This window comes from Nuphar pumila, chromosome 5 (genome assembly GCF_984573655.1).
Source record: "Nuphar pumila chromosome 5, dmNupPumi1.hap1.1, whole genome shotgun sequence".
NCBI classification, from domain to species: Eukaryota; Viridiplantae; Streptophyta; class Magnoliopsida; order Nymphaeales; family Nymphaeaceae; genus Nuphar; species Nuphar pumila.
The window spans coordinates 131191951-131264039 of NC_143253.1; the positions used below are offsets into that span (position 1 = coordinate 131191951).

At 37.0% G+C, this 72089-nt stretch overlaps 3 protein-coding genes and 1 long non-coding RNA gene across 7 annotated transcripts; 2 read left to right on the top strand and 2 right to left on the bottom strand.

The window, feature by feature from the left end:
• The first annotated feature begins 3866 nt into the window (after window positions 1-3866).
• LOC149838752 (uncharacterized) lies at window positions 3867-16561 on the top strand. Its single transcript, XM_090006784.1, has 2 exons — window positions 3867-4069; window positions 15949-16561. Exons 1-2 carry the CDS (start codon window positions 3947-3949, stop codon window positions 16312-16314), a joined length of 489 nt encoding a protein of 162 aa, XP_089862910.1. The 5' UTR covers window positions 3867-3946; the 3' UTR covers window positions 16315-16561.
• Window positions 16562-18426: 1865 nt separating this feature from the next.
• Window positions 18427-30292, bottom strand: LOC149838753 (histone-lysine N-methyltransferase CLF-like). 4 transcript variants are annotated; one of them, XM_090006785.1, is made up of 18 exons: window positions 29997-30292; window positions 28121-28222; window positions 27695-28023; window positions 26296-26454; window positions 25741-25825; window positions 25379-25534; window positions 25211-25258; window positions 25058-25132; window positions 24192-24925; window positions 23252-23408; window positions 22936-23156; window positions 22093-22224; window positions 20440-20530; window positions 19415-19462; window positions 19215-19343; window positions 19016-19093; window positions 18745-18936; window positions 18427-18552 (listed from the first exon to the last, which is right to left on the bottom strand). In XM_090006785.1, the coding sequence occupies exons 1-17, from the start codon at window positions 30066-30068 to the stop codon at window positions 18745-18747; spliced, it is 2808 nt and encodes a 935-aa protein (XP_089862911.1). In that variant the 5' UTR covers window positions 30069-30292; the 3' UTR covers window positions 18427-18552. The 4 variants fall into 4 exon arrangements, with proteins under 4 accessions (XP_089862911.1, XP_089862912.1, XP_089862914.1 ...); XM_090006786.1 differs by having other exon boundaries at window positions 18427-18936; window positions 19215-19315; window positions 20493-20530; XM_090006788.1 differs by lacking the exons at window positions 18427-18552; window positions 18745-18936; window positions 19016-19093 and having other exon boundaries at window positions 19225-19343; window positions 20493-20530.
• Window positions 27108-27543, bottom strand: LOC149838754 (uncharacterized). Its single transcript, XR_016431986.1, has 2 exons — window positions 27497-27543; window positions 27108-27357 (listed from the first exon to the last, which is right to left on the bottom strand). It is a non-coding gene; the product is annotated as an uncharacterized LOC149838754 (long non-coding RNA).
• A 26209-nt stretch (window positions 30293-56501) lies between the features above and the next one.
• Window positions 56502-67222, top strand: LOC149838755 (putative E3 ubiquitin ligase SUD1). Its single transcript, XM_090006789.1, has 9 exons — window positions 56502-56978; window positions 59302-59994; window positions 60830-61588; window positions 61707-61918; window positions 62034-62381; window positions 63616-63773; window positions 63894-64057; window positions 64147-64293; window positions 66373-67222. Exons 1-9 carry the CDS (start codon window positions 56754-56756, stop codon window positions 66877-66879), a joined length of 3213 nt encoding a protein of 1070 aa, XP_089862915.1. The 5' UTR covers window positions 56502-56753; the 3' UTR covers window positions 66880-67222.
• Window positions 67223-72089: the final 4867 nt, after the last annotated feature.

Below are 72089 nucleotides of genomic sequence, written 5' to 3' on the forward strand. Positions count from 1 at the left end.
TATGAGTGCATTTTCGATTGTAAGGTTATACCTGGAGAAAGTGTAGCTACACAACATAAAGTCTTAATTTTAGATCTTAGAATTAGAAAATGTCGCAAAATGGATAGACATAGGATAGATCCTAGAATTAAGTGGTGGGTACTGAAAGGAACTAAACAATGAATGTTTGTAGAGCAGGTAGTTAAGGAAGTTGATTGGTGTCTCAAGGAGGATTCAGAATCAATGTGGAATAAGATAGCGGGTGGCATAAGAAAAGTGGTTAAGGAGGTATTGGGTGAGACTATAGGCGGTGCACCACTAGGTAAGGATACATCATGGTGGAATAAGGATATCAAAATAACTATTAAGGTTAAAAGAAAGTGTTATAAAAATCTAAGTAAGAGTCGTGATAATGAGAATTTGAAGAAGTATATAATAGCAAAGAAGGAAGCTAAAAAAGTAGTTCGAGAGATAAGGTATATAAGGAGGTTTATAACAAGTTAGATACCAAAGAGAACGAGAATGATATTTATAGGCTTGCAAAGATGAGAGATAGAAAATCGAGCGATCTGGGTATGGTTAGATGTATCAAAGATGAAACACAAAGGGTTTTAGTCAAAGATTAAGAGATTAAGGAGAGATGGAAAGATTATTTTGATAAGCTATTTAATGGAAGTCATGCTCAGGATCTTGGAGACTTCTTCATTCCTTTTCATGAGATGAATCGTGACTTCATGCGCAAGATTCAAAAGAAAGAAATTGCAGAGACTTTGAAGAAAATGAAATCAAGAAGGGCAGTTGGCCCAGATGGTATATCTATCGAGGCTTGGAAATGCTTGGGTGAGAAAGGTTTAGAATGGTTGACAAATCTTTTTAACAAGATTTGGCGGACAAAAAAGATATCAAATGAGTGGAGGAAGAGTACTTTGGTGCCTCTATATAAGAATAAGGGTGATATACAAGATTGCACAAACTATTGTAGTATAAAACTCATGAGTCATATTATGAAACTTTGGGAGAGGGTGATTGAGTATAGGTTGAGGAAGGTTGTCATGATATCGGAGAATCAATTTGGTTTTATGCCTGGAAGATCAACTATGAAAGCTATACATCTTCTTAGACAACTTATTGAGAGATATAGAGAGAGGAACAAAGATTTGCATATGGTTTTTATTGATTTGGAAAAGGCATACGATAGAGTACCTAGGGATGTTCTCTGGTAAACAATGATGAAGAAAGGTGTTTCTCTCAAGTATATTAGTATAATTAAAAATATGTATGAAGGAGTAGTAACCAATGTCCGCACTTGTGGAGGGGTGACAACCAATTTTCCTATAACAATTGGGTTACATCAAGGATCTGCATTAAGCCCTTTCCTATTTGCTATAATGATGGATGAGCTTACGAGATCAATTCAAGAAAATGTGTTGTGGTGTATGTTGTTTGCTGATGATATTGTTTTGATTGATGAGTCTAGAGTTGGGGTTAATGCTAAGTTAGAATTATGAAGACAAACATTGGAAGCAAGAGGTTTTAAGTTGAGTAAAAGTAAGACATAATATATGGAATGTCGGTTTAGTAAGTAACGAAGTAGTGATGGGAGTGTAGTGAAGCTTGGTGAGCAAGAAATACCGGTGGATGACTGTTCCAAATATTTGGAATCTATCATTCAAAAGTATGGAGAAATTGCTGGAAATGTAAATCATAGGATAAAGGTTGGGTGGATGAAATGGAAAAGTGCAACTGGAGTGTTGTGCGATCGTAGAATGCCATTGCGGTTGAAGGAAAAGTTTTATAGGACGACAATTAGGCCCGCTTTACTTTATGGTACGGAATGTTGGGCTGCCAAGAGACATCATATTCAAAAAATTAGTGTGGCGGAGATGTGTATGCTTAGATGGATGTGTGAAAATACAATAAAAGATAAGATTTAAAACGAGGAGATACGTAAGAAGGTAGGCGTTGCATCCATTGAAAATAAGATGAGAGAGAATTGTTTACGGTGGTTTGGACATATTCGGCGAAGGCCTAATGATGCTCCAGTTAGAAGGATGGAGAAATGGGAAAATATATTAGTTAAAAGAGGTCGAGGTAGGCCTAAGAAGACTTGGATGGAGATGATAGGAAAGGATATAAATGCTTTGAACCTCACCGAGGACATGGCATTGGATAAAAATGATTGGAGGAGAAGGATTCATGTGGAAGACCCAGAATGATTTTCTTTTTTGGTTCATATCGCCGACCCCAATTGTTTTGGGATGAAGGCGTAGTTGTTGTTGTTGTATATATGAGTGCATTTCAAAATTTCATGAATGAATGTATGTATGTAGTTCAAGCTTTTGAATATGCTTATTTTTTATTTATTATGCAGTCATATTTATTTTAAGCCTACATGTGAATGAAAATTTATATTTTTGATGCATAAGTACAATGTCAATTTATGATGCATGTTAGCATGATGTTTATGACATGATGAATAATGAAATGCATATTGAATGATGCAAATGTATGTATTGCATAATGAAAATACGTGTTATGCAATTATTGTTTTATAAAGGCTCAAGCCTAAAGGGGTGGCTCTTGATCTTGTACATGTTCAATTGGATCTATATGTATTAAGTGCTTCAAATGAGTGATTTAGAACCTTACAATGGTTTAATGTGAAATCATACATGCTTTTGCTCGGTAGAAGCCATTGATCTTGTAAGTGATTAATTACGTTTAAGCATATATGCTAAGATAATTAATAATAAAATATGTGCATGATAATTCTCTTGTGGGCTTACAATGGGTAAGCGATACTTCTGGCTCTTTGCGATTTTGATAAGTACAAAGGGTTGCTTTCTCAATCACGGAGATCAGGGATAACTGCCATCGATGTCATAGGTGGGGTGGTAGAATATCTCTTTCGACACGGTCGTCCTTCACCTCGAACCGGAAAAGATGACCAATGTTAGCGTAATAAGTCACAAATTGATTAAATGTACTTCCTCGATCAAGCCTTTGATTCAGATATTGTCTGTGTTAGTACCCACAAAGTATTGTAAAAGAGAAACAAAAGTGTATTGTGCATATAGTGAAGCATAGCATGTATTATTTAAGAAAAAATATAAATAAAAGAATTATAAGTTATTTATATTTATTGTGAACGTTTCGCCTGCACTGATGCATAAATTGAATGATTATGCATGAGTAAGATTATTGCATATGCTATTGAACTATTATGTTATAATTGTACTAATATTTTTTATTTACATGAAAAGAATGTCATTTTATGTATGCATGTTTCTATATAATTATGTTTTATTATTGTATTTCTAGTGTAGGGTTGTGGATATTGATCCCTTATAAAACTACAAATATTGAATGGTTTTCTAGAACGGTTATGGAAATATGTGATAGCGTCGAGAGCTAAACAATTTTTTTTTTTTGAGAACTGAATTTTGAGTACTTGTTAATACTGATTTTTGTAAAGATGATTCATTTTGGAATGAAAATACTCTATTTTTTTTATCTGAATTATTTTAGAAATGTTATCTATTTTAAGGATTCAGTTTTAGTGTTATCATTCAATCTGAAACCCGCCTAAGATTTTCAGCAAGATTTAAAATGGTTTTCCGTTGTTATAAAAAAAATTTACACCCTTTTAGGGTTTTAAATCTTAGGGCATTACATTGTAGAATTTTGCAAATCACATAACAAAATCATGATATTTTTAAAACTCATGATACTTGTGTTATAGTTGGATAAATTCCCCTAGTATAAAAAGACTAATTAATTTGGGTATTATGTTATCATTTACAATGCAACACCCCATTTTATCCTGCAATTTCTTATAATAGGCTCATCAGAAGACAACCCAAAAAGGGCGAGAGAGATCGAGAAGCATCGATATCTAAGGTATTGATTAGAAGGCAGTGTTTTACGAGAGAGAGAGAGAGAGAGAGAGAGAGAGAGAGAGAGAGAGATGGATGCTTCTGCCTCTTCTTTTTCGTATGTTCAGAACGAGGGATCACCGGATATGAGGGGTTTACTGGCATTGGCTCGCGAGTTTATCCAGCAGGGGAAGCCCTCTCATGCTCTCCAAGCGGTACGTAGTGCACCCACCTCGGAAACCTTGCTCTATCTCCACGATTCCTATATTTTGCTTCTGGTTTTCGTCTTCTTTTGGATTGCAAGATTGGGTAGAAACGATGGTTTTTCTGGGTTCCTTACATATCACTCTCTCACTGAATCATAAAGTAAGGTGTTACAATAGAAGTTGAAATGGGCATGAAAAATAATGTTAAAAAACTGAACCGGCAGTCTAAGAACTACGCCCTTCTGGCTTATAGAAGTTGCTGCTTGATTTTTATTATGCCAGTTGGCGCAAACTGAATCTTTCCGGTAGGAGGGTTTGGTTTATAGAGTTTTTAACTTGTTGATTGTGAAAGCCAAGATGCAGTTTTTACCTTCAATGTCTCTTTTTAGGTTTGTGATTACAACCAAGCACTTTTTTAAGGATTACCATGTTACAGGAAAGACGAAATTTGATGCTGTAGAGTACCACGCTAGCCTTCTTTTTAATACTAGGTTGCAATAATTCAAAGATGGAAAGATGTTCAACCCTACCCTGCTCTGGATCTCTTGAAAAGATGGTGTTCAAAGTTGATGAATAGACCCAAAGATGGATGGGATAGAGGAGTTGATGTATGTTCTTTTTTTTCACAGCTTGCTGAACCCAAATGAACTATGAGAAGAATAGAGAAGGAAAGACTAACTTATTAGAAACACTGCGGTCCAAAGTCATTGTCTCCCGATTGTTACTGATAACAGAAACCTAAAGGGTCAGATCATGCTAATGTCATTTTCCTTTGAAAACTAAAGCGGAGAAAATATCTTACTGAAGCCCATTATCAGATTTATGTGTCATGTCATAAGGCGTAAGATCCAATAATGGGACCACATAAGCTCCCAGCCTCCCATTATTTCCGATATGCAGATTTGTTGTTCAAATTTTGTCTTTCCTGTTACATGGTAATCCTAAAAAAAATGTATTGTTGTAATTGCAACCCTAAAAAGAGATATTGAAGGTACAGACTGCATCCTTTCTTTCACAATCAACAAGTTCACCTAAAGGATCAGCCTCCCTATATTTTCTCAGGGCATTTGATTTGAGCTGGTATGAAGGTGGCCTCCACTGTAAATTTGTTGTTCATGACAAATCCTCTTAAAGTGAAACTTCCCAGCAAGGGGTGGCCAAACATGTTTGTTTTGAACACTTAGGAATCTCAGTAGGTTCTCTTGTTGCAATCTGGAACCGTCACTTTTGATATGAGCTAATATTGGATCGGTTCAATTCAAATGATTTCTTCCTCTTCAGCTTCTGCTTGCTATTTTTGGTTATGCAATGACATCAAAAGGGAAAAAAAAGTTGCATCAATAACTGATTTTATGATTTTAACAGTCTGTTAATATGAAAAGAAATAATCTATACAACTAAGGCACATACATGAACTGGGACTTGGCATGAACATGAGATGTGCATTCGCAAATTGTTTGACAAATAGGACATGCGGCCACATTTTTTAATTATTTAGTTGACTACAAATATTGCCATATTTTAATAGACAAAAATATGTATTATTAAAAATATAATCAAAACTATGAAAAATATTTAAAACAATAAAATATTTCCTGTGTTGTGGTGTGTCATGTTGTCCAATAGACATGAGACCCAAAATGGTGTGTCCCTCTGACATAGGGAGGAATTAGTGGGTCAAAATGACTTCAAACAACAATGAGTGAACAGAACAGATATAGTTATTGGGGTAGACGATTTCAAAATGAACTCCTCCATATCATTACATAGAGAAGATCACAAATCTTTCGTGATCCACTGCCGAACCTATTCCAACAGCTCGGTGATCAGGATCTTCACTTCCAACCTCTCGATAAAACCAGTATCATCAGCCTAACTGCTCAGTGAAGTAACGAGGAAAAGAAAATGGAGGAACTAGTTCATAACCATGACTTTTTTTTAACCAAATAGCTGCTAATATCCTTTTTTTCAAATATCCAAATGGCTGCTAATAGTCAATAAGTTTTTTTATGCATAAATTCAATAGCTTTTTCTTCCCTGTTTCGATGTATAGGTTGGGGGATAGACTCAGGTGGCGTTAGAATCAAGGCACCTTAGCTATAATAATTTGACATTTAATCTTTTATCATACATAAAGACTAAATATTTTGGGTTTTCTGTTTTCCAATTTTATTTTGTTGCACTTGTTTATATGGTGAAATTGGGTAACCGTTTTGTAAGGTGTGTTTTAAAGATTTCCTACATCAAAGAAAATTCTAAGAAATGTACTTCATTTACGGTTGTTTCCATTTTTACTTTCAACTTTTTCTGCTGTTAGTTTGTAAGACTGATAATACATTTACTTAAGATACGATATGACCTTTACTCGATTTCTAATTTGGATCATCGCATTATAGCTTTGCTTTATTTGACTTCATTGATTTGGCCTTGATATCTGAATATCCTAATTTATTGGTCTCAATCAAGGTTGCCAAAGATGGAAGTGGAATCAAGAAGCAATGTTGTAAGCGGAAGCGTGAAATGAGAGGCTTATATGTGTCACAAAATGGTACATATTCCAATGCACTCCATGATGACCTTCAAGAATTAAAACATTATACATTTGGACACAAACTTAGGAGCTAAAAGGACACACATGAAAATGTGAATGAATAACTCTATTTACAATGAACATTAAAAATACAAAAAAAAATTACACTGGTGAATGGATAGCTCTATCCATAATGGACACTAAAAATACAAAAAGAAAATTACATTTAAACCTCACAACAAATATACTAAAAAATAAATACAAACCTAATACTAATCATCACTCTCTCAACCCTTACACATACACACATCCCTGATTCCCTATTTATAAAGGAGAAGAAGAGGAAGAAGTAAAGGAAGAGAGGAAAAAAGTCCTCTCAAACAACCAAGGGAGACACCTCCCAACCGCTAGAATTCTAGCCGTTGGGACTAAGTCAACTTGTTTGACTTAGTCCCTATATATATTATATATATATACTATATATATATATATACACACAAAATGATACATTAATCTTAACACCCTCCCTCAAACTTACAGTGACTCAATGTAAGTTTGCAAATACAAACAATTAATGTATCCTTTTGTGTATATATATATATATATATATAGGGACCCAACGACTAGAATTCTTGTCGTCGAGAGGTGTCTCCCGTGGTTATGTGTAAGGGGGTTGAGAGAGTGATGGGTAGCATTAGGTTTGTGTGTTATTTTTTAGTGTATTTGTAATGAGATTTAAATGTAATTTTCTTGTTTTATTTTTAGTGTCCATTATGGCCAGAGTTATTCATTCATCAATATAATTTTTTCTTTTGTATTTTTAATGTCCATTATGAATAGAGTTATTCATTCACATTTTCATGTGTGTCCTTTTAGCTCTAAAGTTTGTGTCCAAATTATAATGTTTTGATTTTTGGAGTGCATTGAAATCTATACCATTTCGTGACATGGTATCAGAGCAAGGCATCGCGGTCTTGGAAAAGATTTGTATTAATGAATGAAATGGATTAAAAAAATTTGCATTTTGGTATGTATCTTTGGCTTCTTATTTTTCATATGTATATATATATATATATATATATATATATATATATATATATATATATATATATATATATATATATATATATATATCATAGTTGGCAAACCTGGCGAGTCTACTCGAAAATCACCCGGATCAGACCCCAACTTGGTCACGATTCAGGACTGCCAATCCAACCCATGATATAATTTTTTTATCATGTATTTTATTATTTTAATGCATAATTCATATATAAAGTCACTTGTTATGAAGAATCTAATATTGTTCAATAAAAAAAGCTAATAATATATAATTATATGTTTTTGTAAGTTAGCTATTGACATATTAGCTTGAAGTTTAGTTATTTTCATGTCTTATTCATGTGCTTACACTATAAAATATAGAATCCTGACTCGTCCGAGTCACTGAGTCAACCCGCTAACTCGGTGACCCAGTAGGAGTCTGATCTGAGCTCGAGTCACGAGTTTGCCAACTATGATATATATGTATATACAAAAGGATACATTAATCTTAACAATATGTATATATGAAGTGCAAAGTGATTAGGAAGCATTTAGGGCACGTTTGGAAGCACAAAAAAAAACTCTCATAGGAAAAGAATATTTTGCCTATGAGAAGTTTTGATATGATAATTTTTTAAAATGAAAAATGGTCACTTGTTTGCATGAGAAAAATAAAATGAAAAATCTTAAAAAAAATAGAGAGAGGACGGGGTGGTGGTGGAGCTTCTCCGACGCGGTTTTCTGGGAGGTAGGTGATGGTGGTGGTGGTTAGATGGATTGTGGTGATGGTGGTAGTAGAAAATGATGGTGGGGTGGTGGTATTGGTGGCGGTGGAGCTTCTTTGGCGCTATTTTTCAGGATGTGGGTGATGGTGGGTGGTGATGGATGGGGGTGCTTGATAGTGGGAAGGGAAATTTTCTAGGAGGTGGGTGATAGTGGGTGGTGGTGAGATGGATGGTGGTGGTAGAGCTTCTCCGGTGCCATTTTTCAGGATGTGGGTGATAGTGGTAGTGGTGAGATGGATGATGATGATGGATAGTGGAAAATTATCGTGGAGAGGGCGGTTTTCCAAGAGGTGAGTGGTGAGATTGATGGTGGTGGGTGGTGATAGTGAGATGGTGGTAATAGTTAGATGGTAAGTGATGATAGTGGTGGTGAGATGGGTGGTGGGGAGTGGACCTCACTATTTTCTCTTGGTAGGAAGGATTATTCCACCTCCTTTCAAGGAGGAATGTTTCCTATAAAAAAGTGTACTTTTTAGAAAAACTCTCATAGAGATTTTTTCTCTCATTTGGAAGGGTCGGAAAAACCGTGCAGATTTTCCATTTTGTATCAAATTTCCTATATCTTTCTCACTTCCAAAATGTGCCCATAAGAAGTCAATCAACTTTTTTTTTAATGACTGAAAGTATATGTTATGACACTTGTTGGACCTAAAATATTTTTTTACTATATGATTAAAAATATTTTATTACAAATAAAATTTGGTTTGAACATACCTAAGCAAAAATCATTATTTATTAAATTATAATAATTACAAGAGATATATAATATGGTACATGTTCTTATAATGAGAAGAAAGTTTTGAACATTAAATGACAAATCTAAAATCAACCATTGGATTTAATAAAAATGAAAATGTTTATATTTTTAAGAAATTAGAGAAAGTGTTCTGTCATTTAAGATTTATTCTTCAATCTTATTAACATAGGTCAATTATGTTATTGTTATTGTACGGATCACAATTTATTAATTATATAAATATTTTTTTCTAGTGAGTTTATTTCTCATGTTAAAAGTCTGATGTCCTTGAAGTGCACTTTCCGTGACATAGTGATTCGGTTTCAAACACTTAGGGTGCATCTGGATGCACACAGGGGCCCATGGACATGTAGATGAAGGTTGGATCTATCATGGGGCCCATGCGAGATCCAACCTTTCCCCGATCTTTTTTTTATAGTTAGTTTCCTTTACTTCCCTCTTTTTCATTTTTGTTTTTTCTTTTGTGATTCTGTCTCATGAGTGTCTATCTGTAAGATGAGTTTCTTTAAACTTTGTCTGCATGTTCATCTTTCTCTTCTTGATGATTGTTCAAAAGATTAGAAAAGAAAAGAGTGTGAGAAAAGAGTGTGCCGGAGAGAGAATTTGTTTCTGTGGCTTTTAGGACAAACCTTGGGAAAGGGGCAGTTGGTTTCTCGGTATGCTTTCAGGCATCCCCTAAGAAGTTTATAATCTTATTTTGGGGTTAGTTTTTTAATACTAACAAATCTGCAATCAATATTTTCTATATGATGGAACTTCTTGCATACTTTGCATTTGCAAAAGGTTCTGAGTTCTAACAATTTAAAAATTAGAAAAAATTGAAAAGAGACTTTATACTTCTGTTAATTCATTCTCCCTTCAACTTCCTACATAAGGGAGAACACTGTATTGTGATGATCACAACACGGAGAATGTAAATTATTCTCTTCCTGCCGATCCATTGAAAGGAGCTATATATTAATACTAATCACTTAGTGTGTATTCTCAAGAAATCTATCAGTTACCCTCTTAGTTCTTGTTAAAATGTAAAACTGTACATATATGTATATATAATAATATTATATTATTATATATATATATATAAATACATTTTTAATTTCTTTCTTTTCTGTATTTTTTTTTCCTTTATTTTTATTTTTTGTCTTTATGTCATCTAGTTCAGTTTGAACTAGAATGACTGTTGCTAGTCAAGTCCTGTCCAGACTTGACTAGCAATAGAGCTGTTGGACTGACACAGTCCAACAGCTCTTAATAGAGCTGTTGGACTGACACATTCCAACAGCTCTAAATAGAGCTGTTGGACTGTGCCCAACAGCTCTATTGAGTCCTCTTTCAGCTGTGTATATAAAGGGGTGCAGCCCCTCTTGTATTTTACTCCAATGCTTCTTAAGCAATTGGTTTTTCATATCAATAAAGATTACATTTTTATTTTTATTTTGTTTCCAGTTATACCCTTTTTAAGGGTTATGCTTTAGTGTCATTCTTGACACTTGCTCTTGTTAATCAAAGCTCGTGTTTCGAAGATCCCCATTTCATTTCATGGTATCAAAGCCGCGGAAGTACTAAATCTTGAGGAAAAGCTGTCTCGGTTTTCGTGCCCGTTTGCAAAAGTGTTCGCCACTTGAAGAGAATTGTTTTATCACTTCATTGGAGAAGATTTCACATCTTGTTGTATTGTTTTTTTTTTTTCTTACTAAAAAGGAGGGAGATAAAGACGTCCCTCTATCGGAAGAAGAGAAAATCAAGGCTATTGCCTCACACGAGAAGAAATGGAAAGAATGGAGAATATCTCATGCGAAGATAATGTCATGGCTTATCAATAGCGTTGACATTAAAAAATGCTCAAGTCTTGCCAAATTTGATCATGCCGATAAGGCATGGGAATACCTTAAGAATATGTATTCCCTTAAAGATATTGCACACGTGTGCAACCTCCAAGAAAAAGTTCGAATGATGACACAAGGAGACAAAACTATTCGTGAATATTACAATGGGTTGTCCGAACTTTGGGAAGAACTTTCCCTTTTAGAACCAAAGTGGCATTGTGCCGAAGACATCGAGCTTCGTCAGAAACAACTCGATGTTGAACATTTTTACCAGTTTATCACTGGATTAAGGCCGGAATTTGAAACCACTAAATCGGCCCCACTTCACCGGGGAAAAATTCCTTCTATTGTTGAAACTATTGAAGAGTTAACAATGGAAGAAAATCGTCTCCGGAAAGGTTCTTTAAAAATTGAAGATGATTCCGTTTTAGCCGTGTCTAGACCAGGGAATCATGTTCGATCATATAGGCCTCCTCACTTTAACCGACAAAATGGTGACTATGATAAGAAGAAAGTTATTTGTCATCACTGTCATGAACCGGGACACTACAGGCCACAATGTCCCAAACTTAAGGAGCTGAGAGAAAAAAGAGCTGCAATTGCTGGATCGGAGCCTAAAGATCAGGATGCACCAGTTTCCTTGGCCCAACTAATGGAGATCCTTCAGCCTCTCATCAAAGGTGCCTCTTCCTCATCTGAAGCTTCAACCGGCGCAGCAGCCTCATCTTTTTCTGATTTAGGTAAAATTTCTTGGCTTCTTGACTCTGGTGCATCTTTTCATATGACCCCAAATAATCAAAGTCTATCCAAATGTGTTAAAAATAAAACAAGTGTGTCAAAGGTCTTTACTGCTGATGGGACTTCTCTTGAAATAGAAGGAATAGGAGATTTTGAAAAAATTTATAAAACAAAAAAATTTTTTATTCCAGAAATTAGACATGTTCCCAAATTAAATTTAAATCTTTTATCTGTATCTCAAATTTCTGATTATGGGTGTAATATTTCTTTTTCTTCTCATGGTTGTTGGGTACAGGATCGCCAGTCAGGCAAGCTGATTGGGGAAGGCCATAGAGAAGGAGGACTCTATTACATGGATTTTTTGGAAATGCCGAAGAAAGCTTTTTGTTATAATATTCAAAAAATAGAGTTGGAACTGTGGCATAAGAGACTTGGTCACCCACATATAGCCAAAATCCAACATTTTCCAAATCTAAGGAAATTTTGTAACTCTGAATCATTTGATTGTAAAGATTGTATTCTCGGCAAAATGAAAAGATTACCATTTCAGAACAGAACCTTTTTCTCTTCAAGACCACTTGAATTAATACACTCGGATGTTTGGGGTCCTGCACCAGTAATTTCTAAAGGAGGATTTGTTTACTATGTTATTTTTGTCGATGATTTCTCCCGACATACGTGGATGTACTTTCTCAAACATAAGTCTGAAGTATTTTCATACTTTCAAACTTTTCATAATATGGTTAAAAACAAATTTCAAAATGATATTACTATTTTTCGCACAGATTCAGGGGGAGAGTTTTTATCCACAGATTTTCAAAATTATCTTAAATTGCATGGCATCACACATCAAAGATCTTGTCCTTATACACCTCAACAAAATGGACTGGCAGAACGAAAACATCGCCATATTATAGAAACCACTAGAACTTTATTAATAGCAAATCAAGTCCCTAAAGACTTTTGGGCAGAAGCTGCCTTAACTGCCACCTATCTCATTAATAGGATGCCATCTTCTTCGTTACAAAATATCACTCCCATTGAAAAACTTATGAACATTTCTCCAGACTACTCTAGATTAAGAATATTTGGGTGCAAATGTTTCATATTTACTGACAAAAATGATAAACTTTCCCCTCGTGCGATTCCCTGTGCCTTTTTAGGATATGCTGAAAACCAGAAAGGTTATAGATGTTTTGACTTCAAAAATAATAAACTATATGTGTCTAGAAATGTTTCCTTTCTTGAAAAGGAGAGCTTCTTTGATTTTAGAAAATTAAAAGACGTCACTGAGTACTCCTTTTTGCTAGATCTAACATCAACATCTGATGAATATGACCTTGATTGTAACTTTGATGATGATCCAAGAATTATTGATCTTAATGTTGAAAATGAAGAAATTCATAGAGATACTAGTATTCAATATTCCAGGCGACAAGAGTCTAATACTCCATGTGCACTTGAGAAATATTCTAACATTCCAACTAGACAATCATCCCGAATCTCGAGGCCTCCAGAAAAGTTTGTATCATACGAGTCTTTCTCACCCACATATAGGGCAGTTATTGCATTAATTCACTCATATGAAGAACCATCCACATATTTTCAAGCAAAAAATGATATCAAATGGATAGAAGCCATGAAAGTTGAATTAGATGCACTTGAAAAGGCTTCTACATGGAATATTCAAGATCTTCCTCCAGGGAAGAAAACTATAGGATGTCGATGGGTTTATAAAATTAAAACCAAGAGTGATGGTACTCTTGAAAGATATAAAGCCCGTTTAGTAGCCAAAGGTTATGCCCAAGAATATGGGATTGATTATGAAGAAACCTTTGCTCCGGTGGCTCGTATGACTACTGTCTGAACCTTAATTGCCTTAGCTTCTATCAAAAAATGGTCTATTTTTCAAATGGATGTCAAAAATGCTTTTTTAAATGGAAAGCTAGTTGAAGAAGTATATATGGAACCCCCTCCTGGTCTAAGTATTCCTAAGGGTAAAGTCCTTCGCTTAGAAAAAGCTCTTTATGGACTTAAACAAGCACCAAAAGCTTGGTATGATAGGTTTAGTCGTGTTATGATTGATATTGGTTTTCAATTCTGTTTAACTGACACTGCTTTGTTTATTAAGAATTCTGATGCAGGGATCATTGTGCTTCTTCTCTATGTGGATGATATGATCATCACCGGAAGCGATAAACAGGGAGTTGAAACAATCAAAACACTTCTTAAATCTCATTTTGAAATGACTGATTTGGGCTTGTTGAGATATTTTTTAGGCATTGAAGTTGCTTATTCTCCTAGAGGATATTTATTATCTCAGACTAAATTTGCTTTTGATATTGTTTTCAGCTCTGGTATTACTGATGATAAGAAAGTTGACACTCCAGAAGTTGTTAATGTTAAAATGAAGATTGATGATGGAGAACTTCTTGCAGACCCTACTCCTTACAGACAGCTTGTCGGGGCACTTTCCTATCTATCCATTACCAGACCAGATATAGCACATGCTGTTCATACAGCAAGTCAATTTCAACATGCTCCTACTTCTGTTCATATGGGAGCAGTCATGCGTATTATCAGATACATCAAGTCCTCTCTTTCACGAGGACTTTTCTTATCTTCCTCCTCTTCTCTTGATTTAATTGCATATACTGATGCTGATTGGGGAGGTGATCCCAATAACAGACACTCAACCACTGGCTTTTGTGTCTTTTTAGGGGAATCATTAATCTCGTGGAGGTGTAAAAAGCAGCAGAAGGTATCTCTCTCATCCACCGAAGCTGAATACAGAGCCATGGCAACCACGACCATGGAAGTAGTTTGGCTCCGACGACTGCTTGCTGACATGGGAGTTGAAGCAACAAAGGCTTCACAAATGTGTTGTGACAACAAAAGTGCGATCTACATTGCCAGTAACAAAACATTCCACGAACGCACCAAACACATCGAAATGGATTGTCACTACGTCAGAGAGGAATATCTACACGGGATAATTGATCTGCCATATGTCACTTCAGAATATCAGTTAGCAGACCTCTTTACAAAGCCTCTCGCTGCTCCCCGATTTCACTTTCTCTTAGACAAACTTTCGCTCATTGTACCGTAAGTTTGAGGGGGAGTGTTAAAATGTAAAACTGTACATATATGTATATATAATAATATTATATATATATATATAAATACATTTTTAATTTCTTTCTTTTCTGTATTTTTTTTTCCTTTATTTTTATTTTTTGTCTTTATGTCATCTAGTTCAGTTTGAACTAGAATGACTGTTGCTAGTCAAGTCCTGTCCAGACTTGACTAGCAATAGAGCTGTTGGACTGACACAGTCCAACAGCTCTTAATAGAGCTGTTGGACTGACACATTCCAACAGCTCTAAATAGAGCTGTTGGACTGTGCCCAACAGCTCTATTGAGTCCTCTTTCAGCTGTGTATATAAAGGGGTGCAGCCCCTCTTCCAATGCTTCTTAAGCAATTGGTTTTTCATATCAATAAAGATTACATTTTTATTTTTATTTTGTTTCCAGTTATACCCTTTTTAAGGGTTATGCTTTAGTGTCATTCTTGACACTTGCTCTTGTTAATCAAAGCTCGTGTTTCGAAGATCCCCATTTCATTTCAGTTCTAACAAACTAGTGATCGACCTCTAGCTCTTTTAGTATAATACTGGGCCCTGTACTTTTGGTTAAACAGCCCATTTTCAGAGCCCCTTCACCAACCACAACATTGAGAGGCAGGTATCCCTTGCTAAACTCTTCAAACGCAAGCCACAGCATATTTAGGCAAGTACCATCTAGGATGAACTCACAATCAGCCAGGAGAAAGCTCATCCTTTCTTATGTTAATTTTCTCATAATTTTTTTTTGTTTAGGTTTAATTTTTAGAAATGATTGGAGGAAAAGGATTCATGTGGAAGACCCAAAATGAATTTCTTTTTTGGTTCATATCGCTGACCCCAATTGTTTTGGGATGAAGGCGTAGTTGTAGTTGTAGTTGTTGTTGTTGTTGTTGTTTAATTTTAGGACCATTAGATTTCCCGCAACATTGAGTTGCATTTTCTTGCTTTGATATTATGATAAATAGCTCATGGTTCGATAATTCATGTCAGGTGTTCTGGGTTTTTGAATTTGTAGAGAATTTTGTGAGACTTCAACAATCAAGTTTATCCTTTATTGTTCACTTAATGAAATTCTGCAAACAGGTGATGGTAGCAATGAAGTCGTGGGGAGGAGATGCTGCTGTTTTCCAGACATTGGACAGAGCCCGGGAATCATATAGGAAGAAAATTCAAGCAAATACTGTGGCAGATGAACTTGCATCTTTATTTGCTGAATGTGTTATTTCTGAAGCACAACCATTTACCCCTGAACCATTACCATTTGATAGCGGAGGCACATTACTTACTCCAGAAGCTGAGAGGAACTCAATACTTGTGAAAACCGGAAGAAAGCAAATAATGTTGGACGCCTTTGCAGATGGCAGCAGCTTTATTTGTTTGCAGTGCGGAGGCCTGGTCAGCAATCTACGCAAAGATGAGCACCTTGCATACTGGTGTTGCCCAATTTGACAGCAGGTACAAGAAGTTGTTTCCTTCATCCATGCCGTTTTTCTGGTTTGTCATGTGCTATTGGATGCCAATGTCAACCGGTTTCAGGTGTACTGCACGAATCATGTTCTGTATTTCTTATAATATAATCTCAAAAGATGATTTTAAGTATTATGATGACTCAAGATTTTGCATGAATCCTTGGGAATAAATGTGGTGAATGCTGTTAATGATATAAAATCTGATCGACCATGCAGAAATGATCTTTGGTAAGCTTCTCTATCCTTATCACATTGAAGGGTTTTCCACACTTCAGTTTCTTTTCATATGGCACGTGGACAATGCCCTTCCCTAGCATCCCTTTTTTGTAGGGTTCTTGATCTTATTTAGCTTTGCACTCCCTCTTAATTGCAAGTTGGACCTGCTGGTTTCTTTTGGTTCATTATGCAGGCATCCACTGTTAGATGCACATGGCTTTAAATCTTTATGATAAACCAAGCTCTTCTATTCCAGTTTTGTTCACTGATGTAGATGTAGCAAAACAATGGCTCACTTATTTGAGGAGCTACAGCACGTGATACGCTCACGACATGTTTGGACGTGTGTTTAGTGACGGTCACAGGACGTGATACGCTCATGACATGTTTGGACAATAGTTATCAATAACATTCTCAACTATAAATATATTTTTATTATCTTTAACAAAAGGTATAAAAATGGTAAATAGAAGAAATTAACCCAAGCTCTTACAGTGTTTCCTTTATTGCTGCAGGATTGATCCTATACGACTTAAGAATTCACTGATATTGGATCAACGTTCCATGTACTTGTTCTCAAATTAAATAAACGTAAGCAATTCAATTTTCTCATAATTTTTTTATTTTTCAAAACATTAAAATTGGAAATCAAAGTTCGTTCGTTCATTTATTTACTTATTTTTTACAAATAAAAAGTTAACTATTTTAAACATTTGAATATTTCTAAACCAAATATTTTAAACACATCAAATAAAAAATTAACTATTTTAAACATTTGAATGGTTTTAAAGACACTTTAGTACTCACGCCTTCAAGAACCTTGGTCTAAAACCCGACACCACAAGAATGAGCCTAAATATCAAAGGCATTGTGCTTAAGACCCTAAACAACAGGAATGAAAGCAGCTGGATGATAAGTCGTTGTGTCATAACCTAAGGGTCTTGGGTTCAAATCCAACAGTGACCATCCCCATCCTGTGTATCAAAAAAAGAAGACAAGAAAGACTGTCGACGATTGCAGTTACAAATGAGTGCATAATTCCAAAGTGATCTGCAACTTTTGCATTCATCTCTACCTTTGGATAACTATATATGTGCTTGTAAACGTACTGAAAGGTAATCGACTGTAATATGCTGAGACTTTGCATCTGAAGATATGCCTGAAACCGATATACTCTGGCTTGGACTCCACTCAATTCAATTGGTTATTAAGTGAAGCATAAGCTGCTCTTCAGCTTGACTTCTGCACAACCCTAATCTTATGGACGCCCACCGTATCTCACTAATTTAGGATGATAAATCATAAAAATGAAGAATTAATGCGGCTATTAACAGAGTATTTCGCACTTCATTCGTATCTGTCAAACATGCTAGCCAAGGCAAGCTCAAAGAAGCCCAAACTCAAATTATGCCCCCAAAAGGAAGAATAGAAAAGGTTAAAATTAACCAACAGGGGCTCCGCTTGTCTAGTAGGGCCGTAGTGAATGTCACCTTGTGTTGGGAAGTTGCAGGTTCAAAACCCAATGGTATAATTGCATAACTGGTAGGGGTCTGCCTAACCCCAGCTTGCCTTACAAAAAAAAAAACGGTTCACATTAACCAACGAGGCTCCGTTTGTTTGGTAGAAGCTGTTAGTGCAAGTCACCATGTGTTGAGACATTGCGAGTTCAATACCCAATGGTATGTTGTGTAACTGGTGGGGGTCTGCCTAACCCCTGCTTGCCTTTCAAAAAAAAAAAAAGGCTTACATTAGGGGCTAAAGTTCTACTGCACTGCCACCACCGGAATCTCTCAAATCTTTTCTTAGGGAATATAAGTAGCACCAAAACATGGCGTTTCACAAACAAAATGTTAGTCATGAGATGAAAAACAATGTCTGAGAAAGAGAGAGAGAGTCACAATCATTGTTAAAATTCAAAAAATTGCATGTATCAACACAGTTTCTTTGCGGGTGTACGATTTCTGTTTCAGCTTCGCTTCATGATTGAGCATGCCGGTGTTCTCTGTTCAAACAAATGGAGCCACACTACACTTAGCAATTGATCAGAAGGCAACATTTAACACCTTTAAATCAATCTAACATCCGACCCAAGGGGCTTCCCTTCGTGACAAGGATTGCACCGCTGGATAATGAATGACCAAAAAGAATGAAGTTAATTTGGAAAAATGAAACCTTCAACTTAAAATACAAAAACCTATGCCAGTTTCTTAGCTCTGCCTTGAGAAACAGAGTTATCATCTTTCTTAGAATTTGAACTTTCAGGTTTCTTTGCCCAAGCAGGAGCACGGTCTGGTTCATAACGATAATCATAGAATAGCTCCTCCCCACCACATATTCGCTCCTTGGCAAATATTCCCACTCTGTGGTCACCGGCTACCATAATAACCTATACATTAGCAATCACAATCTCATTTAGTGGCAGCAAAGACACTCCGTTAGAGAGAGAGAGAGAGAGAGAGAGAGACCTTAGCATAACAATTTGGATCGGGTGAATGGTTAGCAAATTTTAACTTGTCACCTTTCCTGTAAGCATCAAGAACAAACTGCATCGTAGTATATGCATATAATAAGGTCATATTAAATTGGACCACCTCCTAGTCATGGTATAACTTTAAAAAAAATACTAAAATAGAAAATAAAGTGACCGAAAATGAGAGAGAGTGCCTGATCATTCAAATTGAAAAGGAATGATGAGTTTTCTCGATCATATATCTTCCCACGCTTGTCAGCTTCTCGGTGCGAAATCAATTCACCAGTATATTCCCCTAGATACTCATGTTTATTTACACTATTCTGGAGAAGCAATGATTATTTAGCACAATGTAAGAAGACAAGGACAACGGCCGGTCTTAAACAAAGATTACCTTCAAAAAAGCACCCCAACCAGAAACATCTGATCTTCCCAGTAAAACCTGTGAATGCAGAACGTTACAATTAATCGTACAGTCATCAGCTAGGAATGATATTTGACACCAACACACCCAGAGAGAGAGAGAGAGACGTTTGGATAATATACTAGCAAAGAAATGCCTGCAGGATGAAATGATAACCATGAATTTGGGAAAAAGGATATTTATCAAAAGAAACACCAAGAATTTGGGAAATTTTGAAAGATTATCCATTATACAAGCCTAATGATTAATAATATCATGATATTTACAACATATTGACAAAACTGGCTGAATATTTTTCTACAACTCGAAGAAAGAAATTCACAAACCTTAGCATTTTTATTAATGTTTCTGAGATTAAACAAAAAAAAAGTATTTTGCCAAGATTTCCTGAAAAATGAAACTTATGACAAGGTTGCAAGGTTTCAAGGTAAGGCATAGTTTGAAAACTCGCTGAGTCACCTCAGTCAAACTGGCTTGACTTGGCCATTGACTGGGTCAACCCAGTGAATAAGCCAACAACCAGTGAAAAAGCCAGCATTTGCACAAGATTCGGCGAAGTCAGCTGAGTTTTCATATGACTAGGCATGACTTAGCCTAGTCATGTATCTATCTGTGTGTGTTATATGATAGATAACATAATAAAACATTTATGTAATGCATGTATATTATAAAGTTTATACACACAGACATGCACACACTATGATTAAGTCAAATTATTATATATGTATGCATATATAGATATGGTGCATATATTTTACATAACATATATGCACATACACTTATATAATTGTGCACAGTATGTATATATTATACATATATATAATGTGTAATTATCTATATATTTATAAATTTAAAAGCTATAGTGACCTGGCCGAGTCACCAAGTTGACACAGCCAAGTCACCAGTCAATGCTTCCCCAGTTGATTCCCAAGTCACTGGGTCTTAAAACACTGAGGTAAGGCTAGCCATGCTTTGAAGAAATCCTCAAGAAGTACCCTTTGTCGCTGTTTGAGAAGCAGCTTCATGTTTCTGCATTCATAATTCTCACCTCTTTGGGGAGGACCTCCAAGCGTACTATCACCACAACTGGATGAATCAAAACAGAAAAATAAACTTCAAAAAAGCATTACCAAGGATCAGAACCCATACAAAAGAGAAATTAAAGGTGATTTAAATGCTACAATAACAGCACATAAAGTACTCTAAAAAAAGCACATAAAGTACAAAAATAGGTTAAGTATTCAAATTAGTGCAAGTGGAAACAATCCATACAATCTACCTTACCTAGATAAGGGTACAGGTTGTTGGCGTCCAACGCCAATAGATTGTTTTAAGAGGGGGAGATAATAGATAGATACATACATCCATACATATCTAATCTACACACAGACACAGATATAGGGTGATGGAAACATGCTAAATGTGTTTTTCGGCTTTTCGGTGTTTTTTTTGCGATTCCGAACCCATAGATGTGTTTGTGTGGTCGATTTGTTAGAAATCAACAACTGGAACATGTGTTTCCAATGAAAAATTAATATTTGGAGCTTAAAAAATTTACAAATATTTTGGACCCTTGATTTTTTGAACCATATAAAATCTACCCATGTGCCTGAATCGAACACTCCAAGAGCTGATCCCTATAAAATCAAGTAAATCACATATGTATGGTCAGAATTTAAAAATAAAATGAAAAATTTAGCATGTTTGTATCTCTCTCTCTCTCTCTCTCTATATATATATATATATATATATATATATAGAGAGAGAGAGAGAGAGAAGGTGGTAGCTGACCATGTAATTTAGCATGTTTGCTCACTATATATATTTTTCCTTAAATCTGACTGTACAGATGTGTTCGATGCGGTCAATTTACTAGAAAACGGCACTTTGGATCATGTTTTTTCAATTTAAAAAACATGATTTTTTATGCCTTGAATATTTATGAAAATCTTATACCGTCAATTTTTAAACCTTACAAAAACCTACCTGTGCCAAGAGTCGATTCCTATAAAATCAAGCATGTAGAACACATCTGTACTGTCAGATTTAAAAAAAAAAACATGGAAAACCCTTCAAAAGCCCAGTTAGCTAGAAAAGTGGTTAGCAACAACCGCTTTCTCATATATATATATATATATAAATATATGGAGAGAGAGAGAGATGACATAAAATGAACATGTGCAAGTTATCCATCAAGCATATGCACCCATTTTTTCACTTACAAATTTCCTCAAATGCCCACGAGTACCAGATTTCACAAGTCTAAATTATTTCTAGTTGGACCCTTTTCATTCTGTGGTAGTGTTGTAGTTCTTGGTCTTGTGAAGTTTTCTTTGTTGCATTACAATCAACTTGATAAAGTACCTCCAGACTCATATGTGACCAACTCATTTCTGACTTGGAAAAATATGATTATTGCCACATGATATAATAAGAACCTACCTTACCTAAATAAATTTTGAAAACTTTTCGAGATAGCCCAGAAAAAAGAAAGGACAAATCATACTTTCACAGCTCTGTAGTTAAACAATAACGGCTTAGAATTCCATGACAATCAAACAAAATTATCCAATGCAAAATAAAGTGAAAAAAGGAAATAAAGAACAAGAAAGAAAAGGATCTATTATCAATCAATCAAAATATATTACCCAACCCAGCAATTCCTGCAAACATCTGGGTCACACTCTCGATCAGCAGCGAAGCATGGGCACTGGCGACTTCGACATTGGCTCTTTGCACAGTGACAACCTCTAAACCGATTCTTGCAACTTTTTGGACATCTAGTTGAAGTACATACAAGAAGCATGATAATTATCAGTTCAAGCAAGAACAGTGCACAAACTACATTAATAAAGGGGAAGAAAGGCACAAAAATTCACAAGCACATCCTGAGGAATGTTACAAATGGCTGTCAATGAGCACAAAATCTAAAGGCGATTGAATTCATCAAGACATCAAATATGCGAGTAAAACTATAGCAGAATATGCCACTACTGCCAATTGATGATAACAAGTCGTTCTGGTATGCATCATACATGTTATGTAAAAAAAATGAAAGTACTAGAAATTAGGAACTCGCAATATTTTCATTGAAGTTTTAAGTTTCAACTTTATATGAAAGTGCAACACATATAAATTAAATGACTATATTGCATTCGCATATTGAAACAATTAACTTTCTATAAAAATAAGATGTGAATGAAGTTTCCAAAGAATTTCTAATATTCTAAGAGAAACCATATGGAATAAAATCTCAGAAGGTATCAATACTTTTCTTAGACATGCAACAAAATACTATAAACTATATTGGAAGACTTAAATGAAACACTGGCAAAACTTTTAGATATAATCACCATCAAGTTAGGCAGTACAAGACTTAAATTTGAAATTAATTCAGCAAGCAGAAGACAGCAATGGAGCACAAAGGCAAACTATAAGCCTAATGGGATAGTAAAATCCACACTGAGACAGAGTAAGATGCAATAACTAACCCACAGTATTTTTCACAGCATGTTCCATTTTGAAGGCAACTGCACTGCTTTCCACAGGCAGATTGACAACTACATGGGGTATACTGCCTGCAAGGCTGGTCCTTTCTGTCTGTGATTCGTTTTCTTATTGAGTGCAAACCAGCAGACTTCCAAGTGTACTTCAACCGACGCACTCGGCCTCTTCTCCGCAGAAATCTTGATCTCCTCCTTGGTTCAGTTCCCTAAAATATTCATCTCATTTTTATAGATATACAAATGCATAGAAAACAAACATGGAAAGAACAACACACATGGTTATAACTTCTAAGTTTCTAACCATGGTATCACTATAGTCATCCTTGCCACTGGCATCTGTTAACGAATTAGCACCATCTCCGGTTCTTCGTAAATGCTTATTTTCATTCCACATCATGTACTGAGACACCTCAGCACACGTCTTAAGGCCATTCATAGCATTTCTAGCAATTAAACAACTGGTCCAAAAAATGAACACTTATATTAAACCAGAGATATGTATCCCCAAAGATAAATTTGAACGCTCCAGCAGTTAATTGGACATGAAAAAGATATAGAAGTTAAGCAACAAAAGAAGCCAGAGGTACATCATCTCTCCAGCATATATAGAGACTAAAAGATAGATACAAAAAGTACTTATGAGCCATCAAAGTGTAGCAGATAATGCTAGCTTCCTGAGTGTACACCGGACCATTATGCATAGCATGACCATACAAAACAGTCACCAGATATCACAATATTTTCAATGTTTGTGTTTTCAAAGTGTTTTCCTTTTCACAAAATAAAGGCAAGACAACACCATAAATTTAAAACGCTTCTAATATACATTTATCACAATATTCTCCCAAAGTACTCATTTTGCCCCAAAAAAAAACAAATTCTAAAGAGCTTGAGAAGATTTTCCTGAGAAAAACCACTTAGCTCTAAATTCTCCAAGGAAAGACAATTGAATCTAAGCATTTGGACTATTTGAAGTAACCAGCTAGCCAAGTTAGCTCTTTGTTTTCCTCTCTTAACATATATGCTATAAATATGCTAAAATAAATATTTCTTAAACTTCCCTTCTTATGCAGCCCCATCAACAGATAACAGTTTGTAACTTTGTTTACTAAGCTAACCAAGCAATGAACATGTGGTTGACATGATAAATGAAAGAAAAAAAAACAGGAATCACAGGCAACAAGAGTAACTTACAAGAATTTAAAGATTACAAGAAAAAAGGGAATGAATAGTAAATTCACCTGTTCTTTCCAAATATTTCTACACCTTTAGCATATAGGCTTTTTTCAATAGTCTTCCACACTTTCTCATCATTTTCATGTTTACCAACAGATGTAATACCAAAATAACCTTTCCTTGACATGTTGTCACTACATGTAACTGTTTGATCCTTATCCGTCTCATTCTGTGTTTCGCTAACAACTCTTGTATTAGCTAATTTCTCATCACCTAAGGGAGGTGACGTATTGCTTCTTAACTTTCTAAGATTCGGAGACTTCACAACCTTTCTCACCGAGTCAGACATGGTGTCAGTATTCTCCTTGCGTGATGTAGATCTAAGCTTCATATCTCTTGGCCATAAAAAGCCACTTACAACAGAGTCAGAATCAGAAGTCATCATATTTTTTTGTCTCTTACGTATGGAAATTGGTGCCTTTTCAGCAGTCCGTTTGTTGCTTTTTTTGTTAATAGATTTTGCAGATTGTTTAACTTTTGTGGGTGACACCGGATTGCAATTGGAGGTATCCTTGCGACACCTTGTCTCTGATACACTGCTTTCAGATACAAGATTTGCAGTTGAAGCAGCACTTTCTGCCTGCTGAGATTTTGACCTTCTTCCACTAGAACCACTCAATGCACTTTTTTTTCTTGAGCATCCCTGCTCTCCAGCACTAATGAATGAAGGAAGTGGTAGTTCTTCAAGTGCCTCATGAACAGGAGAGGAGGCAGTAGCAGTACTTTCTGACTTCATTTCCTGATATAAAGATAGCAGATGGAATATAAACTAAATAGCTCTAGATCAAACACAAACTATACATGATGTAAGGAAAATGGAGTTCCAATACAACTTGTGGCACAAGCACAGCAATGTACTTGATATGCATACCAACAGATAGCAGTGAATGCCGCAAGGTGTTCCTGCATCATCAATTGGACAGCTCCATGGTAGTTGTTTCTTCACCTGAGACCAAGGGTCAGATAAGCAGCTTAGTTGCTGCATATTAACACGTGAATAAACATTGAAATGTTTACCACCTACTGGAAGAACAAGATCTTGGGAACATCCATGCAATCTGCAATCAAAAACCTGCCAGAAATTCAGAAAACAACTGTTAAGGATATATGCAAACAAGCTCTTGAAGAGGACCAATGAACACATCTATTGGTTCTAATGTTGGTTCTAAAGAACCAATAGCACTGATCTTACCAGGCAACGGCGACAGAATAGGTTATCAAAAGAATCCAAAGCAGCTTCAAGATCTTTTTCAGCAAATGAATCTTCATGCCACACATCAGCTTCAGTTTCTCCCTTTCCTGGTGACAACTTAATTTTCTCCTTGTTTACAAAGCTTTCATACCTTTCCTGTATAAGATGTTTGATATTGACTGTGAACAAATGGAAACAGCTAAAAAAAAGCACTAAAAGCCACTGCCATCAGCCACATGGAAGCCAGAGACTGTGATCAGAATCACAGCATCAAAACAACCTCTGAGTAATACTCATATATTCATCCACAAAGAACATAATGACACTAAAAAAATGATACATATATATAGAGAGAGATAGACCTTAATTTCAGAAGGCTTCTTTTCCAACTGTTGAGCAAGTGACTCCAGCACAACATCAGACAGCCCAACCTCTTGAATAGTCATTCTGTGAAAACATACAAAAAGATTAGTTGGGGGCACCATCAAATTCAAGACACCTATGATACAAGAGAATCTATATTTGACAAGCAAAGTGGGAGTATTGCCATTACCAGTAAAAAAGAACAAGTAAACCAAATTCAGTTCAATGTACAGATCATATAGGGAATGTAGAGAATTTCACACCAAAAGAATTACATCAACTAACACAAAAGTAGAGATTCTTTCCACCAGCAAAAAGAATTTAAAAGGTAGGACACCAAGATAAAAGGTAAGTAAAGCAATATGTACTTCATTGAAAAGCCAAAGGAGTTCAAGCAAGCAAACCTAGGTATGCATAACTCGACCTAATAAATACAAGTGGCAGCATCTTAATCAAGTGCAAATCAAACAAAGGGATATCCCCAGCTCAGTAATCCAAGTAAAAATTTCAAATTTGTTTTCACATATTTCAACAGGTTCAATGGTTTTACCAACCGAAGAATATAATCTTTGCAATCACCAAATTCTCTCTTTTCTTCTTCTTCCACAATGTCATCCTCACTATCACTGCAAATAAGTGCTTCTCCACCATTCTGATCATAGTAAATCCGCCTCCTTCCAACAACAGATTGATCCTCAGTCATGCGTTGATTCCTGGACACATTTTGACAAAGAATGGTCAACTGGATGGAATCTTACGACGAAGCAAGGAAAAAAAAAAGGCAATACGTGTAGAATCGCTATTAAGATGAGGAAAAGTAATAACTAGCCAAATGGACAATGAATTGAGCAATTAAAAAAAATGACATGTTGGCCCGTGGAAAAAGTTGCAACAAGATCAACAGATTGTATTGGATGTAATATCAATGTCACAGAACACGTTCCAGGCAGACCTTGCTTCAAGACAATAATGTGACTTTCCAACAGATTACCAACATATCAGCCAACCACAATAGATTGAGTTTTCTTCAGTTTATGCACCAATTAGACAAGAAACTCCCACTGCATGCCTAAAGATGAACAACACCCCATTTTCAAGACAATTTATGGCAGAATAACTTTTATATTGCTTGCTCTGATGAGATTCACTTGAACAACCAATTGAGGGCTGCTAATCAACCAACATTCAATTCCATTTAATGCATGTTCCGAAGGAGCAGCATGCACTATGGTATAAAATTTTCTGATACCAATAATTCAGGCAAAATGAGAGGTTAATGAAGAAGCAAATTTCTGAAACCCACATGATAGGAGACGTCGTCTAGAAAAAAAATGTGATGATTAAAAGAGAAGATAATGCTAGAAACTTGTCAATCTTAAAAAAGATCATATATTCACACTTGTTTACTACAAATACTGTCAGTACTTTATGTCTATGAATCTCACAATAAGCCCAGAAGGTGGTTCTCTAAAGTAAAGCAACATAAAGGAGCCACAGGGCTCAAAGATTAACATTCACTATGGTTACATGCAAGTGAAAAATGCAGGATGACCACCCAAAGAAGGTGGATCGGCATGCCCCATATACAGCAGTCTTCTAATTTAAAATGTCGAGAACTGCAAATCAGAGCAGATAGAAATAGAGAGGTTAGCCACATTACCAGGGAAAAGTTCCAGTAACAGCCAAGCAAATAACAATATGAATTGCTTTCTACTTAAAAAGAGGGAAAACAAAAGATGAATAGTTCTCAGCAACCTGCTAGAATCCATATGAGATCAACAACATGCACAAGCACTGTGGCCTTAAAGCAGATCCCACATAGCACACCAGGAAAATAAGTTCAGAAAATAAATTAAAATCTCAAAACATAAATATCTTTTATTTAATGACAAAAACATGAATACCAAAATGTGCTTAGAGATAGACCTTGGTATGGAACCGAACCAATCATACCTGTCTAAAAAAATCCATGTAGTGTATGGTGGCAGCTTTTGCACTTCTGTCAGCTTGACAGGCCGAACAACATTTTTTACTCCAAAGTTGTTTCCGGAAACAATGCCCGAAGAAGCATTTGATACATCCTCGAGACAGCAGGTGCTTTCTTTTTCACTACCAGCATGATCAAGACCATTCAATGTACAAAATGCTCCCTCCTCACCTTTTGTTAACAAGTCAACTGGTTTATCACCACCAATTGCTGTAGAAGACCTCCTCATCTTCGACAAATTATATACATGATTTGTAAAATCTTTCAGCTTTTGATTGTTTTCTTCAATTTTGTGCTGAAGAAGAAGATTAATCAGTAGAGCTCTGAAGTCCAAAACCACAACATCCTTACAAAACATCATTTCAGGAAATAACCATGAAATTCTAGGATACCTTTATGAGCATAACACGATCATCAGCCACATGCTTTTTTAGGGATTCAATAACTGATAAAACATTCTTAAGGACTTGATTGGTGTCCTGGGATCCATTAGTCTGAAATAGATTGTAAACAGGCCAGTTAAACTCATAGACAAAAAAAAAAACATGCACAACACACGTGCACACACACATAAACAAGGCACACTCGTGCGTGCATGCAAACACACACACAGACAGACAACTGTCAATGTCAAGCCCACCAACATTTCCAGCAGATATGAAGAAAATTCAAATATACTTTTGTTCCTTTCCATGAAACCGGTTGCATTTCTTCCATTGCAACTACCTTATTTGAGTGCACTGTAGGCGATCTCCTATTTAAATATCTTGGGTTGCCTCTTCGTCAGGGCGTCTCTAGAGACCTTTTTTGGAAGAGGGTTGAAGACAAAATTGCATCAAAGATTAACTCGTGGGTTGGATTTAACTTGGTTCTTGCGGGCCGAATCGCTCTTGTCAAACATGTTCTCACAAGTTGCCTTTTGCACTACGTGCAACTATTTCATTTACCGTTCAAGACCCGAAAAAAATCAATGGGGCATTCCAAACATTCTTGTGGTTCGGAAACTCTCAAAAGCAAAAAAATGAGTTTGTGCTCTTGGAACCTAGTTACATTACCCAAACTCTTTGGAGGACTTGGCATTCGACAAGTGGGCCAATGGAACAACGCTCTTATTATGAAATGGTTGTGGTTACTCATCTCAATTGACAAGCCTTGGATAATGTTTTTAAAGCAAAGTACTCGCTACATTTATAGCCTTCCGAATGGGTGGGTTGGTCCAAATGTTCTAATGGGTCCGAGATTTGGAAGGGTTGGATCAAGTGCCTTCCCAATTTTGTCGAGGCAATACACATTGGCTTGGGTGATGGTTCACGTATTAAATTTTGGAAAGACACATGGTTAAAGGAAGGACGTTTGCGTGAGCATTTTCCGTCCCTTTACTGGATGGCCCGCAACAAAGAAACTTCTGTGCGTTCTTTTTGGACCCCAAACTTTGGATGGAAGATTTATTTAAGGAGAAACCCACGTGGCTGAGCAATGGATGGAACTTGTGTGATTGATTGCGCCTCTCCACCCAAATCGGGGTAACTTCAAATGGGCTCTTCTCAATTGACACATGTTATGGAATGCTTGGCCCCTACCTTGTTCAATGGCTGCCCGACAAGGCTCTTTGCTTGGCCCCTACCTTGTTCAATGGCTGCCCGACAAGGCTCTTTGGAACCAAGCCTTTCCAATTCGAGAGTCTATCACGGCTTGGTTGATCCTCCACCATAAGCTGATGATGTTCTCAAAAGAAGAGGTTTCAGCTTGCCTAGCCAATGTTTGTTTTGCCGAATGCATCAAGAATCGTCTTTCCATATTTTTTGGTCATGTTCTCTCACCAAGGAGTGCTTTGCAAGGATTTGGCAATGTGCTGCAACTAATTGGAATAGGCCAAGCGACCTTCGGACTGTCATTATTGCACCCCACATGTATAGATTTGGCGCCAAGTTCTTGTTCATATGGCGCTGTTTCGTGCTAATCTTATGGGCCCGTCACTCAGAGACTCCAATCAGCATTTGCATATTTATTGAACCGGTCAAGCGTGGGCTGCTTCATCTCTGATTTGGGTGACAACTAGTCACCTTTTGTACTGGATATTAACGTTGTATCTTTTATCATATCAATCTGAATATTTTTCCTTAAAAAAAAACTAACGAGAAATCCATGCAATTTCCCCCGTTAAAAACAGGAGAAAGGATAAATCAAAACGCAAGAATAAAGCAACACAACAAAAACGAAACGAGTGGGGAAAGAAACGAGACGCAGTAAGGTAAGAAAGACGGGAACCTGAGCGTCCTTGGCGTCAGATCTGGACGGAACCCTCAATCCGGAGGCCGAGCTCGTCGATTTGGACGTCATACCGGCGGCGGAAACCGGAACGGCAGGCTGGAGGAGGGAGTAAGGGGCGGCGGAGGAACGGCCGTTTTCCGGCGATGGATCCGCCGGAACCCTAGCTCGCCTCCGCCGGAGAAGGCGGCTAGGGAGGCGCCGAAGAAGGAGGCGAGGGAGGCGCCGGAGGAAAAAAGATAAAAAGAGGGTAAATTGGTGGGAAGCCGATCTTTTGAAATCGGCCCCCTATTGTCAGACCTGACGCTTGGTCTTGGGTCCGCTATTTATATCTCTCGCTTTTCCCGTTCGGGTTGGCAACCCCGTGGGGCCCATTCCCCTTGGCCTTCCTTTTGTCTTTTGTTGGTGTTAAAGATGAGATGGTCTGAAACTGAAAGGAAACGATGGTGGAAAAACGCGAGCCGGAAAGAAAAGGATACGTTTGAAAGCGGGCAAAAATCTTAATAGAAAAAAAAGGCTTATCAAAAAATTTCGTATGAGATTTTTTATTTTTTGCATGCTATGAGAAAACTGGGTTGGAAATATGTCTGTTTCATGCAATTTGCATAAGAAATTGTTGAGCTGGCATCCCTTTCCCTTCATTCTCCACCATAAGTGAACCAAACTTGAAATTATCATGGTAGGAAAGTGTTATACTGACACAAGTGGATTCTAGGTTTTCCGATCACCAACCACTTTTCATGTACAAATCCTCTCATACTCTTCTCCTTATGAAAGCATTCTCGTGGGAAGGCTGAGAAGGTGGGATTTTTCTCAGGAAAAGTCTTTCCCTTTCACGAGAAGGAAACAAAACAGAGAGTGTTGTGATTAGTGTGAGCGCTGCTCTCAAAACTAAAAGCTTTTTACAGGAAATGTTGCTTCCATCTGAGATGAAAAAATGTTTTCCTCAAAATCAGGGCAAAATAGTTTTTTTTTTATTTCTTATTATTTAGAACAAGGGTTATCAGGAACACTACCGGAGGATGACAAACCGTTTTCAAAACGGAAAACACCACGTTTCTGAAACGTGTGAAAAATGCCAAAATTTTTATGGAAAACTTGTTTCCCACTATAAGAGACGTGTTTCACATATTTGGGAAACTCGTTTTGTGAGATACATATTTTTCATGCTTTGTAAGTTTTTTCTTCTTGTTAAACTTTTCCCAATTCATTTTCTGGTTCTCAATCTTACATTCGCCTGAAATACCTTGTTTCCTGTTTCCCTTTCTGACAACCATGTTTAAAACGAATAAAAAAGTTGCTGCTTTTTTTTTTCAACTTGCATGTTTCCAAACATTTTCCCACCTCTAAACATAAAGTGCCATATTTTCTATGGTTGAAAATGAAAAAAAAAAGTCTCAAAAAAGAAAATGAGTTTTTTTTAACAAGAAACTCCTCATCGAGAACCGGGTCACTTAATGGGCCCATCCCCTTGCCAGGAAAACCTGTAGTGAGGTTACCACACCCAAGCCATTACAGAGCCCACTGGTTAAAGGGACCAACCCACTTGGTGAGAGTTGAGCTTGGGACAAAGGGGTCAGCACCTTCTATCCAAGCCAGCTGCCACTGAAGTGACTCAGGAAGTTCTGAAGTACCATGTTTTTGATACACATAATTTAAAAATCCATCTCTTAATAGTGTTTTTTTAGTTGTAACTCATGCCTCATACTCAATCAGGTTTGTGCCTGTGTCTTTGTGTCTTTGTGACATTTCTAAATATGTAGGCGTTGTAAGTAGGGGTGTCAATGGGTTTGGTTTGGTTCAGATCCAGGTGGAATCAAACTTGGACCAGATTTTTGGGTATGGTATCGGGTCCGGACCTAAGTCTAATCAGATTTACTATAAGAAAAAACATACCCGATAAAAACTACATGAACCAAACCTGGTAAAGTATTTTTTATCATTTTTTATCCATGTATTAATCGGACCTTCAGATCTGAGCCCAAGCCTTATTATTTATCACCATACCCGGACCCTATAGGGTTTTGATCAGTGTTGTGAGAGGCGTACGCCTCAGTACTTGAAGCATACGCCTCACAGGCGAGGCGCACGCTCAAGGTACTGAGGCGCACACTCAGTACCTGAAGCGTTGATATTTCTTTTAGCCTTTTTATATTTCATTTGTTCATAAGATGACTTTTATGACCTCCTAATACTTTGAGAATTCTATGTCACAAGGACGAATACATGGCAAGGCCTACAGAGACACTATGTATAATATTTTAGTAGATTTTCATAATAAAAAAAATCAAAAGTTATATATTAAATTTAAGAAAAATATAATTATATATCATCACTGTGTTTGACCTTGCATAAAAATCATATAAAGTACTCATGTCTTGAATCCATATATCACATCCATGTTTGTATAAGTATCCATGTGACGTCACCTGAGATATAATAAAAAGAACAAAGTGTACATGATTATCGATATGCTAGCATGCACCCGTCTGGATGTTGTGTATTCCATAGTCATAAAACTAATTAGCGATTTTCTTGACAAAGGAAAATGTCATGATAATCTGTAAAATTTATTTTCCTTAGGAAAATCTTAAAAAATATTGGTATATTTAAAATTTTAATATATATCAGATAAACTATGTAGAAAAATATAGGCAAAAAATATAAAAATGCCAAGATCACATTATAACAAGAAAATATTGTGATAAAAGATGTGATATTTTCAAAATTGGCAATATTTTGAAATATCACATTTTTCTCGAGATTGTGTCAGTTTTTTAAAATCTCACAATAAAATCACGATATTTAAAAAAATGGCTGGTATTTGTGACTATGTTGTGCACTTAGTTTGGCTATCAATGCAAAATCCTCTTGTTGGATCCGTATTAAACTCTACCTTTATAAAATTTTGGATATGGATTTGGGTTGGGATCTTGTAGACATAAGTCAAATTTGGATATGGATATGGTGTGTTCAGTTAATGGCGGACACAGAGATTAGTGATGAATCTTTATTTTATTTTCTTGTGATTTTGTACTAAAATAAAAAAAAGCAAATTAGTAGTTCTTATTTAAATTTTTTTTATTATATTAATATTATATAGTTTATTATTCTGATCATGAAGCTTACGACTTCAATGTTTGCTTCATAACATGCTCAATGCCTGGCTTCGCCTCATAGCATTTAACAACCTTGGTTTTGATACCCCCAACTGCAAGTGGTTGTTGAGGATTAGTTGAAGAAGTGATAGGTCCCAATGACTAAGGTGCTCGTGTTGTCTCATTCCATTTTCTGTACCATGCAATTCTTCAACAAATTGCTTTAGATAAAAGAGCTCCGGGCCCTGCAGCAGTAAATTATTAATCAAAATTCAGTGTACTTTGCTCTTTGTACAATGTATGTAAATTTATTGCTAGCTAATAGAAAAACCAACCATCGTTTGGTGAACATAATTACCAAATCAAACTTTATTTACACCACATCGCTTTTGAGTTGGCTTTCTTTGTCGACTTGTGATGGTAGGATTCTAATGGGTTTGGACTGTAGTTGATAATGGGTCTGGATCCGAAATTCAAAGAGCATCGACTTTGAGCATCTCCAAAGCTGAACCTGATTGGTTCAGACTCAGAGTATGGTTAGACTACTAGAACAGCTTCAACTCATGAGCTACATGGACCCACTTAAAAGTTGCAGTACACAGAATGACACTTGGAAAGACTCGTGGCCTTTCCCATTCAGCCATTTTATGACATAGTCCCTCGGAGGAAATTTGAATGGGATGGATCTCAAAGGAGATCTGTGTAGACGCAGATCAAGGCACGAGTCCCACACCTTGATTTGACTCATTTTCAAACTTGGGATCTTACATCAAAGGATATGAGGCATGTATAAAAAGTTTCACATCAGCAAAGCGGTGGCAAGTTTCTTGACTTCATAATTGGGTTCCCAATTAAATTCTCACTGGGCCTGTACCCTAAAATATTGTAAAGTTCCAGGCTGGATTGAAGGGGACCTACTATTAATGATCATATAGATAAAGGAATCTAGTTGCCATAGGTTAATAGGTTTTAGCATGGATAACTACTAACGTGCTGCCCATGAAGGAAGCAGATCAGGTCAAGCTGAAAAAATGAGCGTTTTTGCTCATGCTGACATCGTGGCCATCCGATTTGCATTTTAAAAAGGTCAAAAGTCAACAAAATCACGTGGCATTCATCCAAAATGCAAACAGACGGCCACGTTGTTCGCATGAGCAAAAACGCTCATTTTCAGCATGACCTGGTATGCTTCCGCCCATGAAGGCTTCACTCGTACGGTTAAGGGGCAGCTTGTAGTGTCGTCAAGTTGAACGAACATCACGAGTTCAAAACCTCTGGTTCATACATACTTCGCTGCGAGGCCGAATTAAGCTGAATCAACTCATTGGCCGGCTAAAGGGTTCTTTCATCTTCACCCAAAGTCTCTCTCTCTCTTTCTCTCTCTAAAGATTGGAGACTAATCTGGAAGACGTGGTTGCTTACTACTTGGTGGTTTGTTTGGATGGCATGCAATGATGCTACTTTTCGTCAAATTCCGATCGTCCTTAATAATCTTGTCCATAAAATCTTGGTTGATGTATATGTGATTCTACATATGCATCTTAGAGACCTCTCATTCTCTCTTAACAACGTTCACTCATCAGTGGTTTCTTCTAATCCAACGGATCCTTGTTGAGCTTGGCTTTGTTGTCGGTTGTTATCTGTCTAGTTTTTTTTTCTTTAGCTATTTTTTGTTTAGTTCTCTATATTGTTGGGTTCATGGGTTCAACATTTTGTTGATCTTCATGAGTGGTAATGTTGATCTCTCTCTCTCTCTCAAGATTGGAGATCCAGTCATCAGACTGAGTCCCTTGCAAGGTACTCTGTTCAATCACTGCATGCATCCTACGTGCAGGGGAACTACCATGTGTTTAATTTGATGAAATAGGAATTGTTTTCAAACAGTTTAAAGAGCTGTAGTAGTCTTGTAACTGTATATTCAACTTTCAAGAGTGGGGAGTAGGTGCCTACCATGAGTGAGACTGTGAGAGAGTGTTTTTAGGTTGTTTTATAAATCTTATCCTGTACATGTGTTGTTGATTTGCTAGGAAACAACAGCTGGGTCATGTTCTTGATGAAAAATGTGCATGTTAAGCTTGAATATTTATGAAAATTTTAAATTGTCGATTTTCGAACCTTATAAAAACCCATGTAAAACACCTATGTATGGTTAGATTTAAGAAAAATATGAAACCAAGAAGCTTGATATGCTAATGGTAGAGACACAGTTGGAGTAGGCAGCTACTCCCTACTCTAAGTTTCAATACCTAAACTTTTAGGTATAAAGTCGTCCCATCCCCTTTTTAAAAAATAAATGAAACGCCCAGTTTGTCAAAAATAATTTCAGACCCTTCGATAATTTACAATACCCGTCTTTGAAATGAGGAGGTGAAATGACGATAAATGAAGTTTGAAAACAACTTGTCAACTGCCACCTCCATATGAACATGCATGTACGCGTGTCTATGTCACCTTTTTATTTTATTTAAAATAAAAGAAATTTACGTCCAATTTTCCACATTTTAGTTTGTCGACTCTCAAAGGAGATCCGCTGATTAGGGATGTCAACAGATCGGATTTTATCTAAAAGAAGTCCCACTCAATCCGACTCCGTTTGGTCAGATCTGTATAATCCAAAACCATATCCGATTATAAGCAGATTCAATACAGTTTTGAGTTTTGCTACTGAATCTGACGGATTTGACAAATACCTGTTTACCATCACGTAAAAATTCAGATATATTATGAGCTGTTCTCCATTGGAATTCGAAACAGACTCTGATTTTGATTGGCAATGCGGTATTGGTCATATTTTAACTCATCTTTTGTATGTGCCAGCCAATCACGGACCAGCATTTTGAGTGGGGCCCATATTCTGTTGTTGTGGGTCCGGCCTAAAGGACCCAGCCCGAGCTTGATTATAGCTGAGTCAATCCAGCCAATCATCTCATACTTTTCGAGTGAGTACAAAATTTTCTCTAATCATCGCTTTAAAACGGGAAGAGGCATTTTGATTATTGATTTATTTGTTCATTTATTTAATGATTTTGATTGATTGATTGATGAAAGTAGAGTTTCTATTAGGTCAACAAAACAGTAGCGTGTGCAGTGGCAGATTCAGGATTTGATTAAAGGGGATAAAAAATTGGTTTCTAATATTTCAAAACTTTTCAAAGACTCGGGGGAAATTTTTCAAAAAAAAAAAGCCAGTCGAGAATACCCTACTTCTGGACCAAGGCACGAATGACTAAAACTTTTGCTTAAAGGCGCCAAAAATTTTCGGTATCCAATATTTAAATTTTTCAAAACTTTTCAAAGAGGGGGGCATCACTTACTAGGTTGAAAATTTTCAAAAAAAATTCCTTAAAGTCGGGTAAAAAACTTTTGGTTTCTAACATTTTAACTTTTCAAAGGGGGTATCACTTACTTAGTTGAAAATTAAAAAAAAAAAAATCAAATTTTTTTCTTAAAAGGGGGCTAACATTTTTTGGTTTCTAATATTTAAAATTTTCAAAACTTTTCAAAGGGGGGCATCACTTACCCGGTTGAAAAATTTCAAAAAAAATTGCTTAAAGTGGGGCAAAAAAAATTTGGTTTCTAATATTTAAAATTTTCAAAACTTTTCAAAGTGGGACATCACTTACTCGGCTGAAAATTTTTAAAATTTTTTGCTTAAAGGGAGGGGCAAAGAAAATTTTGTTTCTAATATTTAAAATTTTCAAAACTTTTCAAAGTGGGCATCACTTACTCAGTTGAAAATTTTCTAAATTTTTTTATACTTGGTTCAAAAATTTCAAAACTTTAGGAGCGGCTTGAGCCCCTCCTCGACCCCTGCATCTGCTCTTACGTGTGTGAAAGAGAGATAATTTATGTATATATATAAATAAAACACACACATATATATTATGATTACAAAAAAACACACACATACACATATATATAGCTCAGCCTTGCCGGTCACAGCCTGATTATGCTCATGGGCCTAACGGATGGGCCGTAGGCTGGGGTTTTCCCAATGGGTTGGCACGGTCGGCCCAATCTATTAGTAGGCCGGGCCAAGCCATTGCCCACTCCTATGTAGTATGGCCAACATATGGATCTTGAGAGAGAGAGAGAGAGTTACCAATATGGTTCTTTCACTCATTGAGAGGGTTGTAAGGAATTTTTATTTGATATTTACACAGAGAAACCAACCCCAAAAAACAGAGATCTAGTCACGTTAACTCTGCCTGCCGGTCTTATAGTTGCTATCATGGCAACATCAAACTAGGTGGGCTTACCGCTTATATTAGATAATCATATTACTAGAAAGAAATATTTTTTATGATAAATTTAAAATAAAATATTATCTTCTTAATAATATCATATTTAAATTGATTAAATCTTAACATAATCAATTTCTAACTTTTAGCATCCTAATTCATCTTCACATTTCGTGCCCCGTCAATTATCTGCCTTTAGGGCTTGTTTGATGACTTATCCAAGATTGGATAGAACGAAAGAACAAAACAGACATAATACATGTTATGTAACAACTGTACTCAGTCCAACGTTTGGTAGCTCGTTAATGACAGTTGTGTTCTTTATTTCAATGTTTGTTAGATATGATGTGCAGGCAACATGGATACACATGAATAATGTATTGTACGACTCGATCCACCCAACTATATGAGTGTTTTAACGTGTTTATTGTAGATTTTAACATAAAAAATGCAAGAAAATACAAAAATCATAAATTAACCATAAATAAATTATAAAACACTAAAATGCAAGAAAATAAATCATTAATAAACCAAAAAACCCTAAACTATAAGAAAAATAAACTATAAATAAGCCATAAAATAAAAAAAGCCATTAATAAACCATAATAAAAAAAATATAAAAGCCCTAATTCGGTGTTCTATGTGTGATTGTTTTGTTTTCATAATCAACAAGCAATTCAAAAGAAATTGTCAAACCAAAGATGTAATGCCCTAAAATTTCTAACTTATAAAAATTAAAGAAAATTTTAAATTTTTTTGTAGTTGATCTTTTTTCAGAGTTAAAATGAAAGTACAACAGAATATTTGTTCTAAATTATCAAGTTAGCGAACCATCAATGAGTTACAGGTGAAGTGTCCAAATGAAAGGATTGGGTTCCCAAACATCTTAGATTTGGGTCTGAATCCCCACACATTCATTCAAATACATAATGATTCAAACCAAACATTTAGATTTAAATAGTTTCATACAAAAGTCTATATTTAAGAAACCAAAACACGCTTAAGAGCGAACAAACAGAGAGAGATTGGTTACATGACTTTATCATGTCATTGTGCCATCGCATGTAGCAACTGTCTACTCAACACCTAAAATCTCATAAAAAAGGTCATACTCATCATAGTCTGGTAGTTATAACAATGTCACATATTTGTAAGGAGCTACAACATATATTATGCATAATCATACATTCAAATATATGTAAATCTCAACAATAATATTACAAACATGTAACAGTAAAGTTTACAAATTTAAGTAAGCAAAATATCATTTATATTTCAAATAATAGTGTCAATATAAGGTTTTGTTTCAATATTAGCCTAAATGCAAGTACAAACAAGATGAATTCATAAAGACAGACTAAGACCATTTGGGGGTTTATTATGCCATGTACTTTAATACTTTGAATGACTAGCTGAATCCGCTCCAAAGAAAATGATCAAGGGAGAATTCTCTAGAGGCTGAAACAAACAAAAAAGCATCCTAACTTACTACAGAAGTTGTGCGATGTACCACCTAGGACAATCATTGGTAGCCTTGTCCCCTAACTCTGATGACTGAGCACACTGAATCATTGCTACTCGAGGAGCATAGTTGTTAACAATAGGGTATATCCAAGCTTGTACCTCCAACCCACTCTTTAAATAGAAATTAAGTGTGAATGAATTATTGGGTCCTCTATTATTAAGAAAATTTATCACATTTGCAAACGTCTTATTCTAGTAAGCATCATTTACCCATTTTGAGTAGGCTTACATATTTGTGTATTATTGTAACTCATTCACTATACAATAATCTTTTAAACCGATCGAACATCTTACTTGTAAAGGTGATCTTAGATTTTGGCATGTATGTGTTTTTTATAGTATGGTGCATTATTGCACTTCGAGGTTTGCCATAAATCCCAACTAATCTATCAATGTACGAACATGTTTCACATGTCTTATAGTATAAAAGTGATAATAATTAATTTGATTTTTAAAAAGATCAATACTTTCGCATTTGAAAACAAGCAGGGCTATTTTAAAAAATTATTACTGTCAAATTTGGCACATAACATAAACAATTATCTAAACCTTAAGTCGAGGTAAATTCTATTTTTTCTCAATGCATATCAGAGAACTTGATATACGTGTGATCGAAGTCCTGCATTTGCACTGTCAAAACAATTTAGTTGTGTATTTCTAAATCATATCAAAAACTCATTTTTTAAATGACTTAAAGTTCAAAACATACATGATTAATGTTTCATAAAGTTTGTCATTTGAAAAATGTCTGATACATACGAATGTAAAATCTTTATTGCATGCGAACATAAATATCATATTTTTATTTATGAAATATGCAATGCATGTTAATATAAAATATCGAGCACATGCGAACATAAATATCATGTTTCATTCACAAAATATTGGATGCATGCGAACATAAAATCTTTAATGCATGTGAGTGTATATATCATTATTTATTCATAAAAAATGCAATGCATACGAATGTAAGTCAATGTATGAAACATGCATTCGTAAGTCGAGATACAAACATGCATTTGTAAGTGAATAAAAGCATGTGTACACAAAAATATGCATACATAAGTAAATCATGTATAACTTAAATAAAGCAAATATATACAAATTAAAGTATGCATACGTAAAAAAATCACATATAAGTAAATAAAGCATATATACACAAATTAAAGTATGCATACGTAAATAAATCATGCATAATTTAAATAAAGCAAGCGTACACAAATTAAAGTATGTGTATGTAATTAAACTACATATAATTTAAATAAAGCTGACGTATGTAAATTAAAGTATGCATACATAAATAAATCATGCATAATTTAAATAAAGAAGACATACACAAATTAAATAATGTGTAACTAAATAAAGCATGCACATGTAAATCAATATATGAAACATGCATTAGTAAATTGAGATACGAACATGTGTATTTTTAAAATATTTAATATAAGTATACATATATTTACGTAAAATAAATACATATATTAGGATCGTAAAAATATGGACATCATATGTATCGTCCTACCTTGAAATACATGTGATTCTTTGGCAAATTCGAACGTAGGCGGAGGCTCGATCGTGCCTCATATTTTGTGTCATTTGAATGGAGACGCATACGATTTTGCATTGTTATGCATGTTCATTGGTCGTGGTAGCGGATCACACAATGATGAAGGTGGTGGTGGTGCAGTTCCTAAAATGGTTGCAATTGTAGGGCCCACCTGACCTTACGATGGCAGTGACGGTTCGTGTGCCGCTCTTTTTTTTTTCTTTCCTTTTTATTTGTTTATTTATTTTTCCTTTTTTTCCTTCTTTACAACTGACAACTGAGAGATAGAAGACAGGGTGGTTCTGACCACCTTGGTTAGTTAGAATTACAAGGCGGAGAAGAAGAAGATAGCAAAAGAAGAGGAAGCACAGAGGTGGCGTAACACAGCGTCGGGTGGTGTTGGAGGTGTCAACAAAAGCAAAAGGAGAAAAAGGTTGTTGGGGAGGCAGGCTTCAGGCTTGCTTTTCAGGCAAAAAATGCAGATAGGAGAGAGGGGAAGAGCAAGAGGGTGGCAACGGTGCTAGTTGCGCGTGCAGTGAATAGAGGACCTTGATGGGTTTGGCCTGCGCACAATAGAGAGAACCGTGGGGGGGCTTTTTGGGTCTGGTTGCACCTACAATGAACCAGAGAGAGGAGAGGGTTGGCACCATGTTGTGCCACTACTTTTAAACAGGGGAGGGGAGGGGGGACGGGGTGATGACAGGGGAGCAGGTGACTTCCCTGCCACCAAAAGCACACAAGGAGAGAGAGAGAGAACTGACTAACCAAGAGAAAGGGTGAAACACTTCATAAAAATAAAGAGAGGGGGCAAGTTTTATGGGTTTTAAAATATAGTGCGGGGGGGGGGGGGGGGGAGGGTCATAGGTAGGGGGCTCAATAAATGGGGGAGGTGATGATTAGGTTGGGTTAGATCCAATAAATCCAACCCACTTGGTAAATGGCGGATTTAGGTTGGATCCACTTGGATCCAACCTTAACCCAAGTGGTAAGACTCAAATGAGACCCACTTCGGGTCTCATTTGGATCTTAGCTCTAAAACCTTATATATATATATATATATATATATATATATATATATATATATATATATATATATATTCTTTCATTTTTTGTTAATGTGAATTGGGTCCATTCAATGAATCTAATCTAATTAAACGATCCTAAGTGTGGATCCAAATGTATATATATGCATTATTTATTTATGTATGTGTTTTGAATTGGGTCCTTTAAATGGATCCAATTTCAAAACTGATGGGTTTAATGCTCTGGATCTCCTCTGGATCCTACTCGTTTTAGATTGGATCTGCCTAATGGGTCCAAATCTCAATCCTATGGTTTGAGTAACCTCGATCCCTTCCTAGATCCAAATTTGAAGTTATTGTTAACTTGGACCGAGTCTAATCAAATGGATCTAAATCCTTATCATATTGGTTTACGAATTCGAATATCTCTTTGAATTCAAACTCAATTAAGTTTTGAAATCTAGTGGATCATATGTGTTCAAATTGAACATTCTAAACAAGATTTCATGGAGGGTGATTCTCGTGAATCCCCATCGAGATCCAAATCCACATATTTTTAAAAACCTTGCAAATCTTAATTAATGTTAAATAACTTAATAAAATCTAAAATATTATCGATAATTGACTACCAATTAATTATCTACAAAAATACCAAAGGAACCCCTTTTTATTTCAAATTCCTAGAAAATTTGCGAACTTTATAAAATGCACTACCCTATGCAAAATCAGACAACTTCTCAAATTATTATCATCATAGCCAAAATTAATAAATAAATCAAACAATTTTGGCTTGGTCTCCATATACTTTCAATTTGATGAAAAAACAAACAAACTCTTATTCAAAATCATAGCCAACAATACCAAAAAGGAAGAAGAGGCAGTTAGAAAGTTGAACCGGTAACTTCGTGGCCATTGATTGGAAGAGAAGATGGAGGAAGGTGTAGGCTTCTCTTTTTTCTCTGAGGAATCTCTTTCATCATCATCCTCGCTCGTCTCTTGCATCTTGAAGTTGGTCTCATGCAGGGAACTCCTCTTGCTATGATCATCTACATTGTCCTCTCCTCCGCACAACATGAACAACTCGCCATCCTTTACCTTCTCCATCGCTCCACTCCAAAAAGGGAAAGAAACTACTCTCAAGAATTAGATTCCAAATTAGAATTTTGAGAAATATTGCAGGATTTAAGGATAATTCTGGAATACAGTCTCTTGCAAATGATAACTAATGAAAGCGAGAGAGAGAGAGAGAAAGAGAGAGAGAGAGAGGTTTGTGGGAAGGACATGAGGTTCTCATGTTACGTCATTGGGTGTCGTTTGTTGCTCAAGCGACATCGCATGGTGTCATCGAAGCCTGAGTTTCTTGCCAAGCATAGACGACGTCATTGGGTGAGAGACAAGACAGAGTGGGAGTTCAAGGTCGGGGTGAGAGAGCAAGAGAGTGACTAGGGTACAACTTTTTCATTTTTTTTGCTTTTTTGTTCCCCTATCCCTATTCTTTTTGTAACAAGGGGTAAAACAATGTTTAGCCCCTAAAATGTTTGCAGCAGACTGTTAGGCCTGAAACTTTTTGCGCGGAGTTTTGCCTTGTAATAGCCTACCGAAAGCCTTGTGTGGCTCACAATGGCTTATCCACCTTGTAACCCTTTGTGTAGATTTACATACCGGTAATTTGCATTTTTCTTAATGAGATTGTGGTGCATGACACTATTGTATATTTCTCGCGTTCAATGAATTGATTGTTGTTGAACATTCCACTCTCTCCCTCTATTCTCTCTTTGTCTATCTCTGCTCTATGTGATTGTTGCCTCCTTATAATTGTGTGTTTGCATGCAATACTACCTGCACACTTGTTGCTTTCAAAAGTTCTGCTATGTTTGCTTTTGGAACTTGCTAAGGCTTGTTGGGTCAAGGTTAGCCTAACGTCAAACAGGCATTTGAAGTTTAGCATGTGACAAGTGGTACTGGAACTACTTTACCCTAGAAAAGGTGAAGTCCGTCGAGTCTCGCTCGACCAAGCAACAATCGTTGATCATGACTTTTGGGGATTGTAGTCTATAATACCACCAAAGGCAAAGAGCAAGAAGGACAAAGGAAAGAGATTGGGGACTGAGTGCACCGCCAAAGAAGTTTTGGAAGCTTCTTTGGCAGAATCCACAAAGTTAGAAAGATTGGTGCAAAGACTCCTGTGGGATATGCAAGAGATGAATGCTACAGTGTTTGAAGCCTCTGTCAGCTATCGAAAGCTCAATGATGAGCTCAAGACTGCAAATGAAGACCTCCAAGGTAGGGTCGTGTTTCTCAAAGATAGAGTAGACTCGATCGTTGCCAAATTTGACATTGTAAGAGATCAAAGATTAAAAATGGAACAGAATAACCAGAATTTATTGCACATAATCCTAGCTCTGGAACGTTGGCTAGTGATTGGTGATAATGGTGTGGTTGAGACATCGACCACCCATTTGAAGGTTCTTGAGGCCAAGAAGTTCACTGGTGCTCACGATGTGAAGAAAGTAGAAAACTTCTTGTGGCAGATAGAGGAACTCCTCAAAGCAAGTTGTATCGAGGATGAATCATGTAACTTTGAATCGACATAATGCGGTTGGTTGATAATGCTATTGTCTAGTGTCGAAGAAGACACGATGACATTGAAAAAGGACTTTGTGCCATTGATACATGGAATGACTTCAAAAGAGAGTTGAAAAGTCATTTCCTTTCGATGGACGACAATTATCTGGCGTATAAGAAGATGGCAGACCTGAAGTAGAATGGGTCGATCCATGACTACGATGAGACCTATTCAATCCTTATGTTGGAGATTACGAACATGGGGGGACAAATCACCTCCTTCATTTCATGATGTGAGTACAACCTTAGGTGAAGCAAGAGCTGTAAAACCAAAAACCTTGCGATCTTGCTAGTGTTTTAGCAATGGTAGAAGTACTTTCAAATTTTTAGCGAAAACCTGAGTTCAAGGAAGGACAACAGAAGAAAACTTCTGGGAAAAAGAAGCATAATAATAATCAAGACGATAAACAGAATGACTAAGGGCAAAATCACCAAGACAATTGAAACAAAAATTAGAATAATTATCGGGGACGATATAATGAGAACATAAACTACCATGAAAATCAGAGGAAATATGACAGGGTTGTGAACACAACTCAGACAAAAGATCCATCAGAGGATCAACCGAAGATGGGCACTCTATAAAGTGTATCGACGCTCAAGGAATCAAGTGTTGGCATTTCTTCATCTAGCAAGACACTCATGTACGTGGATGTCATCGTAAATGGGGTGTCTACTCAGGCCATGGTCGATTTAGGTGCCACCCACAACTTCATCTTCTAAGAAGAGGCAAAGTGGTGGAGCTTAAAGTCACAAACAAGATGAGCCACATAAAAGCGGCAAACTCAAAACAAAGTCAATCCTCGGTGAGGAGAATAATGTGACTCTCAAGATGAGGGATTAGTTGGGCACAACCAGTTTCTCAGTAGCCCCACTGGACGATTTTAAGGTAATGCTCGGTATGGAGTTCTTGCGGGTGAATAAAGCCTCTCACATGCCCTATTTGGATATAGTGTGTATAATGGATGAGTGATGCCCTTGTTTGGTCCATGTTCGTCCTGCTGGTACTTCAAAGATGCAAACAATCTCCACAATTCAGATGAAGAAGGGCATCAAGCAGGGCAATGAGATGTTCCTGGCGGTCTTCTGTGAAGCTAAATCTATGAAGGAAGCAAACACCTCATTTGGACTAGTCCCCGTGTTGGAGGAGTTTGAGGAGGTAATGCCTTCTGAGCTCTTGAAAAGATTGCCTTCTTGAAGGGAGGTAGATCATGAGATTGAACTATTGTCGAGCACGAAGCTCCCTATTATGACCCCGTACCGCATGGCTCTACTAGAGTTAAAGGAACTAGAGAGACATTTAGATGACATGCTGGCCTCCGACATCATTTGTCCCTCAAAGACACTATTTGGCTCACTCATGCTTTTCTAGAAGAAATATGACGAGTCCCAAAGGTTGTGCATGAACTACCGGGTGTTGAACAAGGTAAGGTAAAAAAACAAGTATCCTCTGCCATTGATTACCGACCTGTTCGATCAGTTGACCAATGCCTATGTGTTTTCAAAGTTAGACTTGTGATCGGAGTATTGGCATGTCAGAATTGTAGAAGGAGATGAACCCAAGACTACATGTGTGACAAGATATGAAGCATACAAGTTCTTAGTTATTCCATTCGGTCAGTCGAACACCCCTGCAACCTTCTCGACCCTCGTGAACAAAATATTCTACTAGTATTTACACCAATTTGTAGTTGTTTACTTGAATGACATTGTTGTGTACAACAAAAATCTGGAAGTGCATGCACATCACTTGTACATTGTATTTCAACTATTGATGGATAATGAATTATATGTGAAATAGGAGAAGTGCCTATTCAGGCAAGCAAAAGTCGAGTTCTTGGGTCATGTTATTGGATGTGGCATATCATAGATGGACCAATAGAAGGTCCAAGCCATTGTTGAGTGGAAGCCGCCATCTTATGTGCTAGAGTTGCAGTTATTCCTGAAACTCGCGAATTACTACCACTAGTTCATCAAAGGGTATTCTCTAGCTTGTGTCCCTCTCACAAATTTGCTTCGGAAGGATTAAAGTTGAGATTGGTCAGATGCATGCCATGCAGCCTTCAAAGAGCTTAAGAGGGATGTTACCAATGATTGAATATTGAGGCTACTTTACTACATGAAGACATTTGAAGTCCACACAAACGCTCTAGATTTTGCAACCGGTGGAGTGCTCATGCAAGAAGGGCAACCATCGCTTTTGAGAGCCGAAAACTGAAGGACATAGAGCGATGATATTGCGTGCACAAGAAACAAATGATTGGAGTCATGCATTGCTTGCGGGATTGGCATCACTACTTCCTGGGATGTCAGTTCATCGTCAAGATGGACAACATAGCTACTAGCTACTTTCAGACTCAGAAAAAGCTTAGCCCTAAGTAGGTTAGATGGCAACAGTTCATAGTAGAGTTTGACATGGTCTTGGAGTATAAGCTTGGAAAGACTAATGTCTTAATAGACACACTAAGCAAAAAGGCCGAGTTGGTAGCCTTATAAGAAGATGATAACTTGTTTGTTCAGCCTCAAAGCGACCTCTTAGACTGTATTCAAGAAGACATCCCGTTCGATCCATCAGCTCAACACCTGATGACCCTAGTTCAACAAGGAAAAACTGGGAGATTCTGGATGCAAGACGACCTCATAGTGACTAAGGGAGACCATATTTTTATACCGCAATGAGGATCATTATAAAGATTGATGATCAAGGAGTGTCATGATACCCAATACTGAGGATAACATCAGATGCTTGCCTTAGTAAAGCAGGCTTACTACTGGCCTTTTATGTGGGAATATATTGAAGGTTATGTTTTCACCTGCCTGATCTACCAATAGGATATGCCGAGTAATCATCAACTCGTAGGAATACTCAAAACTCTTCTTATTCCAAGTTTTTCGTGGGAAAGCATTTCTATGGACTTCATTATGAGACTATCGAAGGTGAATGACTGTAGTTCGATACTTATGGTGGTCGATCAGTTTTCAAAGTGTGTCTTCTTCAAGCCGATGTCACCCACAGATACAGTCGAGCCAGTCGCATGATTGTTCATGAAGCACGTTATGACCAATTGGGAGATTCTAGAAAACATTGTTAGTGATTGTGACCCATGCTTTACAAGAAAGTTCTGGCATGAGGTGTTTCGACTATTAAGAACAAAGTTGCATTTTTCAACGTTCTTGCATCTCCAAACGAATGGCCAGTCAAAGAAAACCAACACTCACCTTGAAGAATATATGTGTCACTTTATAGGCTCAAGTAAGAAAGATTGGGTAGACCTTCTGGATGTCACTCAGTTCTCCCATAACCTACATGAGTGTGAATTAACTAGCCATAGTCCCTTTAAGTTGGCAACAGAGAGACAACCCTAGACACCGTATACTATTGTGGTGAATTATAAGGACAAGACGCCACTTGCTCAAGACTGGCTGGATCAGACAAAGTTGACCAAGGTGTTCCTACACAAAGCTGCCAAGAGGATAAATAAGTGAGCGGATTAGAAGCGTCATCCTGCGGAGTTTAAAGTCGGAGACCAAGTATTGGTCAAGTTATACTACGAGAGAACCATGATCTTTTGGGGTCTACATGAGGGCCTCTTCTGCAAATACGAAGGCTCATTTCCTATATATCATCAAACGAGTAGGCAACCTCGCCTGCAAGCTCGAAGTTCCTCCACACTTTCAAGCATATTTCATCTTATATGTCTACAACCTCAGGTCGTTTCATGCCGATAAAGAAGACAACAACCACAACAGTCGAAGCGAGCAACAATACCTCTCCGCACAACTGACATAAAAAAAGTAGAGTATATCATGGATCATTTGTGCAATCATCAAGAACAAATCAAAAAATATCTAGTCAAGTGGAAATGATTGCAAGAAGAAAAAGCTTTTTGGGAGAAAGCAAAGAATGTCCACCAATTTTCCTCAGCAGTGGAGAGTATGAAGCATGTGCCCTGCCACCGAGAACACCGATAACTTAGGTGAGGGAGAATGTTAGGCCCAAAACTTTTTTGTGCATAGTTTTGCTTTGTAATAGCCTACCGAAAGCCTTGCGTTGCTCACAATGGCGTATCAACCTTGTAACTCTTTGTATAGATGTACATACTTGTAATTTGCATTTTTCTTAATGAGATTGTAGTGTGTGACACTATATTTTTCGCGTTCATGAAAGTTCCTCTCTCCCCCTCTATTCTCTCATTTTCTCTCTCTGCTCTATGTGATTGTTGTCTCTCTTTAATTGTGCATTTGCATGCAATACTACTGGCATACTTGTTGTTTTCGAAAGATCCACTGTGTTTGCTTTTGGAACTCGCTAAGGCTTATTGGGTCAAGGTTCACCCAATGTTGCATGAGCATTTGAAGTTTAGCCCATGATAGAACAACGTTCTACACGTCCGCTACATCCAAGGTTTGTTACAAAAACTGTTTCAAATGGTGCGTGGGATGCACCATCAAACAAGCCCTTATGTTCAACCGTGTCTTCAGGTTTGACCCTAAACTTCTACCCTTAAATTGCTCTGGTCTTCCACTTGTGCTACCATGGGCTCTATCAATTGTTTTTTTTTACACATATGGCCTTCTTCGCTTATAGACATTTGTTGTTGGTGGTTTTATCAGTGTATTTTTCTTTATGCATTTCATTTGAGTGATGAGATCCTTGATTTGTTTGTTGGGAATCTTCAACAGCTTGTTCTTCTTGCAACGTTAAAAAGATATTGCTGCTAATATTGTTTCAATGTGAGGATCCCAGTGAAAAATATTTCTCTACTGCCATGTCATTCTACAAAACTGTGAGGATCCCAATGAAAAATATTTCTTACTTCCATGTCATTCTACAAAACTACCTAGAAATTGTGGTTATATGCAATTTGTTTACAATTTTGATACACACACACATATATGTGTGTGTGTGTGTGTCAAAATTGAACATCGTTCAATTTTGTGAAGATCACACTTGAATCACTCGAATCCGGCCGTAGGATTTTTGACAATATAAAAAAATTAATGGTTAAGAAAATATAAAATTTTATGATTTAAAAAAATATTATCTTCCATCAAAAAGTATGATGGGAGGGTCCATTCTTATTAAATCAACTATGCTGAATCGATGTCAGATTTGATCAAACAACTTACATCAATAAAATTTCGAAGGGGATGACATAAGGGATGAGCATAATCTAATTGTTCTATAATTAGCAGTTTATTTTTTTATTTTTGCTGATCAGGAATATGGCCCTCCCATAAGATGAAATTATGCGAAAGATGAAATGATCCAATCGGGGGTTTATGTTTAGTTTAAAAACATGAAGAGATTTATCATGTTGAACTTTTTGCGATATTTTTAAAATATTGCTGATTATTGTGGCCATGCACAAACAAGTCTTCACCTTACTACGTGTCTTGCTTAGAACCGCAAGGCAGACACCTAACTTTTTTTTTTTTAAAGGCAAGCTGGAGAGTTAGGCAGACCCCTACCAGTTAAACAACTATACCATTGGGTTTTGAACCTGCAACGTCCCAACACAAGGTGACGTTCACTAGCTGCTTGTACCAGACGAGCAGAGCCCCCGTTGCTAGCAGACATCTAACTTAACAAGCCTTCACCGATACAAAGTGTCATGCTTACACCTAATTTAATACATATTATTTAAACTTTAATAATTTGTATTACTTTTAATGATATTTCAATAAAAAATATTTTTAAATGTTAAAATATAAAAAATTGCATTGATAATTTTTTTTTTAAAAATCCAGTACCCTCGCGTTTCATTATTGAAAAGTTTTTTCGAACTTTTGAGCTGATCTGGTGTCAAACAATCTTTCTGACATAGATGTAAACGGGTCAGACTCGGGCAGGACTAGGCATTATCAAGTCCTCCGGCCTAATCAGATTTGAATACGAAATTGGAGTCCAATCGAATCAGATAATCAAATCCAAACCTGATTAACTTTTCTTTTGATTTATCACTTAAAGAAATTTCTTATGGGCTCGAGGACTCGGTTGGGATGGCTCAACATGCCGTACTAAAGATCATTGAGCCTGAGGCATACAACTCCATTGCTATCCCTACTTGAAACCCTAAATTTACGCTAACGGTTTCAGATTTTAATCAGATTTGGATCTTAATCGGATTCAAATTCATGTTTGAATGCAAAACTCAATACCAAACGGGTGCCAATTTGGCTAACATAATCGGATTCGAATTCGAGTTACATTGGACCCGTGACATCTCTAGGTTGGTAAAGGGGAGAGTAGGGAACCAGGGCTTTTACATCAATGAGATCGCGGGCGAGTGATTTGGGTCAGATCCAATTTACGCATTTCGGACCTTGGCTTTGTCGCTTTGATTCATGAAATGGAAATTCACAGAACAGAAACCCCACACACACACTCGCGAGGGGGGGTCGTCACGTCAACGAAGCCATGAGAAGCAGCAGGCTCAGCTCCATCGTGTCGTCGTTTCCGAAGGCTTCGGTGGCCAGATCGAATACCCAAATCCTCATTTCGCGTTGGTTTTCTTCGTCGATCTCAGAACCCCCAAATCCCCAAATAACAGAAGGCCACGATGAGAAACCAGAGATAGTTCTGGCAAAAGGAGAGGAAAAAGAAGAAGAAGAAGAAGAAGAAGAAGAAGAAGAAGAAGAAGAAGAAGAAGAAGAAGAAGAGGAAGGGGGTTTCGTCAATAAAGAGACCGGCGAAGTCGGAGGTCCCAAAGGGCCCGAACCCACGAGGTACGGTGATTGGGAGCGCGGGGGCCGTTGCTCCGATTTTTGATCGATTGTATCCGTTGTCCTCGTCCAAACGCTTATTTCTTTTGGTTTACTGGCGCCTTGTAGCTATGTCCCCAATTTGGGTTTGTGGGTTGTATTGAATTTCTTTCTTTTACCTTTTGCTTTGTTTCGTTTTCATCTGGAATAATATGGATTAGCGTTGGATACAAATTTATATACTTTTAATTGTGTTTTTTATGAGGATGGTTTTGTGGGGTTTATGGCCAAGTGTTCATGGACTCTCTAAAACATGTATAAGAGTGTGGTTGTGTTACTTGGGAGGTGGGAGTCTTTCAAAGGACGCAAAGAGGGAGACTTTGGAGGGTTAGTGTAGATTTTTTTATTCCCGAGTCGTTGATTGCGGTTCTTAGTTGCCTACTTCTAGTGGGGATGGTGAAAATCTTGAAAATTCGAGAACTTTTGAGGTAATCAATGGATTTCAGGAAGCTTAGACCTGAAAATTCTTTAAATCTGAGTTGGGGAGACCACCATTCGCACCATTAGAATCCCCACTGTAGTTCAACTTGGAAAAATCAGTCTGAATTATGTTGATCCGCCTGAGCCCTGTTGGAGGTCTCTATCAACATAAACACCATCCATCATGTATATTCAAGCATGCCACTGGTGAACAAAAAGAAAGCAGTATTTTAGAGTCACGGTGAGAATTTGTTGGGGTGGGGAAATATTGGAAGACTCGTAGGAAGTATGGTGAGGACTAGATGGGAAACACCATAGACGTGTTGTAGAAACCACGGAGCATCGTCATGAAGTAGCGAGTTTCCAGTAAAGAGGTGAGCATTAGAACCTAGCGGTGAAAGTTAACTAATTTTGGTTTTAAGGACTCTTCGACGGCCTATATATACACAACCTATCGCCTCAAAAAATCTCTGGTGACAGGTTCTTCTCGCTAAGAAGGCGATGCTGTTCTTTTCATTTGGGTCATAATGTAGCAGTTTGATTTTACTTCTGTTTTGGACTTTAAGTCACTTGAGACCAAGGTGACTTCAAGTGTGGAGATAACAAGATCTTTGAGAAGAAGATGCATTTATCCTTCTCTGCTGCATCTCAGGAAGCTTCTCAAAGAGTTGAGCTGATATGTTACTGTGCAATATAAACGCTGGTATGGGGTCTATATTACATGAAAAAGTAAATGCATTCGGATTTAGTTTGGTGAAGAAACATCTTCATTGCAATGGAAATGTAATTTTTTTTTTATGCACAAAATTGCTGTTATGGGGTTATTCTGGAGTTACTGTCAGTGAGAAGTTTAAAACCCTGGACATTTTTCTTTATTATTTTTTTGCAGTTTGTATTCAATCAATCATCATCTAGCATAATCAAATTTCAGTTTCTTTCCATTGGGAAGGAAGTAGGAACTTCCCCTTTTGTTTGATAAATGCATTGTGGGCCACATATGTATCTCCATGTTAGACTTTGTGGTCTCTTGCACATCAGGTATAAGGCGGTCTTCAAGAAGCTGGAATGTTAGATATATGTGCAACGATACTAACTCTTGATGAAGATCTTGCTTTTTCATTGATTCATCTTTTGTGGATCCAGAATACCTTGTTTTAATTGATTTCTTGAGGTAAGATAGGTGTATTGATCTGCTTCCACACTTTTTTGAAAAGCTTGTTTGTTTGCATTCACAGAAGACATAACAGTTAAAAGCAGTCAGTGGTGTTTGTCACTGGACTAACAGCTATAGGAAGGTCAGTTGTGTTTGTTGTTGGACTAACAGCTATAGGAACACCATAAGTTCTTTGCTGTGGGCATCATAACTCGGTGCAAATAGACCCCTTTATCTCTTGAACTTCCCACTTCAGGGGTATTATCTCTTTGACGAACACTTTTGTTTGATGCGTGTTCAAGAACCCAATAGACTCATGCAAAACACCTTCGCTGGAAAGAAACATTTTCATTAGGACAGCACATGCTATTCATGGTAAAGTGTATATTCCTTGGCTCTCTAATCGTAAATAGCTTGAACCATATGCCTGTCATCAGGATTTATTGAAGTTGAGCACTCATCATGTTCATGTCTCGGATGTTTTTCTGTTTGCATTACTATGATGTGCATGAGAGAATCATAAAGAAGAATGTTAAATTGTTGTTGAAATAGTACACATCCCCTCCTCTTTGATTTTCATCCTCCTATAGTGATATATAGTTGTTGATTATTCATTTGTATGCATAAGATCATAGCAAAATCTTTTATTTTTGTCCCTTCTTTTTCACTTGAAGCTCCCTTCCAGAAAAGAACGGCCATCCTTTGTGGAACTATGGGTTCCTGCTGGACTCATTACACTTTGAGAAGTTTTCAGTGGAACGGGAGCTAAATTAAAAAACACACTCATAGATGTCATTGATTGTGCTTTCATTTGATTGCTATTCTTTATGTGGTAACTGGTCATATTAAACATAAATGATCTTATGATGCCTTCCTGGACTCGACAGGGATACTCCCATCTTTACTCCTGTTCCATGTCCCCATCCATATTGAGAACTTCATGGGTACAGCCATATTCTCCATATTGATAGCCGTATCCATGTGAAGTAAGCCCCATCAATATGATGATCTGGACATGGTTAAAGAACTTTTCAGCTGCCATGGTTCAGGTGAGGTCACCTTCTAAGTTTAACCATATCAACAACCAGAAGAAAATAAACCAGGTTCTGGCACAGAGATTGTCTATACTCCATAGTGTGTTCCAGTAGTTATTTCACTTCGACTGCAGTGCATGGTTTTCATGGTTACTTTGGGTGTTGTATTTGGTGTTTCAGAGTTTCATACATTGTCTATGGGATGACTTTTAGCTTCATTTTTGTTGAACTGTCTTGATTTTAGGAATACTTGTCGTGAATGTCTGTCTCAGAAGTTTGCCTCATAGCCAACTGCAGGGCGCAAATGTTCCTTGGCCTGTGATTTTCTTTTCCAGTGTCAAGATTCCAGTCTAACCACATCACCAGATCTTTCTTTGGAATGGCTTGTGTTGTATGGTTTCCTGTTATGTAACAAGCTCGCTGAGTGTCCACTGCACCACTGCATGCTTAAGCAAAGTGTTTTATGCATTACATCGGGAAGGATATCCCCTTTTCTGGATACAACAACAAACAACAACAACTACGCCTTCATCCCAAAACAATTGGGGTCGGCGATATGAACCAAAAAAGAAAATCATTCTGGGTCTTCCACATGAATCCTTCTCCTCCAATCATTTCTATCCGATGCCATGTCCTCGGTGAGGTTCAAAGCATTCATATCCTTTCCTATCATCTCCATCCAAGTCTTCTTAGGCCTACCCCGACCTCTTTTAACTAATATATTTTCCCATTTCTTCATCCTTCTAACTGGAGCATTAATAGGCCTTCGCCGAATACGTCCAAACCACCGTAAACGATTCTCTTTCATCTTATTTTCAATGGATGCAATGCTTACCTTCTTACGTATCTTTTCGTTTCAAATCTTATCTTTTATTGTATTACCACACATCCATCTAAGCATACGCATCTCAGCTACACTCATTTTTTGAATATGATGTCTCTTGGCAGCCCAACATTCTGTACCTTTTCTAGATAATCGAAGAAAATCACCTCTCATTTGCAAGCTGTTGGTGTAAAAACCTCAGTTTTCCTTTGCCTACCAGAGAGTACACCCAACTTCGGCCTCATGGCAAGGGATACTCACCCATGGGTCTTGAACTTGTGATGTCTTTTCAACTTGGTAACTTTCACAAGTTGTCCCTACCAGATGGGTGGTATGAATTAAAACTGTTGTTCCTGGCTTATGAATATAGTAGTTGGTTGTGTGTCATGTTCGTTTGCTTCTTTATCCCTGAATTCTCAGATTTACTACATAATAGCTTAGAACTATAGTCTATCCACTAGAGAAGTATTCATATTTCATGGTGGTCTTGTGGTGCCTCTACAAAGAACTTCCAAATCTTGAAGTATGCTGTTTTATCACAACGTGACATTAAGTCTTTGTTTGGGAGGCGTGAATTAAGATGGAAACACCATTTCCATGTGTTGCTGCCATGTCCAGGTTGTTCATGCACATGCGAACTGCTGACTCAGTGATGGGTTGAGGACGAGATTATCTTCTGTAAGCCGTTGATGAAAAACAGGATTTTGCAAAAATGTGGAGTTGATAATGAAGTTGCCAAAAGCATCCTCTTGTGAATGTTGTTGAAATGTGTTGGGGTGCTGCCAACTCCATTTCCGTTTTGGCAACACCACTGCTCCTAAACAGCTGGGAAAGAACGAGTGCACCAGAGTAAACTGTAACTCACCTCCGATTCAATGCTACCAAACAGAGCCTAAAATGATATGCGGTTGGTGCACTATTGATGCATCCCAGCTGCCATAGTGCCAGACAAAGCCATGGTTCTACAAGGACGTGCATCGGATTGATGGAATGAGTCAAGATCTTTCTGTGTTTCCTGTGAATTGAAGATGTTCGCCACGGCCTTCTTTTAAGGACCCATTTAGATGATTCATCGAAACAACTTGTGTGTGCAAGGCCAAGCTTACATATGATCTTTTCTTTTGTTTCATTTAGATGGCCCATTGACCAACCGGGTCGGGCTTATGCCCGTGTCTAATACAAAGCCCGCAGTCTGCCATTTGACCCATAGGTCTAATTTGGGCCTGGTTACAAGTTATCTTGTATTCACATATTTAGCATTCATTTCCTATATGGGTTTTTTCTAAAACAAAATTTGGAAGTTAGAACCCCCTTATTTGGTATAACTACTTAAGCCTGAAGAGAGGAAACCTTCACGTCTGATTTTTAAGGGGAGGGGAGGAGGATCCTATAGAAACTTATCCCGTTTTTTCTTTTGCTAGACCCATAGCTAAAAAACCTACTTTCTTATGATTACGATGTTCATTCGAATATGAAATCCAATCCCGAAAATACAGATGAGAGTTATACGTTTTCTCAAAAAAAAAAAAAAACTGAACCTGGCTTGAGTTTGGCTCAAGTTCATTAACTTCAAACTCACGTTTGAGAGAGAGAGAGAGAAAACGAACTCGAATTGAGCCAAACTTTGGGTCAGATTTTGAGGCTGGTTCTGGTTGAATAGCCTTGGACCTGCCTCAGCCTGACTGGTCTGGTTTGTCCCATATTTCCGCCCATTACTTCGGGATTTAAACATGCCTAACTACACCAGATAGGCCAACCAGGTCAAGTTTGCAGGGTGAGATGCTAAACCAACCTGGACCTTGATCATTTCAAATCCACATCCAGTCTACTCAGTGATTCAAAACAGTGAACAGTCGGCTACCACGTATTAATCAGGAAACTTCTCTTCCCAGATTCTCCCCTATCTGTTCAACTCGGAAATCAATTTCCGGATATGGACCGCTTCCAATTTGTGAGCAGAACCACCTTCCGTGGAAAATTCAACCCCTTCTTGTTGGACTTTGTATTTGTGGTTTGTGGGCCAATAACGCGTAAAATGACGCCATTTCCTGAGGAAAGCTGTTCTCATGTTTGAGAGTTCATAGAAACTATATACCCATTTTCGTAGAAATGACCTTGTTTTCACGGCACACAAACGCCACCAGCAGAGAAAAGAAAAGAAAAATTCAAGGAGACATTTGCGAGAAAAGTTTATAAGTTGACACGTGGCAGAACAATTTGCCCAAGTTCAATAAAAACATTGTTTACCAAAATGAAAAGGCGGTGAAATTTCTGCGACGATTGAAAAATTTAGAAAAAAAAAAAAACAAAAGAGAAAGGGAGAAGAAGGGGGGAGAGGAGGAGTAGGAGGACAGCGCCAGAGGAGGCGTGGGACGAACTGAATCACGACATCCCTTACTCTATAACAACCTCCTTCTCTCTGTCTCTCTGCGTTTCGTCGATAATTGGAGTCTCTACAAACCCGAATTAGGGTTTCACTGCCGTCATCGTCATCGTCGTTAAGGAGATGGCATCAATGGCGGGAGAGCGGGGAAGCGTGCCGGAGAGTTTCAGGGATCTGAAGGAGGAGGAGGAAGAGGAGGAGGAGGAAGATGTGTGCCGGATCTGCCGAAACCCCGGCGACGCCGATAACCCGCTGCAGTATCCCTGCGCGTGCAGCGGAAGCATCAGGTACGTCCACCAGGATTGCCTCCTCCAGTGGCTCAACCACAGCAACGCTCGGCAGTGCGAGGTAGGTGTTCGGCTGATCGGACTCTGTTATATGCCTTTGATTTTTTCTTGATCGATTCGCTTTTCGGTTGATCATCTTGGAATTTCCACTCCGAAATGATAGATTCATGTTTCTTTGATTTTCGATTTCAGCTGTGTTGCTAGGGCTTACGTTATTTTTGTTTTTGGTAGATCGATTCAATCGTGTTACGAATGCGGCCAGTCGAAAACCTTACAGGATGAGCGGTCAGATTGGTTAGGACTTGTTTTGTTTTCGATTGTGCGGTTTGCTTTTGTTTCTATAGGGTGTTGACTGTCCGTCTGATTGTTTGGAGAGTTCTTAATGAAATTCTGAGTAGGATTTATCGTGTTTTAGATTGTGCGCTTGGATTTAGCTTCTTGAGGGTTGAAATTCATTTGATCATCAGACTTTTTTTTTTGGGTGGGAATGTTCTGGCTTGGTTTTCTTTTTTTGTTTTAAGTTGTGCATTTTTCTTTCTTTTATTCAAACTTCTTCTTAGCATATTCCGTGTTAGTTTTACATTTGCCGGTTTGGATTCTTCCCTTCAGATTTTGAGCTAACGAGGCAATCTTTTCCTGTTTTAATTTAGAATCAGAACTTTGTTGTTTGCGAAGTTTCTGAAGCGTATCTGGTTGTTTGCAATCTTTCTGAACTGTAGGGAAAATTGTGTTACTCTTTTCCAGTTTTAACATTGTTGTTTGGTATCCTTGCATTCGTTCTAGCCAAATCTCTTTCATTGTGTTGCTGGTTTTCTATGAGGCACCTTCACTACCGATTAAGGGTGTATATCTATTGTTTTTAACTTTTTAGAAAAATAACCTAAAGCACGACTCAATTAGCTTTTTATTGCATAAGCTAATTGTAGTCCAAGGAGGGTCATTTAGAGAATATGCTCTTTAACATTTGGAAGGCAGCTCATCCTCTAATGATCTCATGGTGGTGCCCAGCCATCTTTGACACAGACACTCTAGTCCTCCCAAATTGTCTAGTTGACACAAACACTATTACTTAGCATTATGACTTCATCCCAGTTGAAGATTTCACTGTGGTATGCACCAATAGGACCACCAAAACTCTTTGTGGTACTAGTGGGACACAGAAGTTCTGTCAACCTCTATAATAACACTCCTTTGGAAGATAACAAATTTACAATGTGCCTTTATAAAATGTGTTAGAGGACTTATATATTTTAAATTGGAATTCATTATGGTTGTCTAGATTTGATATTCAAGAAGCATCATACAAGTGAATTATTCTAAGGTTTTTGGGAAGGCATCTAACATTCTTTTGCATGTGCACACGTGTACATGCATTTGTGCATCTATATGTTTTCTCACTTGTAGTTGTTTGTTTCGTGTACAATCATTCATGCATTGCATGTATGTGTGTGATCACTTTCCTGTATCTTATTTTTACGTGTTCAAATAATTCAATGACCTTGGTCTCAATAAGCATGCAAGATGAGTGACCACAAGACCTCCGCTCATCTGGTTAGGGGCGGCTCGTAATGTCACCAAGTTGAAGGGACATCATGAGTTTGGATTATGTGATGTGCGTCCCTCGCCGCAAGGCTTAAGTCCGGTGTACTTCTTGATGGGCATGGGGGACCTGGGATTTTAAGTTGATGAACCCTGCAAACAAGTCACGGTTCAACCGATTGTATTTTGGCGGACGGAAGATCAACTGTTTTTCCCCAGCTATCCATAAAAACAAAAAGACATGCAAGATCGATATGTTAGATTCACCTAATTCTTGCATTATATTTCAACCTTTAAAGAACTGTCACTGTACTCGTTAGATTAGAGGAAAGCGATCAGATTTAATTCTGGCATGGGGGTAGCATTTTCTTAAAAGGGTTGTTGATGAAAATGGTAGATATTGTTATTCATTTATGCTCTTCTATTGATCCCATAATTCTGCCAATCTTGTATCTTATCCATCACTGGAAGCATGATCTTTTCTGGATAGGGAAGATCTCCCACCTGAAAAGTGGAACTTCCCCTATCTTGCTTGATCAGAAGTTAATCTGTGCGGACAATTTAATTTGTTATAGACAGGAGACAATAACACTTTTGGGGGGCGGGGGGTATGAAAATGACTGTGCCACAAATTGTCATTGCTCTCCATTATTTTGAATCTAGAGGAAGGTTGTTATTTGAGTCTCAGTATCAGTGGCTAATTGTGAAGTTGTTGTGATGGGTTAGTATGTCATGACAAGTTAGTTTTGGATTTTTTCTAATGACAATTCCTTGCTTGTCTCTAGAATCAAGTTATGAATTATCTGCTTATATGTATATTGATGATGCCATCAATGTTGTTACAGGTGTGCAAACATGCATTTTCTTTTTCCCTAGTATATGCTGAGAATGCTCCATCAAGGCTTCCTTTTCAGGAATTTCTAGTTGGCATTGCAATGAAAACATGCCATGTTCTTCAATTTTTTCTGCGCCTCTCTTTTGTGCTCTCAGTGTGGCTTCTTATCATACCCTTCATAACTTTCTGGCTTTGGCGGTTGACCTTTGTGAGGAGCCTAGGTGAAGCACAAACGTTATTCCTGAGTCGCATTTCTGCTGCCTTAATTCTTACAGATTGCTTGCATGGCTTTTTGCTTTCCGCTAGCATCGTCTTTATATTTCTTGGAGCCACTTCATTGAGAGATTACTTTAGGCATCTTCGAGAACTTGGAGGACATGATGCAGATAGAGAAGATGATGCTATTGATAGGCATGGTGCTCGTGCAGTAAGGAGGCCTGGACCCGGCAACAGGATTCAGGTTGGGGCTGGAAATGGTGAGGATGCTCCTGGAGGACAAGGAATTGCTGGTGCAGGTCAAATAATTATTAGGAATGCAGAAAATGTTGCTGCCCAATTGGAAATGCAGGCAGCTCGCCTTGAAGCTCGTGTTGAGCAAATGTTTGATGGTCTTGATGATGCAGATGGTGCTGAGGACGTGCCCTTTGACGAACTTGTTGGCATGCAAGGGCCTGTTTTTCATTTAGTTGAAAATGCAATAACTGTGAGTTCATGTTCATTTTTATTGTTTTTTTTTACTTCAATTATTTGACACGTTCTTATTTTAGTTTTATTTTCATCTTCAATTATTTGATATGTACACCAGAGAGTGTTAATTGTTAGTTAAGCCTTGTACATTTGTCATTTTTAGGCTTGATGTCATAACTTCAATATAGTAGATGGATCAGTTGTGACTATATTTTCAACCATTGGACAAATTAACTGGGCTAGGCTGAAGTGGGTGAAATCATCTAGTTAAATTAAAAGGTTGCTTTTAGAGTTCTGTTTTTAATTCTGGACAAGGTTCGGTGATGGTTTTGAGTTCCTTTTTTCTCCTGTCTCTGTTCCTGAAGCATTATCTTCTTCTTGAAGCTTATCCCTTTCATCTTCTGTTCGGTTTTAACACGCAGTCCTTCAGGTCACATAATACTGAATGTAAATGCTAAATTTCAAATCAAACTGATACTGTAACTTCATTTTATGGACTACATTAGTGTTAAAAACAAGGATGTATTGGTGTATGTTAGGTGAACTTCTGTGTGAGATGGAAATTTAGGTGGCTTGTGAAGTATGATTTTTAGGTCATCTCATCTCATCTCTGTCATTTTGATTGTTCTTCCAATGGCATCATTTTTCCTGGTTAGTGGAAAGTGATTTTTTGTCAGGTTGTAAAGCGTATGCTTTCTATTGGCTTGTTCTTTATTGTAAATGCTTAATAAACTTTACATGCACTTACAAACAAAAATTGTTGATCATCAGAAAAGCTTTGAGGAAGAAGCATGGCCAATTTTTTAGCAGTTAATAAGGAGGTTTTTTAACATTTTCTATTTTTTTTGCAGGTTTTGGCAAGTAATGCAATCTTTCTTGGTGTTGTCATTTTTCTTCCCTTTTCATTTGGACGGTTTTTAGTTTTCTATGCGTCTCTGGTTCTTTCCACGACCTCTAGCACATTCAGCTCCACTATGATGCCGCTCAAGGAGTCTGTCCTTTCCCTTGCAAACATCGGAGTAAACAATGCAATTGGCTCTGTTACCAATATGTCTTCAGATGGTGGTAGTGCTGTTTTGGTTGGTCAGCTTTCAGGTTCTCTAAATATGACCAGTCTAGGAGATGCTGCAAGCAATAGCGGTGAATTGGGTGCTACAAACCTTTTGAAAGGGACATCATCAACGTTTCACCTTTCTGATGTTGCCACTCTTGCTATTGGCTATATGTTTATATTTTGTCTGGTCTTCTTATACCTAAGTCTACTAGCCTTGATCCGCTATAGCAGGGGTGAACCATTGACTATGGGTAGGCTTTATGGAATTGTCTCTGCTGCAGAAGCAATTCCGTCTATATTGAGGCAATTTGTGGCTGGAATGAGACACTTAATAACTATGGTAAAGGTTGCTTTTCTTTTAGTGATTGAGCTTGGGGTCTTTCCTTTAATGTGTGGATGGTGGTTGGATATTTGTACAATTAAGATGCTTGGAACTACAGTTGCTCAGCGGGTTGAGTTCTTCTCAGTTTCACCCTTAGCAAGCTCCTTGATCCACTGGGCTGTAGGAATTGTCTACATGCTGCAAATAAGCATTTTCGTTAGCCTTCTTCGAGGGGTATGCTTATATTTTTCCTTATTTATATGCTTGCATGATTTTGTAGATTTTCACGGTAGTCAGGTTATATGTCATGTCTATTCCTGTTTCTAATTGTTGTTTTTACCATTTGATGTAGGTATTGCGCAATGGTGTTCTATATTTTCTTCGTGATCCTGCAGATCCTAATTATAATCCCTTCCGTGATTTAATTGACGATCCTGTGCACAAGCATGCACGTCGCGTTCTTCTATCAGTTGCTGTTTATGGGAGCTTGATTGTGATGCTTGTATTCTTACCTGTGAAGCTTGCCATGTGGATGGCTCCATTCATCTTTCCTCTGGATGTTAGGCAAGTTCTCTAATTTATACCTGAAGTCCAAATTTATATCTGTTCCTTAGTATTGTCTGGTTGAAGTAAAGTTTTCCTTTATGTACATAGACTCAACTCTTTCTCTGATTTGCAGTCTGTCCGATCCATTTACTGAGATACCAGCAGATATGCTACTTTTTCAAATTTGTCTGCCATTTGCTATGGAGCACTTCAAGCCTCGGACAACAATTAAAGCAGTTCTTCGGAGATGGTTTACTGTAGTTGGTTGGGCTCTTGGATTGACTGAGTTTCTGCTGCCAAGGCCTGACAATAATGGTGGACAGGAAAATGGGAATGCAGGCCAAGTGAGGCAAGAAAGACTGCATGACAGAGCTTTGGTAGCTCAAGCAGCTGCAAGGGATCCTGATAGAGTCGCTCAAGGGGCTAGAAATGTAGACATTGCTGAAGGATCAGATGGTGATGAACAAGCTAATTCTGAAGGGTAAGCTTCAGGGGCTGACTTTAATGTGTATATATATAAATAAAAATTAAAATTAAAAAATAAATAAATATCTATTTATGTATATATATATATATATATATATATATATATATATATATTCCCATGACATTTCTTTCATACCTTCTCCATTTAGAAGAATTATTATGTGCATGGTGTTTCCCATTTTGTTGCCCTAAGTGCTATTCTCTTGTTTGTCTGTGGCTTCAAAACGAAAAAAAAGGCTACAGATTTTGATTTTGGCTAACCTCTCTCTCTCTCTCTCTCTCTCGTGGTTCACTAAGTGTACAAAGCAAAGGTAATAAGGTAGAATACGGCAGGTTGTGAATTTTGAACCTGCAGTTGGAATGGGGATGCTGTATCTGGCCAAAGCCCTAATTTTCCCCATTGAATTACATGAAAGAAAGCTTGTTCCACAATCCCAGTTCTTCAAGAACTGTATGCTGTTTATTCCACAACCTGATGATGATGCTCAAACGTGTCTTTCTCCTGTCTTTGTTTTTCCTTTCAACATTCAGGTCCATGCAACATGGAAACTGATAGTTCCATCTTATTTTGCAACCCTTCTGTTTGCCCCTTTTCTCTTAGCAATTAAAGGCTGCAGTAAGACATGCCTAGGAGGCCACATTGTTTGACTTCTGCCTCGAGTCTGCTCCTCTTTGATTTTGAATCATGGAAATTCTGTGTTTTACTCCTATTATTGTTCCTGCAAAGCTGCTGGCTGTTTGATTGTTTAACTGGGCTTTATTCACAGCGGTATCTTACGAGACTATATGTAGATCTTCACATCTGCAGAGTATTTGGTTTTTCTATATCAATAGCAATAAATCTTAGATAATGTGCAATATTACATCATTTGTTAAGTTATACAATGCGTTTATGAAGAACATGATTTTGCTGTAATATCGTGATGGCAATACCAAATCATGCTGCTGGTTTGATTTCTCTCTTTTGATTGGGAAGATTTCTATTTTTGTTATATATTTTCTTGTATCTGCTTCTCTATACTTGGAGTAAAGCTTCCTTTTATTCAATTGTATCTGCTTCTCTATACTTGTGTGGCATGCTTTGTTATAGCTTTTCCATGTTTGGGTCTAAGTTCATGGTAGATCAGCTTTTCAGCCTTCTCTCTCTCTCTCTCTCTGTCTATATATATATATATATGTATATAATGTATGCATGTTGGATTGATCCTTTTTAATGATTTGATTGGCAGGTATGGTTTTGTTGTTCGCATTGTGTTATTGTTGTTGTTCGCATGGTTAACCGTGCTTCTTTTCAACTCAACCTTGATAGTTGTGCCAATATCCTTGGGACGTGTGATCTTTGGTGCCATTCCCCGCCTCCCAATTACTCATGGCATCAAGTGTAATGGTAATGGCTTAAAAAGTGGTTTGATTTCAGGGATCTCCTTTTTCATCAAGGAAACTAATTACACTCCCTTGTTTGTTGCCTTCATGGAAACTAATTAAACTACCTTCTTTGTTGCCTTAGATATTTATGCATTCAATATTGGATGCCATATTTTGGGGGCTGCTATTGCTGGGATTAGATATTCTTTTGGGTATCTCAGAACCCGGAGAATTGGGGTTCTTGTGCATCAAATCTTCAAGTGGTGTGCTGTTTTGCTCAAGAGTTCTGTCCTCCTATCCATATGGGTAAGTGGCTCTGTTGATGAGTTCTATTTAGTTGTAGTCAGCATTTTCATTTATATTTGGAGATTAACTTGACATGCTGCCATGTACAGATTTTTGTCATCCCAGTGCTGATTGGTCTGCTGTTTGAGCTGTTAGTGATAGTTCCATTGCGGGTGCCTGTGGATGAGAGCCCTGTTTTTCTTTTGTATCAGGACTGGGCGTTGGGACTCATATTTCTTAAGATATGGACAAGATTGGTAATTACTTTATTCATGTTTTTTTGTTTGTAATGAGTATGCAATTGTGTTTTCTTACTGGCAAGATATCAGCTAGATGTTATTTTCCATCTGGTGGACTATGTCACATGCATAATATACATGCTGCCTATCAGGGAGCACTATGGCATCTTTATCATTATCATTGTTGTTAATGTTACCAAATCTAAACTTCTTACCATTGCGATCATCATCATCATCATCACCACCATGAAGTTGCGGTCTCCTGTACATGCCACCACAGCCTCAAATGGGTATTATACTGTGAAGTGCCATGTGGGTCATCATCACCACTGCCGTCATGCCTCACAGAATAGCACTACACCTTTAAGTTTGATCTCTCCATCCAAGCCCTTTAACAACTACGTAGCAAACCGTACCAATGTCAGTGTTGGTACTAGATACGTCTTGATCAGTGTTATCAAAAATGCGCCTTGAGGCGCAAAAGGCGCTCTTTGCCTTGAGGCGTGGCCCTCTGTGCCTCAAGGCGCAAAAAAAAAAAAACATATATATATATATATATATACAACAAGATTTCTGAGACACGATCAACAAGATTTTTGTAGGTTAATCTCATATATTTTCCAGTTATGTAATCAGTTTCTTAGTATATTACTATATTTTAACTTTTGTTGGTTAATCTTGTATATTTTTCAGTTATGTAATTAGTTTCTTAATATATTTTAACTTTTGTTGGTTAATCTCTTATATTTTCCAGTTATGTAATCAGTTTTTTAGTTACTTTTATATGTTAATCTCATATTTTTTAGAATAATCTCATATATTTTAACTTTTGTAGGTTAATCTCATATATTTTTCAGTTATGTAATCAGTTTCTTAGTATATTTTAACTTTTGTTGGTTAATCTCATATATTTTCCAGTTATGTAATCAGTTTTTAGTTACTTTTATATGTTAATCTCATATTTTTTTGAATAATCTCATATATTTTAACTTTTGTAGGTTAATCTCATATATTTTCAAGTTATTTCAGTTATGTAATCAGTTTCTTAGTATATTTTAACTTTTGTTGGTTAATCTTTATATATTTTCCAGTTATGTAATCAGTTTTTTAGTTACTTTTATATGTTAATCTCATATTTTTTAGAATAATCTCATATATTTTAACTTTTGTTGGTTAATCTCATATATTTTCCAGTTATGTAATTGGTTTCTTAGTATATTTTATCTTTTGTTGGTTAATCTCATATATTTTCCAGTTATGTAATCATTTTTTTAGTTACTTTTATATGTTAATCTCATATTTTTTAGAATAATCTCATATATTTTAACTTTTTTAGGTTAATCTCATATATTTTTCAGTTATTTCAGTTATGTAATCAATTTCTTAGTATATTTTAACTTTTTTGGTTAATCTCATATATTTTTCAGTTATGTAATCAGTTTTTAGTTACTTTTATATGTTAATCTCATATTTTTTAGTACTTATTTGAGATTTTCTATTTCTTATTGGTTGTTATTTCATCAATAAAGCATTTCTTTATTTATTTGTATTTTTAGATATTTTTTATAATTTTTTTAAAGTTTTCAAAAAAAATATTTGAGTCTTACGCTTTCTGCCTTGAGGCTTACGCCTCGCCTCGGTTTTTGGTGGATTGCCTCGCTACGCCTCAATGCTTTTCACAACACTGGTCTTGATATGGATCAACAGAGTTTTGAACCTGAACCAACCATTTATCCATTTTATGATTCAGTAAACTTGTGGTTAGTGTGGGATCAAAAGTGTTCAATGCTATCATATATATTTTCACTAATAATTGTTATCTAACTATATATCTTTTAACGTGTTTGAGATTCTTAATTCACCATTGACAATCTATAACTTAATATGTAAAGGATTTTCTATAACCTAGCAAAATTATGCACATTTTTTATGTGCATTTGTTTGAACCATATGTAGCTGTACCCATCATTTTAGAAATTTTTGTATTTTACTCTTTGTAAGCGTGTCAGTAGTTGGTACCCCTGATCTGCACCCGAAAGAACAATTTATCTAGTATCTTTTTCTTTTCCCCTCTTATGCAGCAAATTTATTTTACAGGTATTGCTGGATCAGATGGCACCCCTTGTTGATGAGAGTTGGCGGATCAAGTTTGAGCAGGTAAGAGCAGACGGATTCTCGCGGCTGCGTGGTTTGTGGGTATTGCGTGAGATTGTTGCTCCGATTCTCTTGAAGCTGTTGACAGCATTATGCGTCCCCTATGTGTTTGCAAGAGGAGTGTTTCCTGTGATGGGCTATCCACTGATTGTGAACTCTGCCGTGTATCGGTTTGCATGGCTCGGTTGTCTCCTATTTTCCTTGTCGTGCTTCTGTGTGAAGAGGTTCCATGTTTGGTTCACCAACCTGCATAATTCCATAAGAGATGACCGTTACCTGATTGGAAGGAGGCTGCACAATTTTGGTGAGGATGTTACGGACGTTAAGGACATGAACATAACTCGGGAGCAACATGGTGGCAGTGCAAGTACATCTGGTTCAGGCCAGCCGCAACAAGAAGCTGATGTTGGTTTAAGATTTCGACACCGGAGTGAACACCTGGTAGCTTGAGAGACGAGGGGGAGGGATAGTGAGAGGCAATGATGGAACATATTGCTTGTTGCATTTCTGGCTATGAAACCTACTGTGTATAGGAAAGCTTCCAGCTTGTTTGACCTCTTCGTTTAATCATGTAGGTTGCACTACTTGTATCATTATCAAGTGATTAAAAGCATACAATGACCATTTCGGAAGTATCAAAGGTACATCCTTACGCTTTTTGTATGCAAAAGCATATAGCAAATCTTGACCTTCTGTGCATACTGTCAAATGTTCATGTTTCTATGATCCTATGATGCTATAATTCATGTTGGTATTTCTAGCTGATACAGTTTATGAAGGAAAAGTTTCTTCCTAAGGTGGTGTTTTGTTAGTAATCATTTAAACCGATTAGAATCTTATTTTCATCAAATAGTTTCTGGCTGCCACTTATAAAACACATTTGTATCTGTTTGATAATATTGTGATATGTTATTGGAATGATGAGTTGCTTGGATAATACAGTAAGGCTCTCTTTCGGAGCTGGTAGTTGGAGGAAATTTATGGATTTGGAAAAGTGAAAGCCGTCAGTCATGTTAACCTTGGTATGGAAGTTATGCATGAACGTAATGCTCACAACTTCCCTCTAGACCTAGCTGCTGTCGAAGCTCCATCCACAAATGGATAATACTTTGATGTCAGTGTATAAGATTTGTTGAAGGAACAATACCCAACCACCAACCAAGAGGTTGGGTATTGGTTATTGTTCCATTCTATTTAGTCACGTTTTACTCACATATATTCCTGTTTTGAGTGCATTTCCTACGAGATCATTGTGGAATCATCTAGGAGTAATGTGGTGGGTTAACAAGTTGGAAAATAGGACCATGCTCTCGACAGAATCTTCAGTGATGTTTGATCAATGCTGTTTTCCAAGATTTCAGTGCATACACGTGGACAAAGATCGCAACTATACCGCATTCAGCCTAGCTCGGTTATGTTCCTTGATTGTGACAGGATCTGGAAAGGCAAACCGCCGGAGTGGTTTCCTGATCATAATGCACTTTAACTGAAAGCAAGGTAACCTGGTGGGTTGCCTAACCCCAGCTTGCCAATCCAGAAAAGAAAGGGGGAGACTTTCTCATCTCCTTTCTCATATCTATAAGCAGCCTTTTCAATGTGTTCTCTCAAACAACTACCATGGTAGCATCTTGACCAAATTTGGAACCAAATTTTCAACTCCCATTTAAGCTATGATGCACACACACACACACACACACACAGTAACCAGTAGTTCACAAGATGTAGCATATCTCAAGTATAACCAAACTGGACCTACAAAGTTTCTGTTCACCGGGTAGTGGTTACTCATGAGCATCACCAAGTTGACATGATATTACGAGTTTGAAACCCATGGATGCGTGCCCTTTGCTGCGAGGAAGAAGCTGGGTGTACATTTTGGAGGACAAGGAAAGTGAGACCTCGGGTTTTATGCCAATGAACTCAGTATGTGAGAGTTTTGCTTCAGTTAAACAAAAAAAACTACAAAATTGGTGGAATTTGGGCCTCGGAACTGTAGGTTATGATATACTTGTAAACATGCTAACCACACCATTTTGAGAAAACACACATAATAACACATTTTATGTGGTTTGGTCTACCGTGAGCTACATCCACGGGGAAACTCTCTCTCACAATATATATATATATATATATATATATATATATATATATATATATATATATATATATATATATATATATATATATATATATATATATATATATATATATATATATATATATACTTGACACAGAGAGGAGAGGTCATCTTTCTTTATATAGAGATTACATAAGTGAGGTTCAGAGTCCAATTGAACATCTTGTGATTACAATCATGAACCGAAAGGACTCTACAAATTTTTATCAACTTATAATCCATATTAAGGTGAGATACAAAATTGGGAAGAGATTCATGGCTCCGTTTGTCTGGTAAGAGAAGCTAGTACCCACCACCTTGTGTTGAGACATTGTAGGTTCAAAACCCAACAATATAGTTGTATAACTAGTAGGGGTCTGCCTAACCCCAGCTTGCTTTTAAAAAAAAGTCTTATTTTCCTTGGAGCTTTCCACATTGAAATACAAGCTGACGTGGGACTCGGAGTTCAAGTTGGGTCTTTGCTCTGGATCCATTGTTTTAACACCCCCCTCAAGCTGATCTCTTTGAGATTGAGCTTATCTCTAAACTAACTGAACTTTGGTTCTACAAGAGGTTTGGTGAAGATATCAACAACGTGATCTTGAGAAGAAATAAACTTCACAATAATAGCATATCTGAAAACCTTTTCTCGAACAAAATGATAGTCGATTTTAATATGTTTAGTTTGGGTATGAAATACACAATTAACAACTAAATATGTGGTGCCCATATTGTCGCACTATAAACTTAGTGCTTCTTAAGATGACACGTTTAGCTCTGTTAGCAACTTCTTGAGCCATCTAAGCTTAAAAACTGCTCTAACCATGACCTTATACTCAACTTCTTTACTTGTAAACACCTCAATTTTGACTAGGTCATTATAAAGTTATGCTAGCTTAAAATTTTAGACTAAAAAATGACATCTTCAAAAATCTTATTCAAAATATCAATTAAACTAGAGGATCTTAGTTTTCTAACAAGCTAAAAATAAGGTCAATACGATATTAGAGTAGAAAGTTATGACAACAATAATGTAACTTATTTAATAAAAATCTTGTTTTTCAGGTAGGGCCTAATTTGAGTGCATTTTTTACTATCAAAGTGATCAAATTTGGTTTGCACTTAAATAATGAATTAAAGTTGAGTATGTTAGCTTTCCAATGCATCAAACGTTGCCTCAATCTGACATCTGAATATAAAGTTATAGCCAAAATAAGTATGACTCAATTTTAAGTGTGAAAATCCAAATTTTTATTACCCAATCCGTAAAAAAATCTTTAGAAACCCCATCTACACATGTTATTTGAAGAGAAACTACCCAAAAGCCTATCATTGTCTCTCTAGAATCTCCAAAAATAAAATATTTTTAAATCCTATCATACCCAAAGTTCTATCCCAAGCAAAACTCTTATTGAATGAGTCTTGTCTTGCATAAAGATAAGAACATATCCATTTTGATTGGATTCAAACCAAAATTTTTTTAGATCCATATATCATGCAAAATTCTATAAATACGGGCTCAACCCTATATTCTGGTCATTTAAAGTTTACATACCTGAGTGCTAGTCTTGGAGAAGAAGCCTACTCAAGCCCAACATGCACTCTATCCCAATCATTGAAGAACCTTCGTACCTACATTGAAGTACCTTCAAACCAAAAGTAGGCTAAAAGAACTAAACAAACCCTCGAGTTTGAAAAAGGTATTTTTTTCAGATTCTTGGCTCATTTATCTTGATTTTATTTATTCTGCCAATCGATGCTTATACACATTTAAACTTTATCTGCATACCTGAACCCACAATTGTGTGATTCGAGCTACGAAAATCGAGAATTTGTTTGGGCTTTACCTTTCCTTCAGGTAAAGGACAATCAAGACTTACAAACGACGTCTCCATATCTTTTAAAAAGGATTTTAGTGAAATCCGGTTAAGTAAATCCTTCTCTTCCACAAAATTATTATCAACAACGCTAGACTTGACAACTATATGTTGTTTGCTAGAGCTCTAAGACAGTAAATTTGATTCTATAGGTCAAGTAACCACTTGTAGATTTACGATCATCTGCCTACCCAATCAACACCAGAGTATACAGACAAACAAGTGATCCTGACTTAATAAATTTGCAAACCCAAATTTAAGGTTCCTTTAAGATATCTCAAATTCGTTTTGCATGCTCTCAGTGGCCTTTGATAGATTTATGCATAAACTAACAAGCTTTATTGATCAAGTAGGCTATATTTGGCTGGGTGAAGGTGATGTACAACAAAACCCCAATGATGCTTCTATACTGACTTGCATCTATTAATAAGCTACCATCATGCTTAGAAAGAACCACACTATGAGTGACAAGGGTAACCACAGGTTTGCAGTCTTTCATGCCTGTTTTATCCAAAAGATTCAAAATATATTTTCTCTAACACAACACTATCTTTGAGGGCTTGTGAACCACCTCAATCCCAAGAGAGTAATGAAGAGGACCCAAGTTCTTGAGAGAAAATTCTCTTTCAAAATCATAGATAACCTGTCTAACATTTTCATAAGAGTTCATTGTAATAATAATATCATTAATGTATTTGAGAACAAACATATAAAAACCATTCTTACGGCAGATAAATAATGATGCATCAACTTTGGACTCAATGAACCCCAACTTCTCTAAGTGCACACGAAGTCTCTCAAACCAAGTTCGAGGATCCTATTTTAATCCATAGATAAAAATTCAACTTACATACAAAATTAGGATGTCTCTTATCTTTAAAATTAGGGGCTTGACTTATATAAACTTCTTCTTTTAAAATACCATATAGAAAGACATTATTAACATCTAATTGGTGAATGAGCCATCCCAAACTAACCACAACAGATAAAACCATCTGAGTAGACGTGCGTTTAATGACATAACTGAAGGTTTCAAAATAATCAACCCCTTCTTGCTGACTATATCCCTTGGCTACTAGGTGTGCCATGTACCGGGCTATGGTTCTATCTGAGTGTCTTTTAATCTTGTAGATCCACTTACATCCAATAAGATTTGTGACTTTAGCAGGAGAGACAAGGGTCTAGGCTTTATTTTGGTAAAGAAATTTTATTTTTTCTTCCATTGCATGTCACCACTTAGGTTTAGATATTGCCTGACCAAAGGAGGACGATTCTTGATCATCTTGACTCAGTTCACTTAAAAGAACAATTAAATATCTAGAACTAAAGAATAATCTGAGTTTCAATATACTATCCTGTGATCTAGTAACCATATGATGGGCCTCAGAGATGCAAAGCTTGAGAGAGCAGAAATAAGGTCTATGCTTGGATATAAAAGTTTGGTCATAACACAATCACTTGCAGAACTAAGTTAGTTAAGTTATATGCTCCAAGAAGTAACACGATTTTAGGAGTGGACACATAGGACGACACATGAGGCAATTCAACTGGTAACACATATTCAATGTGATTGGGTAACAATATTGGTTTCATAGGTAGACTCTCTAGTATAGTCCTAGTGGGGATAAGATTCTGAATATGATCAAATTTTTTACTCTGTATCCACT

Excerpts from the sequence above, each read along its gene's own strand:
- LOC149838752 (XM_090006784.1), top strand. The coding sequence starts at position 3,947 with ATGGATGCTTCTGCCTCTTCTTTTTCGTATGTTCAGAACGAGGGATCA. Across the intron at positions 4,070-15,948 it reads CCTCTCATGCTCTCCAAGCG|GTGATGGTAGCAATGAAGTC; the intron begins GTACGTAGTGCA and ends TTCTGCAAACAG.
- LOC149838753 (XM_090006785.1), bottom strand. The coding sequence starts at position 30,068 with ATGACGTCCAAATCGACGAGCTCGGCCTCCGGATTGAGGGTTCCGTCC. Across the intron at positions 23,409-24,191 it reads GAAATATTTGGAAAGAACAG|TTGTTTAATTGCTAGAAATG; the intron begins GTGAATTTACTA and ends TTTTTGGACCAG. Across the intron at positions 18,937-19,015 it reads ATCCAAATTGTTATGCTAAG|GTTATTATGGTAGCCGGTGA; the intron begins GTCTCTCTCTCT and ends GCTAATGTATAG.
- LOC149838755 (XM_090006789.1), top strand. The coding sequence starts at position 56,754 with ATGGCATCAATGGCGGGAGAGCGGGGAAGCGTGCCGGAGAGTTTCAGG. Across the intron at positions 61,919-62,033 it reads ATCTTTCCTCTGGATGTTAG|TCTGTCCGATCCATTTACTG; the intron begins GCAAGTTCTCTA and ends TCTGATTTGCAG. Across the intron at positions 64,058-64,146 it reads CTGTCCTCCTATCCATATGG|ATTTTTGTCATCCCAGTGCT; the intron begins GTAAGTGGCTCT and ends TGCCATGTACAG.